Raw genomic sequence first — 72,089 nt, forward strand, 5'->3', positions numbered from 1 at the left:
ATTTTACAAATCTAAGAGGAGAAACTAATTCTAACACTTTGGGCCGCTTACTAGTCGACACGGCATCGATTTGGCAACTACCTCTGGGCAAATAGATCTTTTCATATTAGGTTTCTCTCCTCCTTCCTATCACGCCTCTCTTTCGGTAGATTCATTTTGTTAAATATCTATAAAATATAAAAAGGTACAAGTCCAAAGAACTTCACAAAAGGTGTGTTGTGCCCATGGGCGGAGCCAGCTAAGGATATGGGTGTGCATATGTAAACCCATTATTTGAGAAAAAGGAGCTCATAACTCTACATTAATCCTACTATTAATTCTTTAGAGCATTAAGCTTTAAACTATGTACATCAAAAATCAAAGTTTCCGCCTTCGCCTTGTGCGGTTCAGGTTCCCGTTGTAGCTGCAACGAGTTGCACAAAATCCACTTTCTCTGATGGCTCACAATTTGGCTACAGACATTCACGTTTTTCTGTGAGCGCGGTCACGCAAGTTTCCTCCAAGACCCCCCACCCAGCCCCCACACACATATCTCTTGTGACTTGCATGCATACTCCCATTACGACTTAGCCTTTGGAACTAAATCCTCAAAATAGTAAAATCATACGCCCTCCATTCTAAAATACGAGGCACATTGAAAAAAATGTTAACCGAGGAACATTTCCTGGTTAGAAGGTCCCAGGGAACGCCCTCATTACCATTGGATCCAGATCATGCGGTTGGCAATGTTTTTGTTTTAAGAAAATCGATGGAGTTTTTTTTTGGCGCTACATTGCAACTTTCTCTTTCGGTCATGGCAATTTTTACCTTGGCCATGGATGTCCTCAACTCCATCTTTATCCATGCGGCGGCCAAGGGAGTCGTTCAGCGGTTGACGATAAGGCATGCGACAGCCAACATATCTCTATATGCAGATGATGTGGTTGTGTTCTGCCATCCACACCCGGACGACCTGATGGCGATTCGTGAGATTCTGCGCATATTTGGAGACGCGTCCGGCATGCAGACTAATTTCGCCAAGTGTGTAGCGCTTCCTATCCGCTGCTCCCCGAGCAACAGCTTCAGGCCACCCAGCTCTTGGACTGCCGCGTCGCGCAGTTCCCCACGACATACCTGGCTATTCCCCTATCCATCCGCAAGCCTACAGCAGCAGCTCTGCTCCCGCTCATCGACAAATTATCCCGCAAGTTATCAACCTGCAGGGGATCCATGCTCTCACGTGGAGAAAGACTAACTTTCGTTTGACACGTCCTTTGCGCGATGCCGATGCACATTCTTATGGCGATTGCCCTCAACAAGATGATCCTCGGTCAAGTGAACAAGATCATCCGTGGCTTCCTCTGGGCTGGCCGCCAAGACGCCCGCGGTGGCCAATGCACGGTCAATTGGGTGCGGGTCTGCTGCCCCCTTTCCCTTGGGGGACTCGGAGTACGTGATCTACATTGCGCCGGGATCGTGCATCCCGTGCGCTGGCTCTGGTTGCAGCGCACGGATTCGCGGAGGCCCTGGGCTCTCCTTCACCTCCCCTCGCATCCAGATGCCAGCGCCATGTTTCGTGCTTCCACAACCTGGACGGTTGGTGATGGGCTCAACTGCCGATTTTGGACGGATCACTGGATTAACGGCAGCTCTGTGGCCGAGATCACCCCTCTCATCTACGCCCAGGGTCTCCAGCCATCGCAGGAAAGACCGCATCATGCGGGACGGCCTCCACCATCGCTCATGGGTACAAGACATCCAGGGAGTGTTTGGGCCCATGGCGGTGCTGCAATACATCGACCTATGGCGAACTTTGCGCCAAGTACACCTTTCCGATGTTCCGGATCAGCTAACTTGGCGTTGGACCTCCTCTGGCATGTACACCGCCAAATCATGCTATGATCAGCTCTTCATGGGCTCCATCCCGGAACCCAACTGGCGGCTAGTCCGGAAAACACGGGCACCTCTCCGGATCAAGTTCTTCCTCTGGCTCGCCCTCCTCGGCCGATGTTGGACAACTGCTAGACTCGAGAGGCATGGGCTGCCACACGAGGATTCCTGCGTACTCTGCGATCAAGCCGAGGAATCCATGCAACATCTCCTCCCAGACTGCCCTTTCTCCAGGCAGGTTTGGTTTGACATCATCTCCTGGTGCAGACTGCCAATCCAGGCCCCCCGAACAGGGCTTGCCCTTCGTGGAATGGTGGGCACGCTCGAGCACAGTTACACCTCACTCTATGCGCAAAGGGCTAAACGCCATTATCTCCGTGACGGCTTGGGAGATCTGGAAGCACCGAAATGGTGTCATCGTCGACAATTCTCGCCCCTCTACCCAGCAGCTACTTGACCTAATTCGAGACGAGGCACGGATGTGGGCCAGGGCTGGAGCAGCCGGAGTTGCTAACATCATCGACACCGGTTAATTAGCCTAGTTAGGGCTTAAGCAGCCCCTTCTCCATGCTGCTTAGGTGTTCTCTCTCTCGCCGCATAGCGTGTACGTTCCGAGTGCAACACCATCACCTTGTACTCTCTTTCTACCTATCAATGAATGATGCGCAAGCTTTGCGTATTCGCGAAATTTTTTTTGCATAATATTTTAAAATTTCGGTATCTTACATTTTTGGAACGGAAGAAGTATAGTTTATGTGTTATTTTGATTATCTTGCAAGTTTGCCTCTTTATGTATTAATCTATACCCGGCATTTTACTACTCAGTCTGACACGTCCACGTGTTGGAGTAGCGCGCGCGTACGTATGCGTGGAGGCTGAAGCTGGGATCGAGGAAGATGAAAGCAGACGCATGGCAGGAAAGGGTGAGATGAGAAGCATCCAAAAGCTAGCCAAAGTCGGCATGGATCGAAGGCAGCTAGCGCGCGCATAGGGTGAGCCTGAGCCAGGAAGTCAGAGATGCTTTCTTTCTAGTAGTACCCCCCCCCCCCCCCCCCCCCCCCCCCATCCCACAGCTTTCGATCATGTGCATTGCACGAAAAGCAACCGTATTATATCCAGATCAGATGGCGCGGTGTGAACCTCTTTTCTTCTTCTTTTCTTCCCTCGGTTGGCCTTTCCAACAAGATAAGAAAACTAGAAAAGCTCATCGTCTCGGTGCATGCATGCATGCACGCACGCACGGTCGGCGCGGGGAGGACGGAAAAGAATGCCGTGCCCGTGCGTGCTACACGTACATACATACTCCCTCCGTTTCTAAATATAAGTTTTTGTAAAGATTTCACTATAAACCACATACGGATGTATATAGATGCATTTTGAGTGTAGATTCACTCATTTTGCTCCGTATGTAGTCCATAGTGAAATCTCTACAAAAACTTACATTTAGGAACGGAGGAAGTATATTGTCTTGCATGTGAGATGAAGCGCACATGCAAGGATGCCAAAAGTTTGGGAGGGAAACGAAGAGATCGATCTATCCACCCCGACCTATGCGTTGTGGTGTGATGCGGACCGTGCAGTGAACGCCAACATACGTGTGTGCTTTGTTGGGGGCGCGCAGGGTACGCCATGTCGATCGACCGGCACGTCGCCTCACCGTGGAAAAACTTCGAACCCACGTGCAGCACCAGCACCACCGATCGACATCTCTCTTCCGTACACATATGATATGCAGGCGTCCATGGTAATTACGTGAACTTCACCGGACATATGTGTCTTTACTTTGAGAAGAAAGGATGTGTGGATGCATGGGGTTGATTAACGTGGTAGTGGTGGTGTAATGATGAGCGTGATGCCGACGGCCGGCCATGGCCCAGGGAACAAGTGTCCGGCTGTCCGCGATCACGGGGAACTAGTCGAGCCGTGCACGCCGGCGTGCCACGCCCGCCCTACGTACGCGCCGGAGACGGGATGAGATGACGCGCCGGGTCGGTCGATGGGTCAACCTGCCCCGCGCTGCGCTGCGCTGAGAGCACGTTGTGCGAGCGACGTGTGCGGCTCTCCGTGCGCCTCTTATCGCCTTCGAACCGCTAAATTTATTTTCTAGGGGAGCTGCTACTGCTGTCGCATGCCCTGCCAAGCACTCGTCCTGTCTAAGAAAAATGGCTGGAGATATTTTGTGCCCCGTTAACAAATTAAACAAAATGTAAGTGAATTGAAGCCAGACCCAAAGTTCATGAAACGTAATGTGGACGTGGCCTTTTTTGCCTAGGAAGGAGTTGGAGCTACGGCAACAATTATTAGAGATGCACGAGGTATTTTCCTTGCAGCTCAATGTAAGTTTATCCCATATGCAGCGGACGCAATGACATCAGAGACAATGGTGATGAGAGACGGACTGAACTTGGCAAATAGCCTAGGGTTCCAGCGAGTTGAAGCGGAATCCGACTCTCTAACGGTGATCAACTGCTGCTCCGGTCAGAGTACTTGGTGGGACACGGCGGCAGCGATATTCGCGGAATGTGTGGACATCTCGATCTTGATTGGGAAGGTCAACTTTAAACATCGTTTTTATCAGCAAATCAAGCAGCGCATGTGCTAGCTAATTTTTGTTATTGTAATAAAATTTCATCTAGTTGGACTGACGAGCCTCCAGATTGTCTTGTGAGCAAACTCGTAGACGATGTATCATAATGCATTAATCAATAAAGCTAATCATGATGACCTTCCTTCAAAAAAAATATGTGAAGACAGTTTGGGATACATGTACTTAGAGTTGGCTAATGTATGTGCTGGAATTTTGTCTATTTGGGCTTAGCCCAATAGTAGTTTCAGAAATTCCTAATAAATTCTAGAGGCTCACGCAGCCCATTCGTGCAAGGCAAGAGATGGAACTAAAGTTTAGTCTCACCTTGCTAGTTTAGAGGGAGTTGGACCTCTTTATAAGGGAGGCTCCTTCCCCATTTGTATGAGCATGAGAACAAGAGGGACATCCACGCGCGCTCCTCCTCCGCCGCCCGCCTCGCCACGCCACGCCTCGCCGCGCCGCGCCGCGGGTTGCGGGAATGAGCCGAGCCGCGCACTACGGGTATACGAAAGGGCACGCGAAAGCTGAAACGTTTTGCTGTAGTGGAGATTGAATACGAACGGCGCACATCTTCGCCTGCTGCCTGTTCGTTTCGTCTCCCTCGTTCTCTTCAGCTCCCAGCGCAGCCTCTCGCCTTCTTCTCTTGCGCCTATAAAAGGGAGGTCGCTCCTCCCAGAGAGACGCACCAGAATCTCTTCCTCCTCTCGCCACAAGTTCCTGAGCATTGCGCTGCTGCTACGTTCTTCCTCATCCCGGCTTGCGACGTGCACCGCAGGTCGGGACAGTAGGCCTCCGAGACCGCACCTTTTGAGTCCTGTACGGGAGAAGGGTGATAAGGTTTTTGGGGAGCGCTCAACGCGACTACTGCCTGCTTCATCACGGACGATCCGGTCGACGACGACTACTTCCCCGACGACGACTACTTCTCTGACGTCGACTACCTCCTCGACGAAATGGAGGATACCGACCCCAAGTCCAGTGCCTCTGCTCCTGCTACTATCACGTACGTGTTTCTCCCCTTTCTATTGGAGGTTCTACTACAGTTTTTTGTTCTAGTTTTTGCCCTAGATATGTTAGACTCTATTTCATATATGCAACCTGCTATACTGTCTGCTTTAGATATGTTTAGTTATGGTTCATATATGAACATGTTGTTTACCTTTTCTTTGTCAAATTGCATGATTTGTTTTATCACTGCTACACTAGTCATGCTTTATCTAGTATTTCTATTAATAAAATCACTCGGTAAATTGCTCATATTTCCAACAGTATGCATGTGTATTTCATCTATGACTACTTTTCCAAACTCGGGTCATCGCAATCGTACGGGTCGTAAGGGGGGCGATCGAGCGATCTATGCCCGACCAACGGCTAGCACTGCCCCTGTAGGATTGGCTTTCAAAATTCGTACATGAACCATTCCTTTCCTTCAAAACTTTAGTGAATTCTAAACACCTTGTCAAACCTCATCTGTTTCTATTTTATTTGATAAGCACGATGCAGCATGTGTTATTATCTCTCTTCAAATAGGATAAAAACAACGGGATTGCTAAATCTCAGTCGACTGAGACTTAACCAAGTCTCAGTCGATGCTATGTCCGCGGGATCTTACGTGGAGATCCGTGCAAATTTTTTATTTTTGTTTCTTACATGTTTTTTTTCTTTCGAAAGGGGTGACTCCCCGGCTTCTGCATCAGAAGGATGCATACGACCACTTAAATAAATAAAATAGGTTCAACAATGTCATAGAATCTTGAAACAAAATAAATGCGAGCTCACATAGAGCCTCGACGCTAAAACAAGAAAAGGCCATAAAGCCACAACCGGCTGGCACAATAAAGATAGGAAAACTAATTGCCTATCCTATTACATGACCGCCATCCAAACCGGTTGAAGATATACCGCGCTACCATCTCCCACCGGACAGATCCAGTAACCAAACGCTCCCTGGCCTCCGTCGGAGTGAGTAAGGACCACATACGGATCAGCGTCGGAGCACGGAATACAACCTGCAAAAAATGAATAGTAGTTATTCTGTTAAAAGCCAAATCATTTCTACAGTTCCAAATTGCCCATAACAACGCACAAACTCCTACACGAATGTGTCTATCTGTATCGGACTCTATCCCATCCAGCCAGGTTCCAAATAACGACGCGACCGAACTCGGAGGAGTAATGTTAAAGGCAATTTGCACGGAGCGCCACAAAATTCTCGCCAACGGGCACTCAAAGAAGAGATGCTTAATGGTCTCATCCCGATCACAGAAACTACACCTAGTAGATCCTGTCCAATTACGCTTAACCAAGTTGTCCTTTGTTAAAATGACCTGTTTATGGACAAACCACATAAACACTTTAATTTTCAAAGGAACTTTGACTTTCCAAACATGTTTGGAGCTAGGAATGACACTCAAGTTAATAACATCGATGTACATCGACTTAAAGGTAAATTGTCCAGACCTAGTGAGTTTCCAACACCACTGATCGGGCTGATGATGTAGCTGGACTTCCATCAGTCTACGCACCAGATGAAGCCAAGCTTCCCATCTATCACCAACAAGCACCCTCCTAAACTGGATATTAAGGGGAATGGACTGCATAATCGTTGCCACAAGCGCATCACGGCGATTGACAATACGATACAGTGTTGGGTACTGTAATGCCAATGGTGTATCACCAAGCCAAGTGTCCTCCCAGAAACGAGTATCGTTGCCGTCTCCGACAATAAACTTTGTTCTATTAAAGAAGGCTGCCTTAACTCTCATAAGCCCCTTCCAAAACGGAGAATCAGTTGGTCTCATTGTCACCTGTGACAAAGTTTTGAAATGCAGATACTTGTTACGGAGAATCTGTGCCCAAGTTGCGTCAGTCTCAACTGATAGCTTATACAGCCACTTACTAAGCAGGCATCTGTTCTTGACCTCAAGATTCTCGATACCCAACCCCCCTTGATCCTTTGGTCGACAAATAACATCCCACTTGGCGAGTCTATACTTTCTCTTAAGATCACCATTCTGCCAAAAGAATCTTGATCGATAGAAGTCCAGCCTTTTCCTAACCCCAATTGGAACCTCAAAGAAAGATAGTACGAACATCGGCATACTTGTGAGCACCGAATTAATAAGAATTAACCGGCCTCCATAAGACATAAGTTTGCCCTTCCAGCAACTAAGTTTCTTTTCGAACCGATCTTCGATGCATTTCCACTCTCTGTTCGTGAGCTTATGATGGTGAATGGGTATACCTAGGTAAGTAAAAGGTAAAGCCCCTAATTCACATCCAAACAATTTTTCCTATAAGCCACTTGTTCCTCCTTGGCTCTACCAAAGCAGAACAACTCGCTTTTATGAAAGTTAATCTTTAAACCGGACAATTGTTCAAATAAGCACAACACCAGCTTCATGTTTCTCGCTTTTGCCAAGTCATGCTTGTTGGGGAACATAGCATAAATTCAAAATTTTCCTACGTGTCACCAAGATCTATCTATGGAGAGACCAGCAACGAGTAGAAAGAGAGTGCATCTACATACCCTTGTAAATCGCTAAGCGGAAGCGTTCAAGTGAACGGGGTTGATGGAGTCGTACTCATCGTGATTCAAATCACCGATGATCAAGTGTCGAACGCACGACACCTCCGCGTTCAACACACGTACAGCCCGGTGACGTCTCCCACGCCTTGATCCAGCAAGGAGAGAGGGAGAGGTTGAGGAAGACTCCATCCAACATCAGCACAAAGGTGTGGTGGTGATGGAGGAGCGTGGCAATCCTGCAGGGCTTCGCCAAGCACCGCGAGAGAGGAGGAGCACTTGGGAGAGGGAGAGGGCTGCGCCAGAACTTCGTCTATAGCTCCCATGCGCCTCCCCACTATATATAGGGGTGGAGGGGCTGGTATCTTGCCCTCCAAGTCCATTGGGGCGTTGGCCAAGGTGGGAGGAAAGAAATCCCATCATTTCCTTCCCCACCGATTGTTATCCCCCCTTTTTAGGGATCTTGATCTTATCCCTTCGGGATATGATCTTATTCCTTCTAAGGGGGATCTTGGTGCGCCTTGACCAGGGGTGTGGGGCCTTTCCCCCACTACCCACGTTCATGTGGGTCCCCCCATGCAGATGGGCCCCACTCCGGAACCTTCTAGAACCTTCCCGGTACAATACCGAAAAATCCCGAACATTTTCCGGTGGCCAAAATAGGACTTCCCATATATAAATCTTTACCTCCGGACCATTCCGGAACTCCTCGTGACATCCGGGATCTCATCCGGGACTCCGAACAACATTCGGTAATCACATACAAGCTTCCTTTATAACCCTAGCATCATCGAACCTTAAGTGTGTAGACCCTACGGGTTCGGGAGACATGCAGACATGACCGAGACGTTCTCCGGTCAATAACCAACAGTGGGATCTGGATACCCATGATGGCTCCCACATGTTCCACGATGATCTCATCGGATGAACCACGATGTCAAGGACTTAATCAATCCCGTATTCAATTCCCTTTGTCTATCGGTATGTTACTTGCCCGAGATTCGATCGTCGATATCTAATACCTTGTTCAATCTCGTTACCGGCAAGTCACTTTACTCGTTCCGTAACACATCATCCCGTGATCAACTCCTTGGTCACAATGCACATATGATGATGTCCTACCGAGTGGGCCCAGAGATACCTCTCCGTTTACACGGAGTGACAAATCCCAGTCTCGATCCACATAAAACAATAGATACTTTCGGAGATACCTGTAGTGCACCTTTATAGTCACCCAGTTACGTTGTGACGTTTGATACACCCAAAGCACTCCTATGGTATCCAGGAATTACACGCTCTCATGGTCGAAGGAAGAGATACTTGACATTGGCAAAGCTCTAGCAAATGAACTACACGATCTTTTGTGCTAGTCTTAGGATTGGGTCTTGTCCATCACATCATTCTCCTAATGATGTGATCCCGTTATCAACGACATCCAATGTCCATAGCCAGGAAACCATGACTATTTGTTGATCACAACGAGCTAGTCAACTAGAGGCTCACTAGGGACATATTGTGGTCTATGTATTCACACGTGTATTACGATTTCCGGATAATACAGTTATAGCATGAATAAAAGACAATTATCATGAACAAGGAAATATAATAATAATTTTATTATTGCCTCTAGGGCATATTTCCAACAGTCTCTCACTTGCACTAGAGTCAATAATCTAGCTCACATCGATATGTGATTAACACTCAAGGTCACATCCCCATGTGACTAACACCCAAAGAGTTTACTAGAGTCAATAATCTAGTTCACATTTACCATGTGATTAACACTCGATGAGTTCTGGGTTTGATCATGTTATGCTTGTGAGAGAGGTTATAGTCAACGGGTCTGAACCTTTTAGATCCGTGTGTGCTTTACAAATCTCTATGTCATCTCCTAGATGTAGCTACCACGCTCTATTTGGAGCTAATCCAAATAACTATTCTACTTGGAGCTATTCTAAATTGTTGCTCCATTATATGTATCCGGTATCTCTACTCAGAGCTATCCGGATAGGTGTCAAGCTTGCATCGACGTAACCCTTTACGACGAACTCTTTTACCACCTCCATAATCGAGAAAAATTCCTTAGTCCACTAATTTCTAAGGATAACTTTGACCGCTGTCCTGTGATCCATTCTTGGATCACTCTTGTACCCCTTGACTGACTCATGGCAAGGCACACTTCAGGTGTGGTACTCAGCATGGCATACTGTAGAGCCTACGTCTAAAGTATAGGGGACGACCTTCGTCCTTTCTCTCTTTTCTGCCGTGGTCGAGCTTTAAGTCCTAACTTCGTACCTTACAACTCAGGCAAGAACTCCTTCTTTGACTGGTCCATCTTGAACACCTTCAAGATCATGTCAAGGTATGTGCTCATTTGAAAGTATTATTAAGCATTTTGATCTATCCTTATAGATCTTGATGCTCAATGTTCAAGTAGCTTAATCCAGGCTTTCCATTGAAAAACACTTTCAAAATAACCCTATATGCTTTCCAGAAATTCTACGTCATTTCTGATCAACAATATGTCAACAACATATACTCATCAGAAATTCTATAGTGCTCCCACTCACTTCTTTGGAAATACAAGTTTCTCGTAAACTTTGTACAAACCCAAAATCTTTGATCATCATCAAAGCACACATTCCAACTCCGAGATGCTCACTCCAGTCCTTAGAAGGATTGCTGGAGCTTTGCATACTTATTAGCATCTTTTGGGATTGACAAAACCTTCCGGTTGTATCACATACAACCTTTCCTCAAGTATAACGTCGAGGAAACAATGTTTTGACATCCTATCTGCAAGATTTCATCAATCATGCAGTAACTGCTAATCCAATTCCAACAGACTCTTAGCATCGCTACGAGTGAGAAAACCTCACCGTAATCAACTCCTTGAACTTGTCGGAAAATATCTTAACGACAAGTCGAGCTTTCTTAATGGTAATTCTTACCATCATTGTCTGTCTTCCTTTTAAAATCCATCCGTACCCAATGGCCTTACGACCATCAAGTATTTCTTCCAAAGTCATGGATCCGTTCTCGGATTTTATGGCCTCGAGCCATTTATCGGAATCCGGGCCCACCATTGCTTCTCCATAGCTCGTAGGTTCATTGTTGTCCAGCAACATGACTTCCAAGATAGGATTACGTACCACTCTGAAGTAGTACGTATCCTTGTCATCCCACGAGGTTTGGTAGTGACTTGATCCGAAGTTTCATGATCACTATCATAAGCTTCCACTTCAATTGGTGTAGGTGCCACGGGAACAACTTCCTGTGCCCTGCTATACACTGGTTGAAGTGATGGTTCAATAACCTCATCAAGTCTCCACCATCCTCCCACTCAACTCTTTCGAGAGAAACTTTTCCTCGAGAAAGGACCCGATTCAAGAAACAATCCATATTGCTTTCGGATCTGAATTAGGAGGTATACCCAACTGTTTTGAGTTTCCTATGAAGATGCATTTTATCCGCTTTGGGTTCGAGCTTATCTACCTAAAACTTTTTCATATAAGCGTCGCAGCCCCAAACTTTTAAGAAACGACAACTTAGGTTTCTCTAAACCATAATTCATACGGTGTCATCTCAACGGAATTACGTGGTGCCCTATTTAAAGTGAATGTGGTTGTCTCTAATGCCTAACCCATGGACAATAGTGGTAATTCGATAAGAGACATCATGGTACGCACCATATCCAATAGGGTGCAACTATGATGTTCGGACACACCATCACACTATGGTGTTCCAGGCGGTATTAATTGCGAAACAATTTCCACAGTGTCTTAATTGTGTGCCAAAACTCGTAACTCAGATATTCATCTCTATGATCATATCATAGACATTTTATCCTCTTGTCACAATGATCTTCTACTTCACTCTGAAATTACTTGAACCATTCAATAATTCAGACTTGTGTTTCATCAAGTAAATATTCTCAACATCTACTCGAATCATCTGTGAAGTAAGATCATAACGATATTCACTGCATGCCTCAGCACTCATTGGATTGGACACATCAAAATGTGTTACTTCCAACAAGTTGCTATCTCGTTCCATCTTACTGAAAACGAGGCTTTTCAGTCATCTTGCCCATGTGGTATGATTTGCATATCTCAAGTGATTCAAAATCAAGTGAGTCCAAACGGTCCATTTGCATGGAGTTTCTTCATGCATATACACCAATAGACATGGTTCGCATGTCTCAAACTTTTCAAAAACGAGTGAGTCCAAAGATCCATCAACATGAAGCTTCTTCATGCGTTTTATACCATTATGACTTACGTGGCAGTGCCACAAATAGGTGGTACTATCATTACTATCTTTTGGCATGAACATGTGTATCACTACGATCGAGATTTCAATGAACCATTCATTTTAGGTGCAAGACCATTGAAGGTATTATTCAAATAAATAGAGTAACCATTATTCTCTTTAAATGAATAACCATATTGCGATAGACATAATCCAATCATGTCTATGCTCAACGCAAACACCAAATCTCGATGGTAGAGGGAGCGTGCGATGCTTGATCATATCAACATTGGAAACACTTCCAACACATATCGTCAGCTCACCTTTAGCTAGTCTCCGTTTATGCCGTAGCTTTTATTTCGAGTTACTAACACTTAGCAACCGAACCGGTATCTTATGCCTTGGTGCTACTAGGAGTACTAGTAAAGTACACATTAACATAATGTATATCCAATATACTTCTATCGACCTTGCCAGCCTTCTCATCTACCAAGTATCTAGGGTAATTCTGCTCTAGTGACTGTTCCCCTTATTACAGAAGCACTTAGTCTCGGGTTTGGGTTCAACCTTGGGTTTCTTCACTGGAGCAGCAGCTGATTTGCCGTTTCATGAAGTATCCCTTCTTGCCCTTGCCCTTCTTGAAACTAGTGGTTTCACCAACCATCAACAATTGATGCTCCATCTTGATTTCTACTTTCGCGGTGTCAAACATCGTGAATACCTCAAGGATCATCATATCTATCCCTGATATGTTATAGTTCATTACGAAGCTCTAGCAGCTTGGTGGCAATGACTTTGGAGAAACATCACTATCTCATTTGGAAGATCAACTCCCACTCAATTCAAGTGATTGTTGCACTCAGACAATCTGAGCACAAGCTCAACGATTGAGATTTTCTCCCTTAGTTTGCAGGCTAAGAGAATCGTCGGAGGTCTTATACCTCTTGACGTGAGCACGAGCCTGAAATCCCAATTTCAGCCCTCGAAACATCTCATATGTTCCGCGATGTTTCGAAAACGTCTTTGGTGCCTCTACTTAAACCATTTAACTGAACTATCACGTAGTTATCAAAACGTGTATGTTCGATGTTCGAAACATCCACAAACGACGTTTGGGGTTCAGCACACTGAGTAGTGCATTAAGGACATAAGCTTTCTACTGTTCGCATAATTGCTACTATCAACTTTCAACTATATTTTCTCTAGGAACATATCTAAAACAGTAGAACTAAAGCGCGAGCTACGACATAATTTGCAAAAGGTCTTTTGACTATGTTCAAGATAATTAAGTTCATCTTATGAACTCCCACTTAGATAGACATCCCTCTGGTCATCTAAGTGATCACATGATCCGAGTCAACTAGGCCGTGTCCGATCATCACGTGAGACGGACTAGTCATCATCGGTGAACATCTTCATGTTGATCGTATCTACCATACGACTCATGCTCGACCTTTCGGTCTCCGTGTTCCGAGGCCATGTCTGCACATGCTAGGCTCATCAAGTTAACCCTAAGTGTTTTCGCTGTGTAAAACTGTCTTACACCCGTTGTATGTGAACGTAAGAATCCATCACACCCGATCATCACGTGGTGCTTAGAAGCGACGAACTGTAGCAACGGTGCACAGTTAGGGGAGAACACTTCTTGAAATTTTGTAAGGGATCATCTTATTTACTACAGTCGTCCTAAGTAAACAAGATGCATAAACATGATAAACATCACATGCAATCAAATAGTGACATGATATGGCCAATATCATTTTGCTCCTTTTGATCTTCATCTTCGGGGCTCCATGATCATCATCGTCACCGGCATGACACCATGATTTCCATCATCATGATCTCCATCATCGTGTCTTCATGAAGTTGTCACGCCAACAACTACTTCTACTTCTATGACTAACGCGTTTAGCAATAAAGTAAAGTAGTTTACATGGCGTTCTTCAATGACACGCAGGTCATACAATAAATAAAGACAACTCCTATGGCTCCTGCCGGTTGTCATACTCATCGACATGCAAGTCGTGAATCCTATTACAAGAACATGATCAATCTCATACATCACATATATCATTCATCACATCCTTTTGGCCATATCACATCACATAGCATACCCTGCAAAAACAAGTTAGACGTCCTCTAATTGTTGTTTGCATGTTTTACGTGGCTGCTATGGGTTTCTAGCAAGAACGTTTCTTACCTACGCAAAACCACAACGTGATATGCCAATTGCTATTTACCCTTCATAAGGACCCTTTTCATCGAATCCGTTCCGACTAAAGTGGGAGAGACTGGCACCCGCTAGCCACCTTATGCACCAAGTGCATGTCAATCGGTGGAACCTGTCTCACGTAAGAGTACGTGTAAGGTCGGTCCGGGCCGCTTCATCCCACAATACCGTCGAAACAAGATTGGACTAGTAACGGTAAGCATATTGAACAACATCAACGCCCACAACTACTTTGTGTTCTACTCGTGCAAAGAATCTACGCAATAGACCTAGCTCTGATACCACTGTTGGGGAACGTAGCAGAAATTCAAAATTTTCCTACGTGTCACCAAGATCTATCTATGGAGAGACCAGCAACGAGTAGAAAGAGAGTGCATCTACATACCCTTGTAGATCGCTAAGCGGAAGCGTTCAAGTGAACTGGGTTGATGGAGTCGTACTCGTCGTGATTCATATCATCGATGATCAAGTGCCGAACGCACGGCACCTCCGCGTTCAACACACGTACAGCCCGGTGACGTCTCCCACGCCTTGATCCAGCAAGGAGAGAGGGAGAGGTTGAGGAAGACTCCATCCAACAGCAGCACAATAGCGTGGTGGTGATGGAGGAGCGTGGCAATCCTGCAGGGCTTCGCCAAGCACCGCGAGAGAGGAGGAGCACTTGGGAGAGGGAGAGGGCTGCGCCAGAACTTCGTCTATAGCTCCCATGCGCCTCCCCACTATATATAGGGGTGGAGAGGCTGGTATCTTGCCCTCCAAGTCCATTGGGGCGTTGGCCAAGGTGGGAGGAAAGAAATCCCATCATTTCCTTCCCCACCGATTGTTATCCCCCCTTTTTAGGGATCTTGATCTTATCCCTTCGGGATATGATCTTATTCCTTCTAAGGGGGATCTTGGTGCGCCTTGACCAGGGGTGTGGGGCCTTTCCCCCACTACCCACGTTCATGTGGGTCCCCCCATGCAGGTGGGCCCCACTCCGGAACCTTCTAGAACCTTCCCGGTACAATACCGAAAAATCCCGAACATTTTTCGGTGGCCAAAATAGGACTTCCCATATATAAATCTTTACCTCCGGACCATTCCGGAACTCCTCGTGACGTCCGGGATCTCATCCGGGACTCCGAACAACATTCGGTAACCACATACAAGCTTCCTTTATAACCCTAGCGTCATCGAACCTTAAGTGTGTAGACCCTACGGGTTCGGGAGACATGCAGACATGACCGAGACGTTCTCCGGTCAATAACCAACAGCGGGATCTGGATACCCATGATGGCTCCCACATTTTCCACGATGATCTCATCGGATGAACCACGATGTCAAGGACTTAATCAATCCCGTATTCAATTCCCTTTGTCTATCGGTATGTTACTTGCCCGAGATTCGGTCGTCGGTATCTAATACCTTGTTCAATCTCGTTACCGGCAAGTCACTTTACTCGTTCCGTAACACATCATCCCGTGATCAACTCCTTGGTCACATTGCGCATATGATGATGTCCTACCGAGTGGGCCCAGAGATACCTCTCCGTTTACACGGAGTGACAAATCCCAGTCTCGATCCGCATAAAACAATAGATACTTTCGGAGATACCTGTAGTGCACCTTTATAGTCACCTAGTTATGTTGTGACGTTTGATACACCCAAAGCACTCCTACGGTATCCAGGAGTTACGCGCTCTCATGGTCGAAGGAAGAGATACTTGACATTGGCAAAGCTCTAGCAAATGAACTACACGATCTTTTGTGCTAGTCTTAGGATTGGGTCTTGTCCATCACATCATTCTCCTAATGATGTGATCCCGTTATCAATGACATCCAATGTCCATAGCCAGGAAACCATGACTATCTGTTGATCACAACGAGCTAGTCAACTAGAGGCTCACTAGGGACATATTGTGGTCTATGTATTCACACGTGTATTACGATTTCCGGATAATACAATTATAGCATGAATAAAAGACAATTATCATGAACAAGGAAATATAATAATAATTTTATTATTGCCTCTAGGGCATATTTCCAACAATGCTCCATAAAGATGATTGTATCATCAGCGTACTGCAGAATGGACACACCCCCATCAACTAGGTTAGGCACCAAGCCACCTACCTGACCGGCCTCCTTTGCCCTGCCTATGAGAATTGCCAACATGTCAACCACAATGTTGAACAAAATAGGGGACATTGGATCTCCTTGCCTCATGCCTTTGTGTGTCTGAAAATAATGCCCTATATCATCATTTACTTTAATTCCAACACTTCCTTTTTGCGTAAAGGATTCTACCTGGCATCGCCAAGCCTCATCAAAACCCTTCATGCGTAAGGCCTGTTGAAGGAATGGCCATTTGACTTTGTCATACGCTTTTTCAAAATCCACTTTGAAAACAACCCCATCCAGCTTTTCGTGTGGATTTCATGGAGCGTTTCATGAAGGACCACTACCCCCACAAGGATGTTCCTGTCCGGCATGAAAGCAGTTTGGGTAGGCTGCACAACAGCATGCGTGATCTGTGTGAGCCTATTGGTCCCGACCTTGGTGAAAATTTTGAAACTAACATTAAGAAGACAGATTGGCCTGAATTGCTCAATTCTCACAGCCTCTGTTTAGCTGAAAAAGATGAAAAAGATGAAAATTTTAGCTGAAAAAGATGAAGTTGTCCAGCAAACAGATCATTGAACAAAGCCAATAAATCCCCTTTAATGATATGCCAGCATTTCTTATAAAACTCCGCTGAAAATCCATCGGGGCCCGGCGCCTTGTTATTTTTCATTTGCGAAATGGCCTCAAGTACCCCTATCTCGGAGAAAGGAGCCGTAAGAATATCATTCTCCACCGCTGTGAGCTGAGGAACATCCTCAACCCTGGACTCATCCAGAGACACACAGTTCTTTTCTGGAGGGCCAAAGCTGCTTATAGTACTCGGTAATGTACAATTTTAGGTTTTCCTGTCCTACAGTTGTACCCTCATCTTGCTCAAGCTGAAAGATCCTCTTCTTTCGATGCTTACCATTAGTGATCAAGTGAAAGAACTGAGTGTTCGCGTCCCCCTGTACTACTCGCCGGAACTTGGCCCGCAACACCCACTTCAACTCTTCTTCCCTAAGAAGTCCTTTCAGCCTCAATTCCGCATCAAGCTTGGCATGAAGCTCCGCGGCCGGCAGTATCGTGATTTCTGCTTTTACATCCAGGGACTGAATAAGGGAAAGGAGCCTTTCCTTTTCGACCTTATAAATCCCTCTAAGATGCTTAGCCCATCCACGTAGGAAACTCCTCAAGTGCCTAATCTTATTCTGCCAGCGCTGAAGCATAGTCTTCCCTCCTGAATCCTTAGCCCACTCTCTAGCCACAAGATCAAGGAAGCCTTCACGTTCAAACCAAGCCATCTCAAAGGAGAACACATTCTTGTTCCCCAGGTGGGAGGGCTCACCAGAGTCCACAAATAACGACGTGTGGTCAGAAATACCACGGGACAGGGCCTGGACTGTTACTAGAGGGAACTTCTATTCCCAATCGACACTGGCCAACACTCGATCCAACTTCTCATACGTCGGATTTGGCAGCGCGTTAGCCCAGGTGAATTTTCTACCCGAGAGCTCAATTTCTCTCAGGTTCAAACTTTCAATGATAGTATTGAACATGAACGACCATCTGCCGTCAAAGTTATCATTGTTCTTATCCTCATGCCTTCTAATTATATTGAAATCACCCCCCACCAGGATAGGCAACTGCTCGGAACCACAAATCCGAACGAGATCAGCCAAGAACTCAGGCTTGAGCTCGGGCTGCGCAGCCCTATATACCGCAACCAGAGCCCAATTAAACCCATCTTCCTTCGACCGCACCCGGAACTTGACTGCAAAGTCACCCATAACCACACTGCGAACCTCAAGCGTTTCGCAGCTAATGCCGAGTAAGATTCCACCCGATCTCCCTCTCGGCGGCAAGCAATGCCAATCAAAATCTATACCCCCGACAAAGTATTTAGAAATTGAGGGGCAAAATTATCTCTACCCGTCTCCGATAGAGCGATAAAATCCAAACGATGCTCGACAGACGCCTCAGCAAGAAACCTTCTTTTAGCCAAGTCCTTTAGACCTCTGCTATTCCAAAAGAATCCTTTCATAGTTCATCATGGAATTTTTTTGCCGTACGAATCCTAGCACTCCTACGCACTGCGGACACCGGGCACACCTTCCGTTTCCACTTGCGCTTGGGGACAGTTTGACGCTGCAACTGGTCCTCACAACCAGTGTCAGAGGGGCTAGCCACAACTATCTCAGTAGAATCATCCTCTACATCCGCCTCAGAACTAGGTGGCATAAGATTCGCACAAAAATTGTCGAGCACCCTGACCCCGAGCGCATCAACCTCAGAATCACTCATTGGTTTAACAGCCACAATATTATGAATCATCTCTAAGGCCCGCTCAGCCTCTAGATCCAGAAGATCATTAATAGAATTAGAAATTTCAGTGCCATTACTACCCAGCGAAACTCCTAATTGATTTGCATTATGAACAATCTCATCATTTGAAAAATACAAAATGGAATTAGAAGTATTGACCGACATACCAGTAGTGACCTCCATGTCACGAAGCTTGGCCACCCTCATGGTGCACCGCTGCTGAATGTCGTCCACATCCGGCTGTGCCTGGAGACGGCCACTCAACCGGCGCCCCTCAGACATCGGATCCTGGATCCCTCCAAACACAATGACCTCCTCCCGAGAGATCGCGGTTGGGGTTCGGCCTCCTGCCTCACCCCAACCGGCAGGCCGATCCACCTGCACGGGCTCCCCCACAGCCTCACCAGAAGGTGGATAGACACGTACCAAAATCTCAGACGCCTAGCGCGCCCCACAAGACGGGGCCGACAGCGAGGGTGGTGGAGACAGAACAAGGGCCGCATGCCCTCGCTCCCCACCCAGTGCCGGAGAAGCCACCACCACAGGTGCCTTAGGAGGAGAAAGCTCTGAGGCCACCTGCCCCGAGCCCTCTCCTGAAGGCAAAGCCGACACCAACCGAAAGGAAGACGCAACGGGAGAAAAGGTATCAGAGGCCTCCTGCCCCAGACCTCCTCCCAATGAAGAAAAGGACACGGGAGCCACCTGCCCCACATCCCCTTCCTCAGCAGAAAGAGAGCAATCTGAGGCCGCCTGCCCCAGGGCTCCACCTGACACACCAGGCACGAGAAGCTGCGTCATCTCCTGAGGGGGAACCGCGTGCTGAGCAGAAGAGGGAGTGGCCACCTGCCGACTCACCTCCTCCTCCCCCCAGACCGAAAGTGATGGAACCCCAAGATCCCCAGGACTCGTATCCACAGCATCCTGAAACCCCAAAGCAGGCAACGTGAGCTCAAAAGCCTCCTCGGACTCAACCCGATCACTCCACAACCTCGGTGGTGCAGAAGAGGGCTCAAAGGACCCAAATCTCAGAGTCATCGAAGGCACCGAGGAGGGTTGGGCAGCTGCATCCCTGGTCGTCGCGGTCTCGGACCCCGCCCCCTTGGACAGCTGTCCTCCAGAGTCCTCGACCGACGGCTCCTGTACTCCCGCGCCACCGTCACCCTCGTGCATATCTACGTCAGACTCGTGAGCCGGCGCAGCTAGAAGGCTCTCGTCCTCAAACTCAATAACCAGATTATAAACCCTGCCTCGATAAGCCCACTTAACCACTTCCGGCACATACTCAACGTTCAGAATACTGACCAGAACCCGAGCAATCCCGTGAGCTCTGGTGAAAGCCATGTCCACACGCTCAGGCTTCCCCACTAGAATGCCCATGATGGCCACAACCCAAGCATCTTGCAGCAGCATGGAGGCCCCCCCCGGAAAATCACAACCACGCCTAGGTAAGCGGTTTGCCCTGAGGCTCAACAAGCTTCCATTCCTGAAACTCAAGGATGCCATCAGTACCCGGCACCTTACACATCCCAAAACTCAACAACCTCTGCAGATCCTCCACGGAAGGGAACTCAACCCTGAACATCTTATCATCAAGACTGACAAGGTCCCACTGGAAATCCCCAGGGGCCAACTCTCGAAGCCTCTGCACGATCTGTGTCTCAGACACCTCCCCTCTGGTGACCTTGACAATCCCCGTGGTCAGACTCGGGGACTCGTCAGAAACCTCACGCTCAGTCGGAGACTCGAAAAAAGTTAGCTCAGCACAGTAAACTCCATACATCATGAGTGACGGTGCCTGATCGCGCAGTAACGGACAATCCCCAGAGTCGTGTGCCAGTTTACCGCAGGTATCACATAACCGGGCCACACACTCTGCAATGAAGTGGCCCTTGTCTCCGCAGCGATAACAAAGTATCTTTTCCTTCCTGCGCGCCCACTTGGACGCCCTATCAGACTCAACCCTGTCCATCATCTCCACGGACACATCAGTCATAACCTCGTTCTCAGGAACCGAAACAGTAGCAAGAGCCGTCACCACCTCCATAGCATGACCGGTCAACACTGGCTCCTCAGCAGACCCGCTATCTGTCGTCTGCTCGACAACAACAGGTGGTGGCGGCGGACGTGGACGGTACCGGCCCCCTCGCCCGCCCCGACCACCACGATGTCCACGGAAGCCACCTCGCTGTCTAGAATCCGGGCCAGAAGCACCCTCAACAAAGCCACCCTGGGGACCCAGGAACGGTCTCTCTGCCGAACCGTCGCTCTGCCAAGCGTAACCTCGACCACCGCCCGTGGACGACGAGCCACGGTGCACACCTGCCCCATAGGCGTCGAAACCATCGTCACCCCATTGTCCTCGAGGCGCGACATTAGCACCAGCCGTAGGTTTGGTGACAAAGTGAGGTGGCGGTGCTGGCCTAGGCTGATGTCCCACTGACCCTGGCGCCCTCGTCGTTGGCGGCTTAGGCCGCCGTGCCGCCCCGACCAGCAGCACTACCAGCCAGCCCACCACGACCAGGCGCCAAACCAGAAGCCGCAGGCACCGGCACGCGAGCGCCGGCAGGCGCCGTAGCGCCACGCCCGATGGCTGCACCCGCCATCGCACCTCCCCGACCGACCGCCGACAGCACCGGGGGCACCGCGCCACGACCAGCTCCAGGAAGCAAGGTACCACGGTCGGAAGCAGCAGCCGGCGGTGGCACAGCCGAAGGCACCGCTGCACGGCCACCGTCCGACAGGACCGCGGCCCCAGCGCGGCCCGCCCCAGGGGGCTCGGCCGGTCTCTTCCCCGCCGCACCACGTCCAGCCATGGCCTCTAGCGGGGGAATGCGACGAGCACGACCGCCAGGATCCGCCCGCCGATGTGGAGTACGTCAAACCAAAACCCTACGGCGCGAGATGGAGGAGGAGGATACCGATCGATCGCTGCATGCGTCTCTAACATCGTCGGTCGATACAGCCTCGACCCCATCCTTTTCCAGTCTGACTGGACCCGGCCCAACTGCAGCCTCTTCGCACTGGGCCACATACCCAGCCGAAGAAGGCCCAGTAGCCACCGGTGCCCCACACGTGTCAATCAAGGAATTCAAACACACGGCCCTCGCCGCCGCGATCCCGATCGATGCCGCCGGCGCCGCCTGCTGCCGGCCGGCCGCCGCACGGCCACCCTTCTTCCTTCTGACCACAACCGTCCACGCCTCCGGCGTAACCAAATCGAAAACAGTAAGCTTGGGTAAACTTACCTTGGGAATAGGGCCCTTCCATGGCCGAGGTGCGGTCGCCGCCGTCCTCCAATGGACGATATGCCGGAGCAGCTCCAGCTTCTCTCTGGGACGCAAGCCGTTCCTCGCTGGATCCTCGGGAGGGACGACCGTCTCCACGATCTCGGCCACCTCATCCTCATCGTAGCTGGGAGTAAAAGCTTCACAGATCGTATCTGAGGGAGTTGGCGAGTAGGCCTTAGACTTGATTAAATCTCAGTCGACTGAGACCTAGTCAAAACAATGATTATTGCAATCCACCATTCCACCTCAATACCAAATGCCAGATGCAGCCTGAGAGCAATTTTAGCAGAGTCACCATATTGATAGTCTTCATAGTGTATGGAACACACTCCATAGTAATATGGAGGCTACAAACGCGATGCGCAAACTCAGAATCGTAATGCGCAATCTTTGATAATGGTGTGTGTGTTTTGGGATCCCAATTCGGCTACACATTGTGGGGCGTGGAATGTTCATCAGTGCCGAAGCCGGCCGAAAGAATATGTGGGGTCGTTGCTAATTGTATGGTTATTTTCTTCATATTGTACATCAACTCCATAGTAATTTTAGGTTTTTTCTTCCCCAAAACTTGTGGGGTCAGCCGACCGACCCCACAACTTGCATATAGAATAGCCACTGATCCTCATGCATGACTTCTAGCGCGTCAAACTCCTCTCCCTCGGCGAGGAGGGCGGCCTCCTCGTGCGGTTCCTTCTCGTCCAAGATCTGTTTTTTTCTTTAAGAGAGACATCCAGTTCGACCACAGAGGAAGCAACATGGCTACAAGGAGGGAAGTGGAAGCTGTGGGTGACGAGGATATGAGCTAGGTTTTACATGGCGACGACCTTTTTATAGCTGCGGGCGGCAGGAAAAAGTGACCGAAAACATTGTCGCGTGCACAACATCGATATTTGGTGACAAATTATTCACATCAATTCAAGGACTCAACGACGACAATTGCGGCTCCGGAACACTGGTCCTTAGGGGTATGTGCAGCTGTCATCGACAAGGTCATTGTCAGGCCGGTTCCGGTATGGGAGCGGCAACAAGGGTGCGTCGGCGGCTCGTTCTGGCATGGTCGTTCGATGGTCCATAGACCTCGATGTATTTTTTATTTTGTTTGAGGTGTTTTGTACTTTCGGTGAATCTTTATAACAGATCAGGTCTTTTCAAATTTTTTTGGCGCATGCAATGCGGCAGCCGTCATTCATTATCTCGCTTCCGGGTGAAATTAGCGTCTAGCCATCTACGCCGTAGTAGTGACGGATGGTTGGCCGCGTAGGACGAGAAATAATAGCTTCCATAACCTTCAAATATGGAGGCTCGCTTCAAAATCATGAGGATTTTTTGGGGGGTCGCGACTCTTCTGATCCGTCTATTTTGATGAAAATCGGCAAACATAGGTTATTATGTCGATCGGGTCGGCATGCGGACACTCACCGGCTTGAAACTTTGGTTTGGGGTCCACTAGTTTAAAAAAAGCTTAAAATAAACACTGATTGCGTTTTAGCAAGTTACGATAAAGGAAAAAAAGGCACACGCGAGCTCCTCGGATACCTTTGTTGTGCACAAGTGGAGTTTACCGCCATCCATCCGTTAAAAAATGGAAGGCCATGGCCGTTCTTGTCATTTCGTCCCGAGGCTCAACCCCTCCTCTCAATAAATACCCAAAAATATCACCACCCCTCCCTCCGGAGAGAGAGAAGGAGAAACGAACTGAACGCGCACGGCGACACATCCGGTGGCACGCTTCGTTTGGCTCTCAGCGCTCCTCGTACGCACGCACGCACGCACGAACACGCGCGACGCGGGAGCCGTGACGCCTCGCCGGCGGTGGGGATGACGAGGCGGTGCTCGCACTGCAGCAACAACGGCCACAACGCGCGGACCTGCCCCGCCCGCTCCGGCGGCGGCGGCGGCGGCGGCGGTGTGAGGCTCTTCGGCGTGCACCTCACGTCGCCGCCGGTGGCCGCGATGAAGAAGAGCGCGAGCATGAGCTGCATCGCGTCGTCGCTCGGCGGCGGCGGGTCCGGGGGCTCGTCGCCGGCCGCGGGGCCGGGGGGCGGCGCCGCCAGGGGAGGGGGCGAGGGCGCGCCCGGGTACGTCTCCGACGACCCCATGCACGCCTCCTGCTCGACCAATGGCCGGGCCGAGCGCAAGAAAGGTACCGCTAAGATCTTCCCTCAATGCCTCGTTTGCTCCTATCTTGCCTATTATCTTCCCGTTCGATGAGTGAAATGCTTGGTTGGGCGGTAGAACATTCCCTCTCTTCTCCTCGGCGAATTGCCTCTATGAGCGACAGAGGAAAACGGCGCCTTAGTTTCCGCCATTAGCGCCCCGTCTCCGCATCTGTTTGCTTCTGGTTAACTCATCGCCTTCAGGTGCATCTACCTACCGCGGCGTCTAATGCAGCGCTTAGTCTTAGCGGTATGAATGAATAAAATAAAACCTGCAGCTAGGAGAGGAAAGAGACGATTTTCTTGTCGTCTCCCCCAATTATTAGCGTTTTTACTTTTTAATCTCTAACTATTTAGTTAGCTTGCTTCAAATTCTGTACTATATTGCTTCAGGCATCGCATCTTGTGTGCGAGAGAAAACAGAATTTTGTGGGTTAATCGCATGGTTCACCCTTTTTTTTTTTAAAGTTCCTCGTATGCTTTCGCTTCTCCGGAGATTCATATGCAACCAAGATGCCATACTAATGATAAGCAAATCTCCTTTAAATATCAAAGCGTGCCAAGTCCCAATTCCATTGAAGAAACCAACAAGCGCTCCAAAAGTTTTCTATTTTTTGTGTTTCCTATAAGAAATGGTGTCAATAATTTGAACACATGCTTAGAATTTGTTTGTTTGCCTGATGATACCATTGTTACCATGTGATATTTATGAACCGTCCAGAATAGCCGACACAAATCAACATAAACGTACTACCTCTATATCTTTTCTCACCTGATTAAGTTAGATGGACATGTGCATCACACACAGGGCGTGTATAGATCACATTGCTGAGCGACAGTGACTGGCCACGAATAAAGAGCCCCACAAGTCCCGCCCTGATGTCTCTTTGACCTTTATTTAATCACCTGATCCTAAAAGAATCTAGCCATATTAATGTCCAGCTGGTTTGACCAGTCCTAGATGTTTGCAGTGATATGCTATTTTATTGCATGATTGTACTCCCGCCCTGGGGTACTTTATTATTGGCACTTGGCTTCAAAGGGACTGTAGGAGCCAAGTGCCCTTTTAGTTGCTTATAGACTAAGGTAGGTCTGTTAGGGTGTTAGATGTCAGCTTTCCTTTTCCTTCTGTGATATTGTATTTTGGTGTTAAGTCTTCTGTGCTAATGGTTTTGAAATTAACTGAAATATGCTGCTACAAACATTAGGAAAATACCTGTAAATTGTAATAGAGTGCACTTGTTCTATACTTTTATGGGGCAATATCTTGGTTGATATAAAAGTGCATACCTCTTGCATGGCAACACCATGTAATTGTGCTGTTCTGTAGAACTTTCCACTTGAATCACTCATGAATTCAAACAAGGGAGATTTAGTGGGACGGCGATACAGATCAAGTAGGTGACACTTTCTTTCCTGCTTTAGTCATTCAGGAATGCTAGAATGGTTCTGTCGGTCTGTTACACATTTTGGACGTTGTGGTGGTGTGGAATGCGCATGAACTTTGTGACCAACTGCGTAGAAAGCTGAGGCCAGACACAATGGTTTTCTGAACCGACTTTTTCTTTTTAAGGTAACAAAGCCAAAAGCTCGTGGTTTACATCAAGTTCAGATAGCAATGTGATTTTTCTTTTTTGAAATTTACATGGGCAATTCTGCTTCGCTATGCTATTATTGTGAGTGCAGCTTCCAATCATAGACCTATTTGTGCTTCAGGTACACCTTGGACTGAAGAAGAGCATAGATTGTTTCTACTGGGTCTGCAGAAGCTTGGCAAAGGAGACTGGCGTGGGATATCTCGTAGTTTTGTTGTCTCAAGGACCCCAACTCAGGTGGCCAGCCACGCCCAGAAGTATTTCATTAGACAGACAAACTTCTCAAGGCGGAAGAGGAGGTCAAGCTTGTTTGACATGGTCCCAGAAATGGTATGCAATTTTTTGCTGTACATAATAACAGGGATTATCTGCCTTCTCCACATATGTTAAACTACCTGCTGATACTTGTGCTTTCCTCTTCAACTTGAAGCCAATGGATGAGTCCCCTGATGGCACGGAAGAGTTTATGCTCTGTGGCACTCAAGATGAATCAACAAGTTCAAATAAACTGTCACTGTTTCATCTTGAGCGACAGAAGGAAGCAGAGTGTGATAAAGATCTGCCAACTTTGCAACTAAGGCAGCACGAGGAATCTGAATATGCAGGGCCTTCACTAGAAGCACCAGACTTGGAGATGAACAATGGTGTATCATTCAAGACCACATCTGTCTCGACAGTGCCGGCATTCTACCCAGCATTGCTCCCTGTTCCACTAACACTGTGGCCTGCAAATGTTTCTAATGTGGAAGCATCAAACGCAACCCATGAAGTCCTAAAGCCCACTCCTGTGAATTTAAAGGAGGCAATTAAGGCGGATGAGGTTGTCAGTATGTCCAAGCTCAGCATTGGTGGGGGTAGCTCTGGCTCAATGGAACCTTCTGCTCTTTCCCTTCAGCTTACCGGGCCGACAAATACAAGGCAATCAGCTTTTCATGTGAGCCCACCAATGACTAGAACTGACCTTAGTCAGGGAAACAACAGCCCAATCCATGCAGTTTGAAGAGTCATGGAATGGACCTTCCTGGTCAAGTCTTACAGATTGTATTAATGGTCCTGATACTCTATAATGTTGCGTAAGCTCCTGCGCTTGTACTTTTGTACCGTAACAGCTTCTAAGCTAATGTATCACCATCTTATTTATTTTTTCATTAATAAAGGTAGTGTCACACATGTCAATGAAAATATCCTATATGCCTGTCAGTAAACTCACACTATTGCTACCTTTACGGATACAACTTCACTACTTTGGAGATTTTTGTATGTGAATTTTATAACTAGACATATGCCTTACAAATTTACATATCTATGTGGGTTTACTAATCGAAAAATAATAATTAATATTCCTGCATTTTCTTTCGAAATTTGACAGATCTGCTTGAAACATAAAGCTAATAGAATGATTTATGTAGGTTGTTGGTATATATGTTTTTGTAGACTGTTAAATTCCTTGACTTTTTTTTAAACTGGGTTGTTGGTATATTAGCTTTTAATTACCAAGGGATGGAGATTTTTGCAGTTTTTCTGTTCCTTTTTCTGTATTTGTCTTTGTTTGTGTCTTTGTAAACTCGATCCTCAGGAGGGAGGGCTTTACCCTCTCTTCGTATGTTTTGGCACTAAAATGTCAGTTCTCATGCTGATTTTCACTAAAAAAGAAGCTGATGGAGAAAACTGAAGCACCAGATCGGCAGTAGTATTCCTTTGGTTTGTCGCATTGTTTTTACGAAACATCTATTTGCTCAATTTTAGTCTTGCAAAAGTTCGATTGAAGTATTATGCGAATGCGAATCATTCTGCGTTTGACTTGATATGGTCTTCTTGATAGCCTATTTGCCGAACGTTAAATGTCTGGAACGCCTGTCTCATGTGCAATTGTGTCCTCTGCTGCTATCCGTTAGCCGCCTCTCTTGCTTACTGATATACCAATAATTAATCTTTATTCTCAAAGGAAGGCACTTACGCTCCATTATATGTTTGATATGGATGCCACAGGTCACTCCAGAAGATGAAAGAGGATGATGCTGCAGTGCAACACAGGTCAGAGACTCATTTCTCAGTAATGAAGCAAGAAGCCAAGAATTTGTACCAAATCGAATGAAGTACTCGCGCGAAAGCAAACGAGTGCACCACTGAGTACATCGAACAGAAGCATGCAGCTACGAGTGGCTGAAATGCTGACTGCCGACTCAGTCACCAACTTGTGCCATGTCGTCCACTGACGCCGAAAAGCAAGAAGAACGTTTTCCTTGCGCCGATTTGAAACGGGCGCGGGTGTTCCCAAGAAAGAGTGAATTGCACATAACCGTAAGAATTGAGTCACCAGTTTCACATTACCACAACTTTTGTACTGTCAGCTTCAATAAAATTATTACAACTTTTGTGGCAAATTCATTAACCAGGCAGCTAATTTGACAAGGCTGGCCGACATGCCAGGGTCTAGATGGATTGGCACTGATATGTGGGTCAACCTCGTCAATTCCGCTATTAACCGCGCTGTTAGCGACTTGAGCACAAAAGTTGCTGTTTTGTGCAAGTTGACACACAAGTCATGGTTCTGTAAAATAGTGGCACAATTGTTGTCGTTCTGTATAATTTACTCAATATTTTGTTGTTCCTGCCCACCAGGCACCAGCAAGAGAAGGCTGTCAAAGTGTCCAGTGATGCCCACAAGAACTCGCGCAACGGTAAATATGACCCACCCAACATTAACAACTACTCCCTCTGTCCCAAAATATAAGGACATTTTTTACAATATAGTAGTGTAAAATAAGTTCTTATATTTTGGGACGGAGGGAGTAATTCTGAACATTGTCCCCCGATATAATGACAATACTTTCAGTTTCTTGCGACGAGAATCGGTCTAAAGAAACCACAAGGGGCATCCAAACATGCATATCAGAAAATCAAACACAAACAAACTTAGTACAGATATAGCAAACCACAAAGTTCGGCTATGTCACATACACATAGGCATTCAGAAATGACATAGACATCCAGATAACAAACATCCTATAATACTTAGTTAGTTACTCCCTCCGTTTCGAAATATTTGTCTTTCTAGGCATTTTAAATGGACACAACATACGGATGTATGTAGACTTATTTTAGAGTGTAGATTCACTCATTTTGTCCCGTATGTAGTCACTTGTTCAAATCTTTAGAAAGACAAATATTTAGGAACGGAGGGAGTAGGAGTGAGGACACCCCACCAAGAGGAAGTGCTATTCAGTCACCTTCATACTCAACGTCCTCAGCTGCCATGAACTCCCACTGGAAGCAATTTGGACCCAAAAGGCTTCCGGGGATGTCCAAAGTTGACCAGGTTACCTTCACCTCGATAGTGGCCAGCCCAAGCTTGAAAACGGAGACATGGTTTCCATGCTTTTGAACAGGGAAGGTGCAGCTACGACTGAAAGCGCAATCACCCGAGCCACCAGTCTGATTGAGCATCAACGATACAAGCAACTGACCTCCCTTCGCCACGGCAACCACAGTCCTGCTCAGCTCAGACGCCTCGGCGGCGACAACTCCGTCAAACAGCTGGATCTGCGCGCTCAACTCCTTGGTGTAAAACAATGCTGCGTTCAGCCTTATCAAGCCACTGCCCTGTGCCAGCTCTGATATCCCAACCTGCACGGTGGCCTCCGCGGCGCCCCTCAGAAGTGAATAGGTTATGTCCACCGCCCCGCAATCGCCGTCGATCCGTCTTCTGTTCTTTGTAGCATGTCTCGAGGTTATGTCGTTGAGGCAGGCAACGCAATCGACGAGCTGTAAATCATCTTCTGCTTCTCCGACACCTCTCTTGACCTTCATGTCAAACTCAATCAGCACGGGAGCCCCCATTCTGATGCCCCTCTTAGGGCCAGTCATTTGTATAAGGCCGTCATGCTCCACGACGAAAGGATCATCCCTTGTGCGGTTGAAGATGTAGTTACGCATAGGGTTCAAAAGATCCCTGACAGCCACGTATCCATACAACTGGACTGGGCCAGTAACATGTGAAGAAGTGTAAGCTAGCTTCAGGGAGAATATCTGCAGCATGGTGCGAAAATGTTGCCTTCCACAAACCATCCCGTCAGGCATGCAGGAGGCTAATGGCTCGGTCATCATCATTGGCTCCAGACAAGCTGATTGAGAAGCAATGGGAATTGTATATGCAGTAGATTATAAAAATTGTTAACCACATAATTTCAATTAAAAGGAGACGAAGAGAACGAGTGGCAGGATACATAGATTGGTGCAAGCAAGGCTAGAAAGTGGAATCAAAACAGAAATATGATAATATTAAGCTTACAAATTATCAACGCAATATTATCGATATCCTGAAGTTTAGGTAAAAAAACATATATCAAGCACAGTTTGCACTAACTTTGCATATATATTTCTGAAGTTCAGTCACAAAATAAATTGACGACTAGAGAAAATCAGAGTAAACTAAGTATTTGGAGCATTTGTCTTTCATGAGAATGAGAAAATTCAAACATTTGTGCAGAATATATAAATGCAAGAGCTTTCTCAAAAATAGCTGCACAGTCTTTTTAATCTAGAAACTATGACTATCACGCCTGGCGCGTGCTTGTGGTTGAACTCCTGTATCTTGTCTGTGGCTTGGGCGGTTGGCTTTATATATAAAGCGGGGCGAAAGTCTTTTTCGGTAATCTAGAAACTGTGACTATCACGTGGTCTCTTTAGGATAAGCAATAGTACAAAAGTTGAAAACACTGGGTCGAGATTGATTAAAATGGGGTTGGATCTCCTACTCATCCAAAAAGATAATCTTGATTTAATAATAGGCAAATTAAATAAAAAGAGAAATACAATGCAATCATGAGGGTCAATGCGTTTAAATGTTCTATAATAAACAGAAACAAGTGCTTACAAATGCTCAGTAGCGCCATTCTTCAAATCATATAGCATCCCTACTTCGATCAATAGGTGCCGTGGGTTTTTTAATCAACAGAAACAGTGCATAGATGCTCTTAGCCATCTTTTTTGATCATATAGCACCTCTACTTTAATACCACCCATTAATTAATTTTCAGAGAAGTCAAACTTATCTGTGTTTGACCAAGTGACCAAGTTTATAGAGAGTAAAATATCAATAACTGTAACACTAAAATAGTATCATTAGATTTACCATGACATATATTTTCACATTCTGTTATTTGATATATCATAGCTGTGGATATAATTTTCTATAAACGTGATCAAACATACATATAAACATTTAATTTTTAAACACATCTTATATTTTGGAACGAAGGGAGTATATAGTATGTATAAAAGAGGAGCTTTTAGGATTTTGGCCACAGTATAAAAGAGGTGCTTTTAGGATTTTGGCCACAGTACAAAAGAGGTGCTTTTAGGATTTTGTCAAAATCTTGCAAAATGCAGAGGTTGGTGTCTTTGGTTTTTACTGAAATAGATATTTGAATTGTTGCTGGTTGTAAGGTGTAAACTAAATCGTTTGTAATGTTTACTTCTAGAGGTCGCAGTCATGAAGTGAAACTTTAGTGGTCTCGTAGTACAATAAGTAAGGGAACTGGGAGCCAACCTCCTACACTGAAAAGAGAGGATTTGGCAAAACCAAAATCACACATAGGAGCCATTCAGCAATTATGAGATGAAAAAATTACGTACTCTCGCTGGCATCTTGGAGACGATAAACTTTCGTCCAATAACCGTTGCTTCTGAAGATGGAGCCGTCAGCATGCTTCAAGTGGCGAATGAGGCTGGCACGCATCACGCCGTCGAGCGGACGGCCGTCCGCACCCAAGGGCACTCTGCTCTGCGGAGCCCCCGCCGACGCGACGGCTCGCGCGCTGCCGCTCTCGATCTTTCCTCTCTTCTCTTCGATTGAATCTTCGTCGCCGAAGGTTACTCTGCTCTGGGAGGACTTCGACGACGGGATGGCCCGCGCGCTGCCGCTCTCCATCCCGGCCTCTTCTCTTTTCTTCGATCGGATTGTCGTCGCCCCAAGTCATTCTAGTACGTTTTTACTCCGCAGACACCCATCGACGACGCCGCTTGTACGCCGCAGCTCCCCAATTTGTTTGGTTAGGGTTTGGGTGCGTGTTTGATTTTCCATTTTCCTCCATGTACAAAACCCTAGAGACCGCTCTCTTTTGTGCTCTTTCGCATATATCGGCTAATGTTTGCTGCCGGTCGACCGGCTAACGACTCGGCCAGTAGCCACCCCATAGGTACATTTATATGTACCCATGGACAATCCATCGCTCATTAAATTCATTAAGATTGGTGCAGTTGATCACGTATAAAACAAGAGAATTCTTTGGAATAGCAATACTCGGAATATGACCTGATCATGTCAGCCTTTTGCCACGAGAGAGAGCATTGACATGCATTTTCTTTCATCCTTATACTTTTTAAAGGCCCGTACTACGAATCATCCAAATGATATTAGAGGACCAGCCAACCGTTGGATTGTGGCTTCGTATGTGAAGGCTGATTGGGATGTCTTGCACCACGCAAAATTTATTTCTCACATGAATCGTTTTCACCACATGTAGGAGTAGGTAAGGACAATTCCATCGCGCGACCCCATCTTGTCTGGGTGCGTCTGTTTGGAGTAAAACAGACAAATAGCGCGGCCTAATGCGCGACCCCAAACGGACAAATGTCTGGATTTCGTCTGTTTTCGATCCATCCCGGCCCAAACTTGCGCCGAGTTGGGATGAAACGGACATCGCGCGGATGGGCTCGCCGCACGCCCTTGTCCCCCCGTGGCCCGCGTGTCGGGGACACTAACAGTCCCTTCGCTTACAACGCATCCACCCCCTCTCCCGCCCGTCCCGCCGTCGGCACCGTCGCTATTCTTCGGCCGCCTCCTCATCGCACAGCCCCCGGCCGTCCATACCAAATCATGTCTCGACATGGCCGCCACCATGCCCACGCTTTCGCTGTAGTTTTGGCCGTCGATCGGAGGAGGTTTGGCCGTCACCGTCGTAGCCGGCGGCAAAGGGGATACGACCGTCGGCGACTTACCACGGCGGCCACGACAGCTTCCGACGAGTGCTCCAGAGCGGCCAGTAGCCGGCCGCCAACCACCCCAGCTGCATCAAGGTGATCATCGCGGCCTCTTTGCCACCACGACCGCAAGGTGTTCGACACTTTGCCCACAAAGGTATGGATAGTGGAGATGAGTTTTTCTTCCACCACTTCATTTGTTCATCGGACGATTCATCGTCGTATGATGAAGATCTGGAGCGACAGAGGGCGTTCGAGGTGAGCGTTGCTGAAGGTGCAACAGCCAGCTCATCGGTAGGCTCCTTCTCCTCTACCTCTTATTGAGCGTGCTCGGCAAAGGAGAGGCTGCCGGAAGTAGTACAAAGCCCCTACGTAGTAGTAGTATTTAGGGGCTATTTTGTTCAGTTCATGTGTCTATAGATATGGTGGAACTGTACAACATACTTAAAATTAGCTAGTATATAAAGTAGAACTAGCTATTTCAGTACGTGGTTGGCAACAATTGGGGAAAAATTGTCGAGTTGAACTATTTGTATAAATTAAGCACGACTGCTTAATCTATGAATGAAATCTATGCTTAATTATTGAATTTTAGTTGCAAAAATTAGATAGTGCTAGTGATTTTTAGCTGCATATTTTGACAAATCGCAGTGTTACAAGGTTGACAAATGGCAATGTTACTAGATCAACAAATGTCAATCTTTCAAGTTTGTCAAATGGCAACATACCCAATATGACAAATGCAAATCTTACCGAATTGTTTGTAAGTGGTTGCACACGGGTCATCCAAAACAACCGTTTGCATTGAAGAGATGCACAAATCCTGCTCTCGCTTTGCATACGGGTGTTCTATTTAAAACGTTTGCGATCAACAGCTGCACAAATCCTGCTCGGCACATTTTCCCTTGGCTTCCTGGGGAAGCTGTCAGTTTGCATACGGGTGTTCTAACTAAAACGTTTGCGATCGAGATACAATATTAAACCCAAGAAAAAAACTATTTCGGGTGGTGGTGGTGGCGGCGTGCCGCGCCGTCCTTGTTGTTATCGTCCTCTGGGACGCCATTGTTGAAGTCTTCAAGGCAGCTCAGAATGTTCTTCACTTGTAAATTAAACATCATGTCGTCGCGCGATCGACGGGCGGGGCATGGGAGGACGGCAGCTGGTGGCGCTGAGAGGTAGCGGTCGACGGCGGCGTCCCATGCCGCTGAGGGGGCTCGTGCCGGGCACGGGCGCGGCGGGTGCAGCCAAACGCACGGGGACCAGCGCCGCGGTGGGTGGAGGGGCGCACACGGGCACGGACGCTGGCGATGGCATGCACACGAGCTCGCGCGGGTCCGCAGAGACCTCGGTGGCGCCCGTGGCTTCCAACTCTGCGATAGTGCTCGGCGACCAGCCCGTCAATGCTACGGGGATGGTTGTTGGCGCGGGCGCGGGGATGGGAGCTCGGACGGGAGCGGGGGAAGCAACAGCAGCGACCAGCTCGTTCTGGGCCATGTCCATGAGGCCCCATTCCTCCTTATTTTCTATCTCCTCCGGCTCGGAGTCCACTTCACCGAACTTAAAGACTAGTGACAGATGATCCTTCTGCGCCATGGCATTGATGGAGGTCTGCGGGACGGGTGGGAATGGGAGGCGAACAGTAAGGCCGCCCGTATGAAGCAGCGGCTCGGGCGCCATTAATGGAGAGGAAGGCGGGCAGCCATGGAAGTCAAAGGGCTCGATTCCTAGTGATCCTGCGCAGCGTACAGTTCGCACGCTTCCCGGTGAGCCTGCACATTGGAGGACAGTTTGCACGCCTCTCGATCAGCCTGCGCACCGGACTGCGCTCGCACGCCTCCCGTTTAGTCAAGCAGCTGTCCGCACGGCACCTCCTATAGCCATTAGAACGAAGACACATGGCGTCACGTGAATGGTTAACATAACACACATGATTTGAATTATAAAAACGTTTGCAAGGTTAGAGTGTCAGCTATTTGTTTGAAAATGCCTTTGTGGCTGTTATTCGAGTGCTTCTTCTCTCAAAATGGACACGAAAAATACCACAACATGTCGGGTACCATTCCATAATAGTGTGCTAAGTTTCATGAATTTCAGACGAGTTTTGGATTTGCTAGAATTTAAAAACAAAGTATCTCAACATTTTGCCGGCAATCAACGATGCCCTAGTGTCTGAAATTCATTCCCATTTCTTGCATGGGACCTAAGCATGCACCCAAGGACAAAGATTTGATTTTTCAACCAATATATATGCACTAGAGCATGTACATGTAGTTCAAATTTGAATTATGCACATAAAATGCCTAGAAAACCCAGTTAATGTATAAAAATGTTCAAACAAACCCCGAAAAATTGCAAAATTTAACACAATACTCCTGTTGTTCTATATTGACACTAATTTTTTTTTGAAAGCAATAAGAGGCAGCGGATATCATTTCGTCCCCGAAGATGGGATAGAAACGACCAGGCTTGTTGTGAGAAGCTCTGGTTTGTGAGAAGCTTATACCCAAACTTGCCCCAAATGGGACAAAAAATAACCACGACATGTCGATGCTGCTCCATGGTAGCATGCCAAGTTTCATGAATTTCAGACGAGTTTTAGATTTACTATAATTTAAAAACCAGGAATCTCAATGTTTGCGGCCGAGTGATGGTGGTAGTGTGTTTGAAATTAATTCCCATTTCTTGCATGGGACCTAAGAATGCAACCAAGGACAACAATTTGTTTTTTCAACCAAATTATATGCATTAGAGCATGTGCATGTAGTTCAAATTTGAATTATGCACATAAATGCATCGAAAACTCAATTAATGCATAAAAATGTCCAAACGAATCCCAAAACATCCCAAAAATTGACACAACACTCCTATTGTTCTATGTTGACACTAGAAAAAAAATTGAAAGCAATAAGAGGCAGCGGATATTGTTTTGTCCCCAAAGATGGGACGTTCCCTACCGAAACCATCAGGCTTGTTATGAGAACCTTTGATTTGTGAGAATCATATCCCCAAACCTGTCCCAAATGGGATAATATTTTTACCACGGCATGTTGATGCCGCTCCATGATAGCATGCCAAGTTTCATGAATTTCAGACGAGTTTTGGATTTACTAGAATTTAAAAACCAGGAATCTCAATGTTTGCGTCCGAGTGATGGTGGCAGGGTGTTTGACATCCATTCCCATTTCTTGCATGGTACCTAAGCATGCAACCAAGGACACAGATTTGAATTTTCAACCAATTAATATGCATTAGAGCATGTGCATGTAGTTCAAATTTGAATTGTGCTCATAAATGCATTGAAAACGCAATTGATGCATAAAAATGTCCAAACGAACCCCGAAAAATCCCAATATTTGACACGACACTCCTATTGTTCTATGTTGACACTAGAAATTTTTTGAAAGCAATAAGAGGCAGCGGATATCGTTTCGTCCCCAAAGGTGGGATGTACCCTACCGAAAACATCAGGCTTGTTGTGAGAGCCTTTGGTTTATGAGAAGCATATCCCCAAACCTGCCTCAAATGGGATAATATTTTTACCACGGCACGTTGATGCTGCTCCATGATAGCATGCCAAGTTTCATGAATTTTAGACGAGTTTTGGATTTACTAGAATTTAAAAACCAGGAATCTCAATGTTTGCGGTCGAGTGACGGTGGCAGGGTGTTTGACATTCATTCCCATTTCTTGCATGGGACCTAAGCATGCAACCAAGGACACATATTTGAATTTCGACCAATTTATATGCATTAGAGCATGTGCATGTAGTTCAAATTTGAATTGTGCTCATAAATGCATTGAGAACACAATTAATGCATAAAAAATGTCCAAACGAACCCCAAATAATCCCAAAAATTGACACAACATATTGTTCTATGTTGACACTAGAATTTTTTTGAAAGCAATAAGAGGCAGCGAATATCATTTCGTCCCCAAAGGTGGGACGTATCCTATTGAAACCATCAGGCTTGTTGTGAGGGCCTTTGGTTTGTGAGAAGCATATCCCCAAACCTGCCCCAAATGGGACAATATTTTTACCACGGCATGTTGATGCTGCTCTAAGATAGCATGCCAAGTTTCATGAATTTCAGACGAGTTTTGGATTTACTAGAATTTAAAAACCAGAAATCTCAAGTTTGCGGCCGAGTGACGGTGGCAGCGTGTTTGACATTCATTCCTATTTCTTGCATGGGACCTAAGCATGCGACCAAGGACACAAATTTGAATTTTCAACCAAATTATATGCATTAGAGCATGTGCATGTAGTTCAAATTTGAACTATGCTCATAAATGCATTGAAAACACAATTAATGCATGAAAATGTCAAAACAAACCCCGAAAAATCCCAAAAATTGACACAACACTCGTGTTGTTCTATGTTGACACGAGAAACATTTTGAAAGTAAGAAGAGGCAACATATATCATTTCGTCCTCCAAGGTGGCACGTACCCTACTGAAACCATCAAGCTTATTGTGAGAGAAGCTCTGGTTTGAGAGAATCTTATACCCCACACCTGCCCCAAATGGGATAATATTTTTACCACGGCATGTCGCTGCCATTCCATGATATCATGTCAAGTTTCATGAATTTTAGACGAGTTTTTGATTTACTAGAATGTTAAAAGCATGTATCTCATTATTAGCGGTTGAGCAACAGTGTCAAGGTGTTTGACATTCATTCTCATTTCTTGCATGTGACCTAAGCTTGCAACCAAGGACAAACATTTGATTTTGCAACCCGTTTTTATGGACTGGAGCATGTGGTTTAATTTTGAATTGTGCACTTGAAATGCCTAGAAAACCAAGTTACCGTATAAAAATGTCCAAAGGAACCCTGAACAATTCCATTTTTTACGACACACATATAGTTGCATGTTCACTGCGGATAAAAGGTCTAGCAATTCAAACACCGTCCATTGTTGTTGTGACCCCATTCTGTAATTCAAATCAAAACTAAAAATCAAGTTGATCCCACACAGTTTATTATCACCAACCGTGTGAGATGCAATACAAAATATCCTGGAGCACCATCAGTGTATAGTATGCCTATGGCTTACGCAAGAAGGTGCGTCGGCTAAAGTCCACAGCCGGCGTGTCAAGCACTCTAGCTCGCTCCCCAAATATCATTTCACTGTTCAATCGTCGCCGGTGAAAGATGGGGACGTGGACCCGTGTCGTGAGGGCAACTTCGGCGGCCCACTCCGGCAAGAGCGTGGACGCAACCGCCATGCGCATGCTAACAAGGTGCTTGAACGCAGCCACAATCTGCGATCGGGCGTCCATGGCAACCCAAACGGCCGTTGTTGCTTCTCAGGTGGCGGCAGCAACATCTGCCGCGGGGATAGCAGCTGGCGAGAGCGGCACATCAACTGTCTGTTCCACAACGATGGCCTTAGCCCTGATGGAGGCCGCCCACGCCCAGCTCGTGGCGGTCACCGCACAAATCGAATGAAGCTTCTCTGACAACGGTCGGCAACCCACGACCGAAGAGTTGGCAATCACCAAGAGCGTTCGAGCAGCCGTCCATTCCTCCGCCGCATACCTTGCGACGATGGAGCCCGTCCAATCCTAGATCGCGGCCGCCCACACCCAGCTCGTGGAGGCCTTTTCCAAAGAGATGGTGGACGCGGATGGCGAGATGCTTGCCGAATATGGTGCGATGGATGCCATGAAGCTCCTTCCCCAGGAGACCGTCGGGCGTGAGCTGGACATGAAGGAAGCGGCGGAGATCGACGAGCACCAGCCGTAGTAGTACTCTTTGTTTTGTTTAATTAAGAGCGCCGGTCTTTAATTTGTTAGAGTAATGTTTAGGCCAGCTAGCTCTGTTTAATTACTGAAATGGCTTGATTAAGAAGTGTGGGTGTGCTGTAGTCTCATTTGTGTACCCAAATTATGCAATGGCGTGGATGAGCACTGTAACTAGGGAAATTGGAACCAAAATTTTTGACGTTCAAACTCATCGCACACGGGTTAAGCTATCTGAACCGTTTGTGATGTTCACATATCGTACACAGTTCTGAATAAGGGACCGTGTCTGATGACACTTTGCGCGCCAGTTTTTCGCTGAAGCGATTCCAAATTTTCGGCTTCCGCGGAAATATCTACCTCACCCCCTACCAAAAGCCACATTTTCTCTGTTTCTGCCTTCCTTTCCAAGTTGAAACCTTCACTCCTTGCTTGTAGCGACACCTCCTCATCGGCGACCCTCCTTCACGCTGCTCGGCCTTGCCTATCTAGGCAGGTAATTCACACCCGAACCCCGTCATCCTCCTTCTTCCACATCCCACATGCCCCGACCGCCGGCGCGAGCACGACACCTTCCACCCAAATCACCGACCCCTCCACCAAATAAGCGCCGTCCTAAGCCATGGTGCACGTAGTATACCCAGGTTCTCAAGGAGCATTTGGCATTAGAGAAGCAAATCGTGGGCGCACACGCAGATGAGGTCGTGATGGCTACCATTCGCGTCGACCCCCAGATCTTGGAGGAGCACCTTGCCATTTGCTAGCTATGCCGGTTAAGCATGCTCGGTTTACCCGTTGGGTGTGCTGCTCCTGCCTTTCCTTAACAAATTATAGTGAATTGTGCTATCTAATTTTACCATGCAATCTGTTGCTCCTGTGTATATGTTCTATATGCCGTGCAGTGTGGTGCTCACTTATTAACTGTTTGGTTAATTAGTTGTTGTCTTCAGGTAACTGTTTGGTTCAATTCTGCAAATTTGATGTTCAATTCTTCAGACTGCAATTTTGTTATTGTCTTCCATGTGAGAAATACATCGAATTTATCTTTACAAAATACATGAGAAACGAATACAATTGCTATATTTCTAAGTTTTCAAGCATGCTTGGTTTGGTTATACATTGTGCAATGTGGTCCTCAGTTAACGTTTGGTTCATTTGTGTTATGGTGTTTAGTTAACTGTTTGGTTCAATTCTGCAATGCGATGTTCAATAGTTGTGGGTGCATTCTGTTATTGTATACCATGTGAGAAGTAAATCGAATTTGGCTGTACTAAATACATGAGAAACAAACACAATTGCTATATTTCCAAGTTGTCAAGCATGCTTGGTTTGGTTATACATTGTGCAATGTGTTGCTCAGTTAACCTTTGGTTCATTTGTGTTGTGGTGTTTAGTTAACTGTTTGGTTCAATTCTGCAATGCAATGTTCAATAGTTTTGGGTGCATTCTGTTATTGTATACCATGTGAGAAGTAAATCGAATTTGGCTGTACTAAATACATGAGAAACAAATACAATTGCTATATTTCCAAATTGTTAAGCATGCTTGGTTCGGTTAACTATCCGATCTTCTATTAGGAGTATGTTATATTGTGCAATGTGGTTCTCAGTTAATGTTTGGTTCATTTGTTGTGGTGTTTAGTTAACTGCTTGGTTCAATTCTGCAATCCGATGTCCAATTGTCGTGATTGGAATTTTGTATTGTTGTGCATGTGAGGAATAAAACGAATTTGGATGCACTTAATACATGAGAAACATATACAAGTGCTATATTTTCTAGTTCTTAATCTTTCTTGGTTTGCATAAATGGGTTTTCCATGTGGCTTGAAATAATCTGATGAATCTGCAATGTGCTTATTTTTCATCAACATATTTTACTGATAGCATGCAAACCCTTACTTAACCTGATGACTAACTACCTTATATGTGTTGCAGGGAAACAATATAATGGGAAGCACTGAGGTTTACACTCGAGGTTATCACGTGCATGGTCTGTTGTCTAATAGCACATTATTGTGCAATTGCAGGAACCATTCTAATACTTAGGTTTTTAACAATTTTGTCTTGCACATGTAGGTACTGCCGCCAGAGGTTTTGACCCACTGTTTGACCCTTTTTGCATATGGGGAAATGAGTTGTCCATGAATATCAATCAAGTCAAGAAACTTAGAAAGATTGTCAGGATAAAGAAATTGGCGATAAAAAACAACAAGATCTTTGTCTGCACAATGAAGAAGACATCAGTTTACTACAAGATGGTACTAACTATAATACCTTGCCTTTTTAGATTCCTTTGCCCCATTTCCAATATAGAGAAGATATTTATGCACATCCTTGTTTTCAGGCCTTTCCAAAGCAGTTCACTGATGATTACCTCACAAACCACCTCTATGGTCAGGAGGCAAGGAAGGTTTTCATACAACACCCACAATTCAATATTGAAGTGTTCCTGAAGAGGACGAAGGATGGACGGTCAATCATCCACATGCACTGGCCTAAAGTTGCAAAGACCTTCAACATCAATGAAGGCTCAATATTCGCCTTCCGCTTTAGCAATTTACCGTATGAGATGCATCTGTCTATGTACCGTCTATGATGCTAATTTCGAAAGGTCATGTGAAACTTGGTGCTGGTGCAGTTATGTAATGGGGTAGCTGAGTGCTGAAGCTATCATGTTATACTCTGATGTATTTCAATTATGAAATCCTGCTTCCTTAATATGAGATTGATATATATTATGTATTTAATATGAATGCCAATTAAATCAATAAATGGATTATTAATAATAGGGGAATTAGCCTTCTAATTGGTTTTTGCTATTGCAAACGGTTATTGAGAAAATACCATGGGCATGACCTAAGGCAACGCACACAGTTTCTAGGAATAAACCGTGTTGGATCGATGAACAATCACACACAACATTCTCTTCAAAACTGTTTGCGTTAGGCTACCTTGCGCAATCGTTTACCGCATAAAAACTGTGTGTGATGGATAGCCTTTGCCACACAGTTTCTTCTACGCACCGTGTGTGATGCATTAAATAACACCAATGATTTTTTTAATATTGTGTGCGATGGGAACGCCATCACAAATGATTTAACGAGGAAAATTGGGTGTGATGTACCTACGAACGGAAACGTTTTCCTTGCAGCGACTGTATGGGATGTATATACGAACGGAAACGTTTGGCGGGGACTGACTGTGTGGGATGTACTTATGACTGGAAATGATTTCACCTGTATAATTGTGTTTTTTGAGCACTACTGTATGTATAACCGTATTTTATCGCTCGCCGGTCGCACATGACCTTATTTTGCCGAGCGTGTGTGCCAGGAGGGCATATCCCCGATGGTTTTTGGGTCGTGGGGGAAGGACCCCCTAATCGCCCACACTCACGAGGCGACAGTTCCAAATGCCGTCGCGGAAAGGGGTTTAAAACCGTTTGTATAGCACCGACGCATACCAGTGATATGCCTTGCATCATCAAATGAAGCATGGGGGCACTCCCGGAAGACGACAACAATCCCACAACATGGAAACACACCTTGAAACATTGCCTTGTAGCACCAACAACACTTCGACGGCATGGCAGCACTCCTTGCAACCTAGACTCACAACACTGGTGACCCTCCCATGTCACAGTGGTGGTCCTGCAACGCAGTAACACGCCTTAGAACAACGACTTGCAGCACCGATGCATGCTGCCCGCAGTACGGCAATGGGCCTCACAACAAGGACCACAACACTGACGGTGCTCCCACAGCACGACAATACACCAACGCTCCTATCACCATCAAATTCTAGCACGCCTCGCAACACAACAACACCCTCTTAGCAGCAAATTGCAACCCTAGCATGCAACATGTCTCACAACACAACGACAACCCTTGCGACGACAACAACCTCATAGTATGGTGCCCCCTTGCAGCACCAATGGAAAATATGGTGGTGAATGCAAATTTAAAAGAAGGTAAATAGGACGCACGCTAGTAAGTGTTGGAAATATGCGCTAGAGGCAATAATAAATTAGTGATTATTATTATATTTCCTTGTTCATGATAATCGTTTATTATCCATGCTATAATTGTATTGATAGGAAACTCAGATACATGTGTGGGTACATAGACAACACCATATCCCTAGTAAGCCTCTAGTTGACTATCTCGTTGATCAATAGATGGTTACGGTTTCCTGACCATGGACATTGGATGTTGTTGATAATGGGATCACATCATTAGGAGAATGATGTGATGGACAAGACCCAATCCTAAGCCTAGCACAAAGATCGTGTAGTTCATATGCTAAAGCTTTTCTAATGTCAAGTATCATTTCCTTAGACCATGAGATTGTGCAACTCCCGGATACCGTAGGAATGCTTTGGGTGTACCAAACGTCACAACATAACTGGATGGCTATAAAGGTACACTATGGGTATCTCCGAAAGTGTCTGTTGGGTTGGCACGAATCGAGACTGGGATTTGTCACTCCGGGTAACGGAGAGGTATCTCTGGGCCCACTCGGTAGGACATCATCATAATGTGCACAATGTGACCAAGGGGTTGATCACGGGATGATGTGTTACAGAACGAGTAAAGAGACTTGCCGGTAACGAGATTGAACAAGGTATCGGCATACCGACGATCGAATCTCGGGCAAGTACAATACCGCTAGACAAAGGGAATTGTATACGGGATTGATTGAATCCTTGACATCATGGTTCATCCGATGAGATCATCATGGAGCATGTGGGAGCCAACATGGGTATCTAGATCCCGCTGTTGGTTATTGACCGGAGAACGTCTCGGTCATGTCTGCATGGTTCCCGAACCCGTAGGGTCTACACACTTAAGGTTCGATGACGCTAGGGTTATAAAGGAAGTTTGTATGTGGTTACCGAATGTTGTTCGGAGTCCCGGATGAGATCCCGGACGTCATGAGGAGTTCCGGAGTGGTCCGGAGGTAAAGATTTATATATGGGAAGTCCTGTTTTGGTCACCGGAAAAGTTTTGGGTTTTATCGGTAACGTACCGGGACCACCGGGAGGGTCCCGGGGGTCCACCAAGTGGGGCCACCATCCCCGGAGGGCTGCATGGGCCAAGTGTGGGAGGGGACCAGCCCCAGGTGGGCTGGTGTGCCCCCACAAGGGCCCAAGGCGCCTAGGGTTTGGGGAGGGGCGCCTCCACCTTACTTGGGGGGCAAGTTTCCCCTCTCCCCCCCTTGGCCGCCCCCTAGATGGGATCTAGGGCTGGCCGCCACCCCTAGGGGTGGAAACCTAGGTGGGGGCGCAGCACCCCTCTCCCCCTATATATAGTGGAGGCAAAGGAGCAGCCCAATACACGAAGTTCTTCTCCTGTTGGCGCAGCCCTACCTCTCTTTCTCCTCATATCTCGCGGTGCTTGGCGAAGCCCTGCTAGATCACCACGCTCCTCCACCACCACCACACCGTTGTGATGCTACTGGATGGAGTCTTCCCCAACCTCTCCCTCTCTCCTTGCTGGATCAAGGCATGGGAGACGTCACCGGGCTGTACGTGTGTTGAGCGCGGAGGTGCCGTCCGTTCGGCACTAGGATCGCCGGTGATTTGGATCACGACGAGTACGACTCCTTCAACCCCGTTCTCTTGAATGCTTCCGCTTAGCGATCTACAAGGGTATGTAGATGCACTCTCCTTCCCTTTGTTGCTGGTTTCTCCATAGATAGATCTTGGTGACATGTAGGACAATTTTGAATTTCTGCTACGTTCCCCAACAGTGGCATCATGAGCTAGGTCTATTGCGTAGATTCTTTGCACGAGTAGAACACAAAGTAGTTGTGGGTGTTGATTTTGTTCAATATGCTTACTGTTACTAGTCCAATCTTGTTTCGACAGTATTGTGGGATGAAGCGGCCCGGACCGACCTTACACGTACACTTACGTGAGACAGGTTCCACCGACTGACATGCACTTGGTGCATAAGGTGGCTAGCGGGTGCCAGTCTCTCCCACTTTAGTCGGAACGGATTCGATGAAAAGGGTCCTTATGAAGGGTAAATAGCAATTGGCATATCACTTTGTAGTTTTGCGTAGGTAAGAAACATTCTTGCTAGAAACCCATAGCAGCCACGTAAAACATGCAAACAACAATTAGAGGACGTCTAACTTGTTTTTGCAGGGTATGCTATGTGATGTGATATGGCCAAGAAGAATGTGATGAATGATATGTGATGTATGAGATTGATCATGTTCTTGTAATAGGAATCACGACTTGCATGTCGATGAGTATGACAACCGGCAGGAGCCATAGGAGTTGTCTTAATTTATTGTATGACCTGCGTGTCATTAAGCAACGCCATGTAATTACTTCACTTTATTGCTAACCGGTAGCCATAGTAGTAGAAGTAATTGTTGGTGAGACAACTTCATGAAGACACGATGATGGAGATCATGATGATGGAGATCATGGTGTCATGCCGGTGACGATGATGATCATGGAGCCCCGAAGATGGAGATTAAAAGGAGCAAAATGATATTGGCCATATCATGTCACTATTTGATTGCATGTGATGTTTATCATGTTTATGCATCTTATTTGCTTAGAACGACGGTAGTAAATAAGATGATCCCTCATTAAAATTTCAAGAAAGTGCCCCCCCCTAACTGTGCACCATTGCGAAAGTTCGTCGTTTCGAAGCACCATGTGATGATCGGGTGTGATAGATTCTAACGTTCACATACAACGGGTGTAAGCCAGATTTACACACGCGAAACACTTAGGTTGACTAACGGGTGTAAGCCAGATTTACACACGCGAAACACTTAGGTTGACTTGACGAGCCTAGCATGTACAGACATGGCCTCGGAACACAAGAGACCGAAAGGTCGAGCATGAGTCGTATGGTGGATACGATCAACATGAAGATGTTCACCGATGATGACTAGTCCGTCTCACGTGATGATCGGACACGGCCTAGTTGACTCGGATCATGTAATCACTTAGATAACTAGAGGGATGTCTATCTGAGTGGGAGTTCATTAGATGAACTTAATTATCCTGAACATAGTCAAAAGCCCTTTGCAAATTATGTCATAGCTCGCGCTTTAGTTCTACTGTTTTAGATATGTTCCTAGAGAAAATATAGTTGAAAGTTGACACTAGCAATTATGCGGACAGTAGAAGGCTTATGTCCTTAATGCACCGCTCGGTGTGCTGGACCTCGAACGTGGTCTGTGGATGTTGCGAAGATCTGACATACACGTTTTGATGACTACATGATAGTTCGGTAATGTTAAATTGTTTAGAATTGAGGCACCGAAGAAATTTTTGAAATGTCGCAGAACATATGAGATGTTCCAAGAGCTGAAATTGGGATTTCAGGCTCGTGCCCACGTGAAGAGGTATGAGACCTCCGACGAGTTTTCTAGCCTACAAACTAAGGGAGAAGATCTCAATTGTTGAGCTTGTACTCAGGTTGTCTGGGTACAACAATCACTTGAATCGAGTGGGAGTTAATCTTCCAGATGAGATAGTGATGTTTCTCCAAAGACATTGCCACCAAGCTACTAGAGCTTCGTGATGAACTATAACATAACAGGGATAGATATGATGATCCTTGAGCTATTCGCGATGTTTGACACCACGAATGTAGAAATCAAGAAGGAGCATCAATTGTTGATGGTTAGTGAAACCACTAGTTTCAAGAAGGGCGAGGGCAAGAAGGGGTACTTCATGAAATGGCAAATCAGTTGCTGCTCCAGTGAATAAACCCAAGGTTGCACCCAAACCCGAGACTAAGTGCTTCTGTGATAAGGGGAACAGCCACTGGAGCAGAATTACCCTAGATACTTGGTAGATGAGAAGGCTGGCAAGGTCGATAAAAGTATATTGGATATATATTATGTTGATGTGTACTTTACTAGTACTCCTAGTAGCACCAGGGTATTAGATACCGGTTCGGTTGCTAAGTGTTAGTAACTCAAAATAAAAGCTACGGAATGAATGGAGACTAGCTAAAGGTGAGCTGACGATATGTGTTGGAAGTGTTTCCAAGGTTGATGTGATCAAGCATCGCATGCTCCCTCTACCATCGAGATTGGTGTTAAACCTAAATAATTGTTATTTGGTGTTTGCTTTGAGCATAGACATGATTATGTCTATCGTAGTACGGTTATTCAGTTAAGGAGAATAATGGTTACTCTGTTTATTTGAATAATACCTTCAATGGTCTTGCACCTAAAGGAATGGTTTATTGAATCTCGATCGTAGTGATACACATTTTCATGCCAAAAAGATATAAGATAATAATGATAGTACCACTTACTTGTGGCACTGCCATGTAAGTCATATTGGTATAAAACGCATGAAGAAGCTCCATGTTGATGGATCTTTGGACTCACTCGTTTTTGAAAAGTTTGAGACATGCGAACCATGTCTATTGGTGTATACGCATGAAGAAACTCCATGCGGATGGATCGTTTGGACTCACTTGATTTTGAATCACTTGAGTCATGCAAATCATACCACATGGGCAAGATGACTGAAAAGGCCTCGTTTTCAGTGAAATGGAACAAGAAATCAACTTGTTGGAAGTAATACATTTTGATGTGTGCTGTCCAATGAGTGCCGAGGCATGCAGTGAATATCGTTATGTTCTTACTTCACAGATGATTTGAGTAGATGTTGAGTATATTTACTTGATGAAACACAAGTCTGAATTATTGAATGGTTCAAGTAATTTCAGAGTGAAGTTGAAGATCATCGTGACAAGAGGATAAAATGTCTATGATATTATCATAGAGATGAGTATCTGAGTTACGAGCTTTGGCACACAATTAAGACATTGTGGAAATTGTTTCACAATTAATACCGCCTGGAACACCATAGTGTGATGGTGTGTCCGAACATCATAGTTACACCCTGTTAGATATGGTGCGTACCATGATGTATCTTATCGAATTACCACTATCGTTCATGGGTTAGGCATTAGAGACAACCACATTCACTTTAATAGGGCACCACATAATTCCGTTGAGATGACAACGTATGAACTATGGTTTAGAGAAACCTAAGCTGTCGTTTCTTAAAAGTTTGGGGCTGCGACGCTTATGTGAAAAGGTTTCAGCCAGATAAGCTCGAACCCAAAGCGGATAAATACATCTTCATAGGACACCCAAAAACAGTTGGGTATACCTCCTATTTCAGATCCGGAAGCAAAAAGATTGTTTCTAGAAACGGGTCCTTTCTCGAGGAAAAGTTTCTCTCGAAAGAATTGAGTGGGAGGATGGTGGAGACTTGATGAGGTTGTTGAACCATCACTTCAACTAGTGTGTAGCAGGGCACATGAAGTTGTTCCTGTGGCACCTACACCAATTGAAGTAGAAGCTTATGATAGTGATCATGAACCTTCGGATCAAGTCACTACCAAACCTCGTAGGACAACAAGAACATGTACTGCTTCAGAGTGGTACGGTAATCCTGTCTTGGAGGTCATGTTGCTATACAACAATGAACCTACGAGCTATGGAGAAGCGATGGTGGGCCCGGATTCCGACAGATGGCTCGAGGCCATAAAATCCGAGAGAGGATCCATGTATGAAAACAAAGTGTAGACTTTGGCAAAACTACTTGATGGTCGCAAGGCTGTTGGGTACAGATGGATTTTAAAAGGAAGACGGACAATGATGGTAAGTATCACCATTAAGAAAGCTCGATTTGTCGTTAAGATGATTTCCGACAAGTTCAAGGAGTTGACTACGGTGAGGCTTTCTCACTCGTAGCGAAGCTAAGAATCTGTTGGAATTATATTAGCAATTACTGCATGATTTATGAAATCTTGCAGATAGGATGTCAAAACATTGTTTCCTCGACGATATCCTTGAGGAAAGGTTGTATGTGATACAACCAGAAGGTTTTGACAATCCTGAAAGACGCTAACAAGTATGCAAAGCTCCAGCAATCCTTCTAAGGACTAGAGTAAGAATCTCGGAGTTGGAATATACACTTTGATGAGATGATCAAAGATTTTGGGTTTATACAAGGTTTATGAGAAACTTGTATTTCCAAAGAAGTGAGTGGGAGCACTATAGCATTTCTGATGAGTATATGTTGTTGACATATTGTTGATCAAAAATGATGTAGAATTTCTGGAAAGCATATAGGGTTATTTGAAAAGTGTTTTTCAATAGAAAACCTGAATTAAGCTGCTTGAACATTGAGCATCAAGATCTATGAGGATAGATCAAAAACGCTAAATGGTACTTTCAAATGAGCACATACCTTGACATGATCTTGAAGGTGTTCAAGATGGATCAGTCAAACAAGGAGTTCTTGCCTGAGTTGTAAGGTATGAAGTTAAGAGTTAAAGCTCGACCATGGCAGAAGAGAGAGAAAGGACGAATGTCGTCCCCTATGCTTCAGACGTAGGCTCTATAGTATGCTATGCTGTGTACCGCACCGAAAGTGTGCCTTGCCATGAGTCAGTCAAGGGGTACAAGAATGATCCAGGAACGGATCATGGACAGTGGTCAAAATTATCCTTAGAGGAATAAGGAAATGTTTCTCGATTATGGAGGTGATAAAGAGTTCGGCGTAAAGGGTTATGTCGATGAAAGCTTTAACACCTATCTGAATGACTCTGAGTAGCAAACCGGATACGTATAGTGGAGCAACCATTTGGAATAGCTCCAAGTAGAGCGTGGAAGCAACATTTACAATATGACCTAGAGATTTGCGAAATACATACGAATCTGAATGTTGCAGACTCGTTGACTAAAACCTCTCTCACAAGCAAAACATGATCAAACCCCAGAAATCATTGAGTCTTAATCACATGGTGATGTGAACTAGTTTAGTGACACTAGTAAACTCTTTGGATGTTGGTCACATGGCGATGTGACCTGTCAGTGTTAATCACATGGCGATGTGAACTAGATTATTGACTCTAGTGCAAGTGGGAGACTGTTGGAAATATGCCCTAGAGGCAATAATAAATTAGTGATTATTATTATATTTCCTTGTTCATGATAATCGTTTATTATCCATGCTATAATTATATTGATAGGAAACTCAGATACATGTGTGGGTACATAGACAACACCATGTCCCTAGTAAGCCTCTAGTTGACTAGCTCGTTGATCAATAGATGGTTACGGTTTCCTGACCATGGACATTGGATGTCGTTGATAACGGGATCACATCATTAGGAGAATGATGTGATGGACAAGACCCAGTCCTAAGCCTAGCACAAAGATCGTGTAGTTCGTATGCTAAAGCTTTTCTAATGTCAAGTATTATTTCCTTAGGCCATGAGATTGGGGAACTCCCGGATGCCGTAGGAATGCTTTGGGTGTACCAAACGTCACAACGTAACTGGGTGGCTATAAAGGTACACTACGGGTATCTCCGAAAGTGTCTGTTGGGTTGGCACGAATCGAGACTAGGATTTGTCACGCCGTGTAACGAAGAGGTATCTCTGGGCCCACTCGGTAGGACATCATCATAATGTGCACAATGTGATCAAGGGGTTGATCACGGGATGATGTGTTACGGAACGACTAAAGAGACTTGCCGGTAACGAGATTGAACAAGGTATCGGCATACCGACGATCGAATCTCGGGCAAGTACAATACCGCTAGACAAAGGGAATTGTATACGGGATTGATCGAATCCTCGACATCGTGGTTCATCCGATGAGATCATCGTGGAAAATGTGGGAGCCAACATGGGTATCCAGATCCCGTTGTTGTTTATTGACCGGAGAACGTCTCGGTCATGTCTGCATGGTTCCCGAACCCGTAGGGTCTACACACTTAAGGTTCGATGATGCTAGGGTTATAAAGGAAGTTTGTATGTGGTTACCAAATGTTGTTCGGAGTTCCGGATGAGATCCCGGACGTCACGAGGAGTTCCGGAGTGGTCCGGAGGTAAAGATTTATATATGGGAAGTCCTGTTTTGGTCACCGGAAAAGTTTTGGGTTTTATCGGTAACGTACCGGGACCACCTGGAGGGTCCCGGGGGTCCACCAAGTGGGGCCACCATCCCCGGAGGGCTGCATGGTCCAAGTGTGGGAGGGGACCAGCCCCAGGTGGGCTGGTGCACCCCCCCACAAGGGCCCAAGGCGCCTAGGGTTTGGGGAGGGGGCGCCTCCACCTTACTTGGGGGGCAAGTTTCCCCTCTCCCCCCTTGGCCGCCCCCCTAGATGGGATATAGGGTTGGCCGCCGCCCCTAGGGGTGGAAACCTAGGTGGGGGCGCAGCCCCCTTCCCCCCCTATATATAGTGGAGGCAAAGGAGCAGCCCAACACACGAAGTTCTTCTCCTGTTGGCGCAGCCCTACCTCTCTTTCTCCTCATATCTTGCGGTGCTTGGCGAAGCCCTGCTGGATCACCACGCTCCTCCACCACCACCACGCTGTTGTGCTGCTGCTGGATGGAGTCTTCCCCAACCTCTCCCTCTCTCCTTGCTGGATCAAGGCATGGGAGACGTCACCGGGATGTACGTGTGTTGAACGCGGAGGTGCCGTCCGTTCGGCACTAGGATCTCCGGTGATTTGGATCACGACGAGTACGACTCCTTCAACCCCGTTCTCTTGAACGCTTCCGCTTAGCGATCTACAAGGGTATGTAGATGCACTCTCCTTCCCTTCATTGCTGGTTTCTCCATAGATAGATCTTGGTGACACGTAGGAAAATTTTGAATTTCTGCTACGTTCCCCAACAGTAAGTAGCTACTAGCTAGCTAAGGGCATCTCCAATGACAACCCGCAAAAAACCTCCCGCGTCCATCCACGGACCAGTCTGTGGACAATGATGTGGGAGGCAGCCATCCAACACTAGCCGCATACGTTTCAAACTAATTTTCAACAAACCAGATGAAATTTTCACGCAAACATGGGCGTATTTCGTAGAAACATGTCGGATTTCATACAAACACTGCGGATTTAACTACATTTCGAACAAAAAAAGACCCGCCCTAAACCTATCCTACTGCGATGGCGCCCGACGTCCAAGCCCGTGTCGTCCTCTTTCCGCTGTCTCCATGAGCACCGATGATAAGGCCGATGAAGTGAAGGTGCTGTCTCCGGCGAGGAAGAGTAGAACGTGGGAGACAGAACGGCCCACATGGGACATAAGACACCACCACCTCATGTGGCCTACTGATTCTCGGAGGAGTCCGCGACCTGTCCGTCGCTGGTGGATGTGAGGTCCATGATGGAAATGGTGGCTTCGGCGCTGTCTTCGTCCCACCGGGCCGGCCGGTGGTTCGTCGGCGGCTCGTGGGAGGCGCAGCTGGCGTTGTTCTCCTCCGCGATCGCCTGAAGTTGCGCCTCCATGACGGCCGCTTCCTCGCGAGCGACGCTTGAGCGTGGACGGCATTATAGATGGCACGTTGCTCCACCACAAAGTTGGGGTTCGCCGCGGCTATGGACGCCATGGCCTCCTCACTCACGCGCTCGTCGTAGATCTGGCCCTCCGCCAGCCGGTGCTGCTCTAGGCGGAACATGTTGTACTGTGGCTGAGGGGTGCCGCCCGAGCGATGCAAGCAGCCCACCGCTCGGCACGAGCTCGATGAGCCTTTTCAATGGATGTGGTGGAGCGAGAATGCAGCGTTATTGATGAGGAAACGGAGTTTCGACACGCCATACCTGGCGTGCCAAATGTCGGAATCAGGGCTCCGCGAACCCAACGAGGTTTGAACTATGGGCACGTGTGAAGATCTATCCTAACTCAATCTTGAGCTCGTCACCTCATGGCTTGGCTTCGTCGAGTTCGTGCGAGCGGGGAAGAAGATGGACAAGGAGATTTACCCAGGTTCGGGCCACCTTGCGCCTGCTTTGTGGTGGATTAGCCTCACGAGGAGGTTTGAGGATGAACTAGTAGAGTGGATGAGCTGCCTCATGAGGGCTCGGGGAGTGAATGTGGAATGGATCCGATCCCCATGTACGATGGAGGCTAGTCTCTATTTATAGTGGCCTTGGTCCTCTTCCCTCATAGCTCAGGCGGGAAGGATTCCATAACGGCCAATTTGGAAGGGGACAAGAAGTACACCTTTGATACATCTCCAACGTATCTATAATTTTTGATTGTTCCATGCTATTATATTACCCATTTTGGATGTTTATGGGCTTTACTTTACACTTTTATATCATTTTTGGGACTAACCTACTAACCGGAGGCCCAACCCGAATTGCTGTTTTTTTGCCTATTTCAGTGTCTCGAAGAAAAGGAATATCAAACGGAGTCCAAACGGAATGAAACCTTCGCGAGCAATCTTTTTGGAACCAACGTGATCCAAAGGACTTGGAGTGCAAGTCAAGAAACAAGCGAGGCGGCCACGAGGGTGTCCGGCGCGCCCCCTAGGGCTGGGCGCCCCCCACCCTCGTGGGCCCCTCGAGCGTCCACCGACGTACTTCTTCCTCCTATATATACCCATGTACCCCGAAACCATCAGGGGAGCCAACGAATAACTATTTCCACCACCGTAACCTTCTGTATCCGCGAGATCCCATCTTGGAGCCATCGCCGACATTCTGCCGGAGGGGGAATCCACCATGGAGGGCCTCTACATCAACTCCAAGGCCTCTCCGATGAGTTGCGGGTAGTTTACCACAGACCTTTGGGTCCATAGTTATTAGCTAGATGGCTTCTTCTCTCTCTTTGATTCTCAATACAAAGTTCTCCTTCCTCTTCTTGGAGATCTATTTGATGTAACTCTTTTTGCGGTGTGTTTATCGAGATCCGATGAATTGTGGGTTTATGATCAAGTTTATCTATGAGAAATATTTGAATCTCCTCTGAATTCTTTTATGTGTGATTAAGTTATCTTTGCAAGTCTCTTCGAATTATTGGTTTGGTTTGGCCTACTAGATTGATATTTCTTGCCATGGGAGAAGTGCTTAGCTTTGGGTTCAATCTTGCGGTGTCCTTTCCCAGTAACAGTAGGGGCAGCAAGGCACATATTGTATTGTCGCCATCGAGGATAACAAGATGGGATTTATATCATATTGCATGAGTTTATCCCTCTACATCATGTCATCTTTCTTAATGCGTTACTCTGTTCTTTATGAACTTAATACTCTAGAGGCATGCTGGATAGCGGTCGATGTGTGGAGTAATAGTAGTATATGCAGGCAGGAGTTGGTCTACTTGTCATGGACGTGATGCCTATATACATGATCATGCCTAGATAATCTCATAATTATTCGCTTTTCTATCAATTGCTCGACAGTAATTTGTTCACCCACCTTAATAATTATGCTATCTTGAGAGAAGCCACTAGTGAAACCTATGCCCCCCGGGTGTATATCTTATCATATAAGCTTTCAATCTACTTTTATTTGCATCTTTACTTTTCCAATCTATATCATAAAATACCAAAAATATATTTACCTTATCATATTATATCTATCAGATCTCACTTTCGCAAGTGGCACTGAAGGGATTGACAACCCCTTTATTGCGTTGGTTGCGAGTTCTTGTTTTGTTTGTGTAGGGGCGTGGGACTTGTGAGGAGCCTTCTACTGGATTGATACCTTGGTTCTAAAAAACTAAGGGAAATATTTATGCTACTGTGCTGCATCACCCTTTCCTCTTCAAGGAAAACCAAGGCAAGCTCAAGACATAACAAACTTATCCCGACGAAACATGGTTTTCGCCTGCAAAGCTTCTGGTCGTGACACAGAGGTAGGCTCTGTGACGACATCCGTCCTGCCGAGCTCGTGGTCTTGGTCTCGTTGCACCAGAATGGAAAACTTTGGGGCCTCCCTCGGGAACCTGCGCTGGTCCTTGCCTCCTTAGCACTAAAAAGGAAATTGTCCTCCTCTACGCCCGCTGGCGCCCGCCTAGCCTTGGTCACCATGGCTCACGCCATCGAGGGCCTTGTGAGGCTGGGTGCCTGCATAGAAGTCTCCGCTCCTCGGGAGGCAGGCTTGGGGCACTGATCCTCGGGAGGTCTTGGCGTCGTCTGCCTCTCGAGGCTGGGGGCCCTCGCGAGGGTCATCTCTTGGGGGTCTTGTAGCAGGGCCGTGCCATGCCATCGATGGGGCCACACATTGGGTGTCAGGACCCCGACTCAATGCCACATCGATCTAGCATGTAACACCTCATATCACTTTGCGGCCTCACGCACGGTATTCCCACGGTGTCGCATTACCTTTGCCCGGGACCGTTTGCGTCTTTTGGCACACATATATGATAGTGTCGCTAGCATCCATATGGTAAGGAGCCCGGGCTGACATGGCTAGTCGTAAACCCAAAGTGGCACAAACTTACAGGGACAGGCATCCATGACCCAACATCGAACGTGTCGGTCATCAGCGAGTGAATCCAGGCTGTGGCACTGGGCTAGCAGGACTCCGGTGAACCGGGCTGTAGCGGGCTAACAGGACTCCAGTATTCATCGCGTGACATTTCCCCGAAGGGACAGACACAGGAACGAAGAAGGACACATGCCGGCCAGCCTAAGTGTTCCGGAGCAGTAGCAAGCTACCATGGCTCAGTGGAAACACTAGGAGACATTTCCCGGTAAGAGAGGCTACTAAGGATAAACAACTAGATAGCCAGATCCCACACATACCAAGCATTTCAATAACATACACACAATATGCTCGATATGTGCAAACACAACATGGCATCACAACATGACTCTACGACTCAAGTATTTATTCAATAGGCTCCGAGGAGCGAGATATTACAAACATGGGTCTCATGACCCAACACTCAGAGCATACAAATCAAAGCACAAGCGGAAGCTTAACATGTCTGAGTACAGACAACTATAAATGAAAAAGGCTGAGAAGCCTGACTATCTACCAGATCCTGCCAAGGGCACAAGATCGTAGCTAAGGTAACAAGCTAAACGTCGAAGTCCACGTGGACCTACTAGTGAGACTGAAGTCTCTCTGCAAAAACATAAATTAAGCAACGTGAGTACAAATGTACCCAGCAAGACTTACATCAGATCTATCTACATATGCATCATTATCAACAAAGGGGGTGGTGGAGTTTAACTGCAGCAAGCCAGCTTTGACTCGGTGGCTAACCTGAACTACGACTGCAAGTAACTCTTTTGAGGTGGCGCACACGAGTCCACATATTCACCATATCAATACACCACTATGGATCCGCTCCCGTCTCCCTACGAGAACGCCATCCATAGCACTCACGCTTATCTTGCGTATTTTAGAGTATCCACTTTCACTTGTCTATGAACTGTACAAGGGGTCCAAGTTTCCATATCCGAGGAATCCGGCTATTCGAATAGATAATGATAACCCTGCAGGGGTGTACTTCTTCACACACGCTTTCGCCACTTATCGCCCTGTACACGTCATGTACCTCGGCAACCTTCAAGCGGAAGCCGGGCGAGGGAGTCGGCCACGACCTGACTAACCGAACAAGTCTCTAGTCCAGGTTTATCGCCTATTCGGGTTCCATCCGCAAGGAGATCCGGCCGGGGTGTCGCTCACGGCCCCAAACGATGTGAGCAGGGTTCCCAAGCCCACCATCCGGGTGCCACTTGGTACACCGTGCCACTGTGCCTAGTCTGTCCCAAGCCCACCTGTACCGGGTGCCACTTGGTAGACTACTAACACTACCTACAAACACCAGAAACTAGTTGCAACTCCTGGACAGAGATCAAGTTGATTAATAAGTCGAGAGAGCTTGGAGCGCCCGGAGCTCAATGTGTGGTAGTAACTGATCATGGATCACAAACACAGAACTCAGTTCCTGAGGGCGGCTGCAATGAGACAACCCACCATGTACTCCTACATGGCCTCTCACCGCTACCTTTACCAAATCGTGTTCACACACTTAGCTCACACACAGTAGGACATGTTCACACGCCTCTGATTCATCCTCGATGAATCAGACCTGACTCAACTCTAAGCAGTAGCAGGCATGACAAACAAGCATGAATGAGTAGGCACATCAGGGCTCAAACAACTCCTACTCATACTAGTGGGTTTCATCTATTTACTGTGGCAATGACAGGTCATGCAGAGGATAAAGGGGTTCAGCTACCGCAGCAAGTAACAGTTGAATCGTTGTTGTCCTAATGCAGTAATAGAGAGCAGGAGCGAGAGAGTAGGATTGTATCGGAATGAACAAGGGGGTTTTGCTTGCCTGGCACTTCTGAAGATAACATTGAGTCTTCATCAGTGTCAACGATCACATCGTCGGTACAACGTCTACCCAGGGGGAAACAACACCGGCAAACACAGAAGAAACACGATCAATGCAATGCACAATATGATGCATGCTATGACATGGCAATATGAATGTGTTTTGGGCTAATGCACCTGGCAACAGGTTAAATGAAGTTGGTTTGAACCCAAGATTCAAATTCAAACTCCATATGTGATTATTTAAATGCCCTTTATTTGTTTTGTCCAAAACAGAGGACAAACATTGTTCAAACATGCATGAAAATGGTACAGATGGATTCCTTGAATTTTTCTGATAATTTTTCATATATAATTTATCTCATTTGGAGTTATAGATTATTTTCTATGATTTTTAGAAGTTTTGGATATTTTCTGAATTAAATAAATCATTTCTGATTTATTTAAAATCCAGAAAACAATTACAGCGTCAGCACTACGTCATGCTGACCTCAGCAGGTCAACAGACCCGGTCCAGGTCAAACCTGACCGGTGGGACCCGCGTGTCAGTAGTTAGTTTACTAACTAAAATTAGTTAGTGTTAAACTAGTGCTAATCCTAGTTTAGTTAGTGGCCAGAGGCCCACACGTCAGTGACCCAGGGTCAAACTGGGCCCAGCAAGTCAACTGTCAACGGGGTCAACCCCACCGGCGACTTGACGCCGGCGAGGCCAACCGCGGCGGCGAGCCTCGGGTTTGCATCTCCGGCGACCAAACGGCCGGCGGAGGGCATCTACGTGACGCTGGTGGACTCGCGCGTCGAGTGGTGTAGGCGTTGGGTGCGGGGGTGGCCGGAGTTGTCGCCGGCGTCGACCTTGGCGGTCGCCGGAGCTCGGGTGAGCTCGGGGTCGACGCTACGGTGGCCGGGGAGACTCGTGCGGGGCACCTATGTGCTCTACGTGGCGCGGGAAGGGAGTTGAGCACGACGGCCGGACCGCTAGGTGGCCGGAGACTCGTCGGCGGCGGTCACAGGCGGCGGCGCGTACGGGCGAGCAAGGTGTGGCGGCTACGGCGCACGAGAGCGAGAACGGAGAGGGGGAAAAGGTTCGGTGGCTCACGGCGGTTGCAGCAGACGTCGAAGCGGGCTCGGGGAAGGCCGGACGGCGACGAGTCGACGATGGGGATCCGCGGCGGCCGGCGATGAAGAAGAGACCGGTGACGGTGTTTTGAGGCGTCCGGCGTCGAGTGAGTCGACGGGGAGGACGAGGGCGTCGAGGCGGAGGCCATGGACACGTCCGCGAGGCGAGGGAGGGCCTGTGGCCGCGGTGGTTCTAGTCGGCGGCGATGGCTGCGTTCGGGTTCGGGCGAGAGAGAGGGAGCAGAGGGGCGGGGCCTCGAGGAAGAGTGAGAGGGGTCCGAGGGGGTGGCGTGGCGCACCTAGCGACGTCCAGGAGCAAGCGGCAAGCATGAGGTGGCCGGCGCGTGCGCGCGCGCGTCGGGCACACGCCCTCCTGCCTACTGGCAGGAGGTTGAAGACGGTGGCGACTGCGGTGGGCTGGGCCGCACAGTGCTGGACCAGCACAGGAGCTGGGCCGGCTCTGGTGGGCTGCACGGGTGAGGCCAGGTACTAGCTCTCTCTCTCTCTCTGTGTTTTATTTATTGTTTCTGTTTTCTATTATTCTTCAGTCTTTAGGGCTTTATTTAAAATACTGAAATAGATCCAAAAATCATGAAACTAATAATGGCTACTGTTTAGGATATATACCACAGTAAACATTTTAGTTTATGATTATTTGAGCATTTAAAATATTTAATAGCATTTAAATGCCCAAATGCAAAGTACATATGATTTAATTCAGTGACCAAATATGACATGGAAAAATGTGCAACACCTCTGGTTATGGTTTCAAGCATTTTCCAGATATGATGAACATTTTTGAAAGCCATTTGGAATTACTGAAAATATTTTTAGGTTGAACCTATTTGAATTCCATTTGGTACTAGGGTTTGGACATCCCCATTTCAAGTTTCCATGAAAGTTAAACATGAAGCAAGCAAGATGCAAACACTGGGCAGCACCAGAAGCTAGGGATGTGACAACTCACCCCCACTAAACAAGAATCTCGTCTCGAGATTCAAGCGTAGGGTAAGATGAAGGGGAAACGCAAACTAGTATAATCTTCACGATCCAGGGTGCACTTCATAAAAGCGTTGATTCGATCACCATCTTTGTCCCGTCGTCTTGCTCTGAGAACTCCAACTAGCATGGAGCAAGAGGAAAAGGACAACTCCGGAAGAATCGATCTTCTCGAAGATCAATCAACTTAGGATCAGCTCACAAAGTGAGTCATAGCAACATCTCTTGAGCTGAGACACGAAGCATACATCTGAAGAAATGGAGTGAGACAGATGACGAGGGCTCGCTAAGTAGACAACAATTTTCACGCTTAAGACGGTGGTGAACGGTTGTCAACGTAGCGAGGAGTTGAGTTGCCATGATACCATAACAGGGCACCTTAGAGAAGGTGTCTCGTAGAATTATTCCCTTAAGTGGCAACAAGAATTACTTTTGATACCTAGATCATTGAAACTCTTTATACCAGCCTAAGGAAAATCTCGAGCGATCGTTTGGAGGGGTCTATAGAATGGCATACTCGGACTTGGATGATGTGGATTACCTTGTTGAAGACAACGTAATGGATGAATTTGCTTACCACCGAGAATGGAAGAGACCCATGGTAGAATGGCACATTAGCGGTGCAAGCTGGGAACAAAATGCAAATGCTGGGAATGATTCTGGTAACTGGGGAAGAACCCAACAATAGAGAGTGAATTCACTATTTGGAGGTCATAGCATTGCCGAGGAAACTGAGAGGAATCCCAATTAGTGCCGATGATAACACATAGCGCTTGTGCGTGCTCTCAAGAACTTGAGCATTTCCACAATCATCAAGGTTGTATCAACAGCCGTGTCAAGGGTGCTGACCACACAACATACTACCGTGATGAATGATGATGGATGATGCAGAAGCAAAGGAAGATAACACTTTCTCAGATTTCACCCTAGCAATGCCAAGGAAAGAAAATCTGGATGATCGACCGAGAGACATTTAGCACTCCGCTTCTAATGTTCTCCTTGATGTGCTAGTGTAACCCATTCATAGATATGGTTTGATAACTAGAACATCAAGTAAAAGGTCGGACTTCGGGAGCAATACAATCCATAAGGAACAGTTACGGAGGTAAATCCTACGAAATCCTTATGGGGAGGTGGCCAACTTCTTCAATCAAGATACTACAATAATAGGTCTTTCGGCTGGGTGGTGCTGGCCACGACATCCACTTACCAGTTATCGAGGAACCAATATTATAGTTCTTGGGAAAATGTTCCAACTATCATATCTGCCTGAGATTCAGATCTGGTTGGTGTCAGGATATTCCAGACTCATCGAGTCTAGGAAGAAAAGTGAAAGTTTGCAACACAAATCGACGAAATGACGTTGCGAGATTCTCGGGAAATGAACTATGATAGCAAGCTCCAAAACATGAGCTGGTTCTGCTACACACATGTGAACATGTTGTCCCAGACAAGCATGACCACATGGTAGTCTTATAATAAAACACTACTGAGTTCTGGTTGGGAACCATCATCGAGGATATCAAAGTTCTTGATTAAGCCCGGGTTAGCTCTTAAAAAGAACTCCTTCTCCTAGAAAAAATCAATTAGTGGCTTGGGGTGCTACAGAATACATATGGAGTGGAGGTAATTAATCTACCAAACCATAGTATACTTTGCACATGCATGACTGACTTGGGACGATTCCAGAGGAAACAAAACAAACCTTTCTCAAACCCACGGCGGCAACTTGCACCAAATGCACATGAGTTAGAGGAAGTCACTTATTTCATCCAAGCATAGGCTTCATGAACGGAACACGAAGGCATTGCTTACAAAGTTTCCAACACTAGGTTGACGTTCAACATGAATCATGGGGGAGACAAAATGCTGCTGATGGGCTCAACAACAACTCATCGGAATTTCCATATCACTGGACTTCCACCATCATGTGAACAAGGTGATAGTATTGGTCAGACCAAAAGATATAATGGTGTATGCTCGAGGGGCAGCCACGAGTAAGACAACATTACGAACATCGTTGGTTCTGATTTGATTTGACGATAGCCCATACTTAAATCAAAGTTTTTATAAGACAATAGGTCTAATAACTGATCACAGGGACCAATCGATGAAGATATCATCTTTCTTCAACTAACACACCAACACCAGGATATCTGTTTGAAACGAACTAAGTTAGGTAGGCTTTTATCTTCCAACTCTCCAAGTTGTTGTTTAGCTTAACCAACTAGCTCAGGGGTATCCAACACGAACTCTTGGAGAAAGGGTGGTTTACAGGAATAAACCAACTTGATCACGAACTCCACATAGCAATCAGGGGACAACCTGGTAATACTTCCGAGAAGATATACGGAAAATCACGAACCACCGGTGTGTTACTAAGCTCAAGATCAATCTTGCTTTTCAGGGCAAGACGATGTGATCATAAGAGCGAGGGATTGGCACAATCCTAACTCATTGATCGAAGAGTGCACCGGAGATAAGGACTAGGTAGCACAGTCTATCTTAGAATGGTGATTCAAAACCAACACGCTAAGAATGAAATTATTGCCCTTTAACTACCAAGAAACAGAGTTGCTAGTAGTATTGATTTCACACACCACAGTTCACTTGGCGGCGTTCCGATTATAACAACATGGAACCGAGGAATGAAAAATGATGGCGAGAAGTATCACTGCGTCAAGAATTCATAAGAGAAGGTGCAATTCTCATGATGTTCCTGACCTAAAGTGGGTAATACTTCAGGATAGAACAGAATCAAAAGCTTGATTGCATTTGATCTGCGGATTACAACTGCTTTGACCCAATCCTAGATATGGATGAGGCACTGGAGTTTGTTTCTCCTAATCATTTCAGAATAAAATGGCTCGACGGACCACAAGAATAATAAGCATTGATAACACGAATGCACAATTACTCCTGACTATCAATTGATAGACGATGGCCAGAAAACAACTAAAGAGGGACAACTCAAAGGAACATATGATTTTCTGAGTTGTGGATGCATGGACTAGCATGTCGAACGAATTGAACATATTTCTTCCGGATATCCCATGCAGAAAGGTAGAACTGGCAGAGTCACAATATAGAATCGAGAACCCATCGAGAGCACTCTGATTGTGATCTTTCGATCAGCGAGGAACATCTGCCATAAGCGGTTCATAGTATTTGGAAGAAGGAAATACCACGAACATCGAGGACTAATGCAAAGGTTACTAATATCCTAAAGGAACTAGCAAATACTATCAACATGGAGTAGGTGGAGTGAATCTCGGGTTCAAACCCAAGGAGTAGAATACCTACTACTAAGTGGCATCACGGGATGCTTTCGGGAATAAAGGCCAGAGTCATCACAGTGGGACACAAATCATAGCTAGATTACTAGATGATCCCCTAAGACACCTAGGGTCATAATATTAACTCCAACATATATGTCGAGGTAATAGAATACCTCAACTCAGCAATTAGTGTGATTAGCCTGGCCCAAAGGAACATCAAAACCAGAGGGAAAGGATTTGCAAGTGCATCAGATTGTTTAGAAACCTGGGATGACTCGGACAGCATAACGGCTGTAAATGCTCAGAAAAGATTTAAGACATTCGCAAAAATGGTAGCATAGCCACTCCGAAGCACAATATCAAGATTTCGAGATCAACACTTAACATACGGAAGTAGTAGGAACTGAACTGAGGCTGGAATCCAACAATCTTACAAGTCTGCAGATTAGTAACACGTGATCTTGATAGAAAGAAGAGATAGCCTAGTTCTTAACCCCCGTAGAAGAGAAGAGGTTGACTCAGATCAGAAGACATAAGGTATAAGGAGTAAAAAGAGCCTTACGTTCCATCCCACAATCAATTCCCTTATATAACTAAAGAATTTCTAGACTCAACTTCGACCAGTTTGGCTTGGTAATCCTACAGGCAGTCAAGCTCTGATACCAACGCTGTCAGGACCCCGACTCAATGCCACATCGATCTAGCATGTAACACCTCATATCACTTTGCGGCCTCACGCACGGTATTCCCACGGTGTCGCATTACCTTTGCCCGGGACCGTTTGCGTCTTTTGGCACACGTATATGATAGTGTCGCTAGCATCCATATGGTAAGGAGCCTGGGCTGACATGGCTAGTCGTAAACCCAAAGTGGCACAAACTTACAGGGACAGGCATCCATGACCCAACATCGAACGTGTCGGTCATCAGCGAGTGAATCCAGGCTGTAGCACTGGGCTAGCAGGACTCCGGTGAACCGGGCTGTAGCGGGCTAACAGGACTCCAGTATTCATCGCGTGACATTTCCCCGAAGGGAAGACACAGGAACGAAGAAGGACACATGCCGGCCAGCCTAAGTGTTCCGGAGCAGTAGCAAGCTACCATGGCTCAGTGGAAACACTAGGAGACATTTCCCGGTAAGAGAGGCTACTAAGGATAAACAACTAGATAGCCAGATCCCACACATACCAAGCATTTCAATAACATACACACAATATGCTCGATATGTGCAAACACAACATGGCATCACAACATGACTCTACGACTCAAGTATTTATTCAATAGGCTCCGAGGAGCGAGATATTACAAACATGGGTCTCATGACCCAACACTCAGAGCATACAAATCAAAGCACAAGCGGAAGCTTAACATGTCTGAGTACAGACAACTATAAATGAAAAAGGCTGAGAAGCCTGACTATCTACCAGATCCTGCCAAGGGCACAAGATCGTAGCTAAGGTAACAAGCTAAACGTCGAAGTCCACGTGGACCTACTAGTGAGACTGAAGTCTCTCTGCAAAAACATAAATTAAGCAACGTGAGTACAAATGTACCCAGCAAGACTTACATCAGATCTATCTACATATGCATCATTATCAACAAAGGGGGTGGTGGAGTTTAACTGCAGCAAGCCAGCTTTGACTCGGTGGCTAACCTGAACTACGACTGCAAGTAACTCTTTTGAGGTGGCGCACACGAGTCCACATATTCACCATATCAATACACCACTATGGATCCACTCCCGTCTCCCTACGAGAACGCCATCCATAGCACTCACGCTTATCTTGCGTATTTTAGAGTATCCACTTTCACTTGTCTATGAACTGTACAAGGGGTCCAAGTTTCCATATCCGAGGAATCCGGCTATTCGAATAGATAATGATAACCCTGCAGGGGTGTACTTCTTCACACACGCTTTCGCCACTTATCGCCCTGTACACGTCATGTACCTCGGCAACCTTCAAGCGGAAGCCGGGCGAGGTAGTCGGCCACGACCTGACTAACCGAACAAGTCTCTAGTCCAGCTTTATCGCCTATTCGGGTTCCATCCGCAAGGAGATCCGGCCGGGGTGTCGCTCACGGCCCCAAACGATGTGAGCAGGGTTCCCAAGCCCACCATCCGGGTGCCACTTGGTACACCGTGCCACTGTGCCTAGTCTGTCCCAAGCCCACCTTTACTGGGTGCCACTTGGTAGACTACTAACACTACCTACAAACACCAGAAACTAGTTGCAACTCCTGGACAGAGATCAAGTTGATTAATAAGTCGAGAGAGCTTGGAGCGCCCGGAGCTCAATGTGTGGTAGTAACTGATCATGGATCACAAACACAGAACTCAGTTCCTGAGGGCGGCTGCAATGAGACAACCCACCATGTACTCCTACATGGCCTCTCACCGCTACCTTTACCAAATCGTGTTCACACACTTAGCTCACACACAACAGGACATGTTCACACGCCTCTGATTCATCCTCGATGAATCAGACCTGATTCAACTCTAAGCAGTAGCATGCATGACAAACAAGCATGAATGAGTAGGCACATCAGGGCTCAAACAACTCCTACTCATACTAGTGGGTTTCATCTATTTACTGTGGCAATGACAGGTCATGCAGAGGATAAAGGGGTCCAGCTACCGCAGCAAGTAACAGTTGAATCGTTGTTGTCCTAGTGCAGTAATAGAGAGCAGGAGCGAGAGAGTAGGATTGTATCAGAATGAACAAGGGGGTTTTGCTTGCCTGGCACTTCTGAAGATAACACTGAGTCTTTATCAGTGTCAACGATCACATCATCGGTACAACGTCTACCCAGGGGGAAACAACACCGGCAAACACAGAAGAAACACGATCAATGCAATGCACAATATGATGCATGCTATGACATGGCAATATGAATGTGTTTTGGGCTAATGCACCTGGCAACAGGTTAAATGAAGTTGGTTTGAACCCAAGATTCAAATTCAAACTCCATATGTGATTATTTAAATGCCCTTTATTTGTTTTGTCCAAAATAGAGGACAAACATAGTTCAAACATGCATGAAAATGGTACAGATGGATTCCTTGAATTTTTCTGATAATTTTTCATATATAACTTATCTCATTTGGAGTTATAGATTATTTTCTATGATTTTTAGAACTTTAGGGCATTTTCTGAAAATAATAAATCATTTAAGATTTATTTAAATTCCAGAAAACATTTACTGCGTCAGCAGTGCGTCACCGTGACGTCAGCAGGTCAACGGGCGCCGTCCAGGTCAAACTGACCTGTGGGACCCGCGTGTCAGTAGTTAGTTTACTAACTAAAATTAGTTAGTGTTAAACTAGTGCTAATCCTAGTTTAGTTAGTGGCCAGAGGCCCACACGTCAGTGACCCAGGGTCAAACTGGGCCCAGCAAGTCAACTGTCAACGGGGTCAACCCCACCGGCGACTTGACGCTGGCGAGGCCAACCGCGGCGGCGAGCCTCGGGTTTGCATCTCCGGCGACCAAACGGCCGGCGGAGGGCATCTACGTGACGCTGGTGGACTCGCGCGTCGAGTGGTGTAGGCGTTGGGTGCGGGGGTGGCCGGAGTTGTCGCCGGCGTCGACCTTGGCGGTCGCCGGAGCTCGGGTGAGCTCGGGGTCGACGCTACGGTGGCCGGGGAGACTCGTGCGGGGCACCTATGTGCTCTACGTGGCGCGGGAAGGGAGTTGAGCACGACGGCCGGACCGCTAGGTGGCCGGAGACTCGTCGGCGGCGGTCACAGGCGGCGGCGCGTACGGGCGAGCAAGGTGTGGCGGCTACGGCGCACGAGAGCGAGAACGGAGAGGGGGAAAAGGTTCGGTGGCTCATGGCGGTTGCAGCAGACGTCGAAGCGGGCTCGGGGAAGGCCGGACGGCGACGAGTCGACGATGGGGATCCGCGGCGGCCGGCGATGAAGAAGAGACCGGTGACGGTGTTTTGAGGCGTCCGGCGTCGAGTGAGTCGACGGGGAGGACGAGGGCGTCGAGGCAGAGGCCATGGACACGTCCGCGAGGCGAGGGAGGGCCTGTGGCCGCGGTGGTTCTAGTCGGCGGCGATGGCTGCGTTCGGGTTCGGGCGAGAGAGAGGGAGCAGAGGGGCGGGGCCTCGAGGAAGAGTGAGAGGGGTCCGAGGGGGTGGCGTGGCGCACCTAGCGACGTCCAGGAGCAAGCGGCAAGCATGAGGTGGCCGGCGCGTGCGCGCGCGCGTCGGGCACACGCCCTCCTGCCTACTGGCAGGCAGGAGGTTGAAGACGGTGGCGACTGCGGTGGGCTGGGCCGCACAGTGCTGGACCAGCACAGGAGCTGGGCCAGCTCTGGTGGGCTGCACGGGTGAGGCCAGGTACTAGCTCTCTCTCTCTCTGTGTTTTATTTATTGTTTCTGTTTTCTATTATTCTTCAGTCTTTAGGGCTTTATTTAAAATACTGAAATAGATCCAAAAATCATGAAACTAATAATGGCTACTGTTTAGGATATATACCACAGTAAACATTTTAGTTTATGATTATTTGAGCATGTAAAATATTTAATAGCATTTAAATGCCCAAATGCAAAGTACATATGATTTAATTCAGTGACCAAATATGACATGGAAAAATGTGCAACACCTCTGGTTATGGTTTCAAGCATTTTCCAGATATGATGAACATTTTTGAAAGCCATTTGGAATTACTGAAAATATTTTTAGGTTGAACCTATTTGAATTCCATTTGGTACTAGGGTTTGGACATCCCCATTTCAAGTTTCCATGAAAGTTAAACATGAAGCAAGCAAGATGCAAACACTGGGCAGCACCAGAAGCTAGGGATGTGACATTGGGCCGTAGGCAGGCAAGTCTGGGTACCCCCGATCCCATAACGCCGACAGAAGAGATATGTTGTACATTTTCTGTATACATCACAACAAAATTTATATACACTTTCAAATGCATGATTAATGTTTTTTTCAAAACATTTGAAGATTGGTTGAAAATGTGTTAACATTTATCGAAATTGAGGTATTATTTATTTTAAGTAATTTTATGTTTTGAAAATATGAACAAAAGTAATGGAGACGAACTCCTAACATCGCGCTAGGGAGCGGCATTGCTAGCCAGTCAATTGGGGAAATATCTGGTACTCCCTGCTACGTCTTGAGCTTGCGTTGATTTTCCTTGAAGAGGAAAGGGTGATGCAGCAATAATAGCGTAAGTATTTCCCTCAGTTTTTGAGAACCAAGGTATCAATCCAGTAGGAGGCTCCTCAACAAGTCCCACGAACCTACACAAACAAACAAAGAACTCGCAACCAATGCAATAAAGGGGTTGTCAATCCCTTCACGGCCACTTGCGAAAGTGAGATCAAGTAGAGATAATATGATAAGATAAATATATTTTTGGTATTTTATAATATAGATGCAAAAAGTAAAGATGCAAATAAAAGTAAATTGGAAGCAAATATGATAAGAGATAGACCCGGGGGCCATAGGTTTCACTAGAGGCTTCTCTCAAGATAGCATAAGTATTACGGTGGGTGAACAAATTACTGTCGAGCAATTGATAGAAAAGCGAATAATTATGATGTTATCTAGGCATGATCATGTATATAGGCATCACGCCCGCAACAAGTAGACCGACTCCTGCCTGCATCTACTACTATTACTCCACACATCGACCGATATCCAGCATGCATCTAGAGTATTAAGTTCATAAGAACAGAGTAACGCATTAAGCAAGATGACATGATGTAGAGGGATAAGCTCAAGCAATATGATATAAACCCCATCTTTTTATCCTCGATGGCAACAATACAATACGTGTCTTGCAACCCTTTCTGTCACTGGGTAAGAACACCGCAAGATTGAACCCAAAGCTAAGCACTTCTCCCATGGCAAGAAAGATCAATCTAGTAGGCCACACCAAACCGATAATTCGAATAGACTTGCAAAGATAACTCAATCATATAAAAGAATTCAGAGAAGACTCAATTATTATCCATAGATAAACTTGATCATAAACCCACAATTCATCAGATCTCGACAAACACACCGCGAAAAGAGATTACATCGAATAGGTCTCCACAAGAGAGGGGGAGAACATTGTATTGAGATCCAAAAAGAGAGAAGAAGCCATCTAGCTAATAACTATGGACACGAAGGTGTGTGGTAAACTACTCACAACTCATCGGAAGGGCTATGGTGTTGATGTAGAAGCCCTCCATGGTGGAATCCCCCTCCGGCAGAACGCCGGCAACGGCTCCAAGATGGGATCTCGTGGATACAGAAGGTTACGGTGGTGGAAATATTTCTTTGGTGGCTCCCTGGATGTTTTCGGGGTATGTAGGCTTATATAGGAGGAAGAAGTAGGTCGGTGGCCGCCCGAGGGGCCCAGGAGACAGGGGGACTCGTCCTATAGGGGGGGTGCCCTACCCTCTCGTGGCCGCCTCGGCTGCTTCTTGACTTGCACTCCAAGTCCTCTAGATCACGTTCGTTCCAAAAATCATGCTTCCGAAGGTTTCATTCCGTTTGGACTCCGTTTGATATTCCTTTTCTTCGAAATACTGAAATAGGCAAAAAAACAGCAATACGGGCTGGGCCTTCGGTTAGTAGGTTAGTCCCAAAAATGATAAGAAAGTATAAAATAAAGCCCATAAACATCCAAAACAGGTAATATAATAGCATGGAACAATAAAAAATTATAGATACATTGGAGACGTATCAAGCATCCCCAAGCTTAATTCCTGCTCGTCCTCAAGTAGGTAAATGATAAAAACCGAATTTTTGATGTGGAATGCTACCTAGCATAATTCTCAATGTAATTTCCTTTATTGTGGCATGAATGTTCAGATCCAAATGATTCAATATAAAAGCTTATAAAACATAAAAATAATAATGTTTCAAAGCATACTAGCAAATAATCATGTCCTATCAAAATAACATAGCCAAAGAAAGCTTATCCCTACAAAATCATATAGTTAGTCCATGCTTCATTTTTATTACACAAAATACTCCCATCATGCACAACCCCGATGATGAGCCGAGCAATTGGTTCATACTTTTTAACGCGCTTCAACTTTTCAACTCTTACGCAATACATGAGCGCAAGCCATGGACATAGCACTATGGTGGTCTAATGTGGTGGTTGTGAGGACAAAAAGTGGGAGAAGATGGTCTCACATCAACTAGGCGTATCAACGGGCTATGGAGATGCCCATCAATAGATATCAATGTGAGTGAGTAGGGATTGCCATGCAAGGGATGCACTAGAGCTATAAATATATGAAAGCTCAACAAAAGAAACTAAGTGGGTGTGCATCCAACTTGCTTGGTCACAAAGACCTAGGGCATTTTGAGGAAGCCCATCATTGTAATATACAAGCCAAGTTCTATAATGAAAAATTCCCACTAGTATATGTAAGTGACAACATATGAGACTCTCTATCATGAAGATCATGGTGCTATTTTTGAAGCACAAGTGTGGAAAAAGAGATAGTAGCAACTGTCCCTTCTCTCTTTTTCTCTTATTTTTTTTATTTCTTTCTCCTTTTTCTCTCTTTTTTTCTTTCTCTTTCTTTTTCTTTTCTTTTTGGTGGGCTTCTTTGGCCTCTTTTATTTTTATAAAGTCCAAAGTCCCATCCTGACTTGTGGGGGATAGTCTTCATCATCCTTTCTGTTGGGGAACGTTGCAGAAAATAAAAATTTTCTACGCTTCACCAAGATCAATCTATGGAGTCATCTAGCAACGAGAGAGAGGAGTGCATCTACATACCCTTGTAGATCGCAAGCGGAAGCATTCAAGAGAATGGGGTTGAGGGAGTCGTACTCGTCGTGATCCAAATCACCGAAGATCCTAGTGCCGAACGGACGGCACCTCCGCGTTCAACACACGTAAGGTTGGGGAAGACTTCTCCTCCTTCTTTATCCAGCAAGGGGGAAGGAGAGGTTGATGGAGATCCAGCAGCACGACGGCGTGGTGGTGGAAGTAGCGGCGATCTCGGCAGGGCTTCGCCAAGCTCAGCGAGAGGGAGAGGTGTTACGGGGGGAGAGGGAGGCGCCAGGGACTAGGGTGCGGCTTCCCTCCCCCCCTCTTTATATAGTGTCCCTGGGGGGGCGTCAGCCCCCTAGAGATCTAATCTCAAGGTGGGCGGCGGCCAAGGGGAGGGGGACTTGCCCCCCAAGTCAAGTGAGGCACCCCCACCCTAGGGTTTCCAACCCTAGGCGCAGGGGGAGGCCCAAGGGGGGCGCACCAGCCCACCAGGGGCTGGTTCCCTTCCCACTTCAGCCCATGTGGCCCTCCGGGATAGGTGGCCCCACCCGGTGGACCCCCGGGACCCTTCTGGTGGTCCCGGTACAATACCGATGACCCCCGAAACTTTCCGGTGGCCGAAACTGGACTTCCTATATAGAAATCTTCACCTCCGGACCATTCCGGAACTCCTTGTGACATCCGGGATCTCATCCGGGACTCCTAACAACTTTCGGGTTATCGCATACTAATATCTCTACGACCCTAGTGTCACCGAACCTTAAGTGTGTAGACCCTACGGGTTCGGGAATCACACAGACATGACCGAGACAGCTCTCCAGTCAATAACCAACAGCGGGATCTGGATACCCATGTTGGCTCCCATATGTTCCACGATGATCTCATCGAATGAACCACGATGTCGAGGATTCAAGTAATCTCGTATACAATTCCCTTTGTCAATCGGTACGTTACTTGCCCGAGATTCGATCATCGGTATCCCAATACCTCGTTCAATATCATTACCGGCAAGTCACTTTACTCGTACCGTAATGCATGATCCCGTGACCAACCACTTGGTCACATTGAGCTCATTATGATGATGCATTACCGAGTGGGCCCAGAGATACCTCTCCGTCATACGGAGTGACAAATCCCAGTCTCGATCCGTGTCAACCCAACAGATACTTTCGGGGATACCTGTAGTATACCTTTATAGTCACCCAGTTACGTTGTGACGTTTGGTACACCCAAAGCACTCCTACGGTGTCCGGGAGTTACACGATCTCATGGTCTAAGGAAATGATACTTGACATTAGAAAAGCTCTAGCAAACGAACTACACGATCTTGTGCTATGCTTAGGATTGGGTCTTGTCCATCACATCATTGTACTAATGATGTGATCCCGTTATCAATGACATCCAATGTCCATAGTGAGGAAACCATGACTATCTGTTGATCAACGAGCTAGTCAACTAGAGGCTCACTAGGGACATGTTGTGGTCTATTTATTCACACATGTATTACGATTTTCGGATAACACAATTATAGCATGAATAATAGACAATTATCATGAACAAGGAAATACAATAATAACCATTTTATTATTGCCTCTAGGGCATATTTCCAACAGTCTCCCACTTGCACTAGAGTCAATAATCTAGTTCACATCACTATGTAATTGTAATGAGTCAACACCCATGGGGTTTGATCATATCTCGCTTGTGAGAGAGGTTATTAGTCAACGGATCTGAACCTTTTAGATCCGTGTGTGCTTTATAAATCTCTATGTCATCTCCTAGATGCATCTACCATGCTCTATTTGGAGCTATTCCAAATAACTATTCTACTATACGAATCCGGTTTACTACCCAGAATAATCCGAATTAGTGTCAAAGTTTGCATCGGCATAACCCTTTACGACGAACTCTTTTACCACCTCCATAATCGAGAAAATTCCTTCGTCCACTAGTTACTAACGATAACCTTGACCGCTGTCCTGTGATCCATTCCTGGATCACACTTGTACCCCTTGACTGACTCATGGCAATGCACACTTCTGGTGCGGTACACAACATATCATACTATAGAGCCTACGTCTAAAGCATAGGGGACGACCTTCGTCCTTTCTCTCATTTCTGCCGTGGTCAGGTCTTGAGTCTTTCTCAATACTCATACCTTATAACACAACCAAGAACTCCTTCTTTGTCGATCTATTTTGAACTCCTTCAAAATCTTTTC

General features: G+C 46.5%; 2 protein-coding genes across 3 annotated transcripts; one reads left to right on the forward strand and one right to left on the reverse strand.

Moving 5' to 3' along the window:
- The first annotated feature begins 23,814 nt into the window (after window positions 1-23,814).
- Window positions 23,815-28,508, forward strand: LOC123068927 (transcription factor MYBS3). Of its 2 annotated transcripts, XR_006432154.1 has the most exons (4): window positions 23,815-24,299; window positions 26,029-26,237; window positions 26,338-26,980; window positions 27,897-28,508. XR_006432154.1 is itself a non-coding variant. In XM_044491624.1 (3 exons), the coding sequence occupies exons 1-3, from the start codon at window positions 23,975-23,977 to the stop codon at window positions 26,905-26,907; spliced, it is 1,104 nt and encodes a 367-aa protein (XP_044347559.1). In that variant the 5' UTR covers window positions 23,815-23,974; the 3' UTR covers window positions 26,908-27,112. The 2 variants fall into 2 exon arrangements, 1 of the variants encoding a protein (XP_044347559.1); XM_044491624.1 differs by lacking the exon at window positions 27,897-28,508 and having other exon boundaries at window positions 26,338-27,112.
- A 201-nt stretch (window positions 28,509-28,709) lies between these two features.
- Window positions 28,710-31,965, reverse strand: LOC123068926 (uncharacterized). Its single transcript, XM_044491623.1, has 2 exons — window positions 31,545-31,965; window positions 28,710-30,031 (listed from the first exon to the last, which is right to left on the reverse strand). Exons 1-2 carry the CDS (start codon window positions 31,837-31,839, stop codon window positions 29,130-29,132), a joined length of 1,197 nt encoding a protein of 398 aa, XP_044347558.1. The 5' UTR covers window positions 31,840-31,965; the 3' UTR covers window positions 28,710-29,129.
- Between the last annotated feature and the right edge of the window lie 40,124 nt (window positions 31,966-72,089).

The sequence above is a fragment of the Triticum aestivum genome, chromosome 3B (assembly GCF_018294505.1).
Source record: "Triticum aestivum cultivar Chinese Spring chromosome 3B, IWGSC CS RefSeq v2.1, whole genome shotgun sequence".
Classification (NCBI taxonomy): Eukaryota; Viridiplantae; Streptophyta; class Magnoliopsida; order Poales; family Poaceae; genus Triticum; species Triticum aestivum.

Coding starts and splice junctions, on each gene's coding strand:
- LOC123068927 (XM_044491624.1), top strand. CDS start 23,975: ATGACGAGGCGGTGCTCGCACTGCAGCAACAACGGCCACAACGCGCGG. Junction 24,300..26,028: donor CCGGGCCGAGCGCAAGAAAG/GTACCGCTAAGA, acceptor TTTGTGCTTCAG/GTACACCTTGGACTGAAGAA. Junction 26,238..26,337: donor TTGACATGGTCCCAGAAATG/GTATGCAATTTT, acceptor TTCAACTTGAAG/CCAATGGATGAGTCCCCTGA.
- LOC123068926 (XM_044491623.1), bottom strand. CDS start 31,839: ATGGAGAGCGGCAGCGCGCGGGCCATCCCGTCGTCGAAGTCCTCCCAG. Junction 30,032..31,544: donor TCTCCAAGATGCCAGCGAGA/GTACGTAATTTT, acceptor CTTCTCAATCAG/CTTGTCTGGAGCCAATGATG.